Here is a 72,089-nt window from a genome sequence, read left to right on the forward strand (position 1 = left end):
AATTCGGGCAAAACTGTACATTTGGATAGATTGCCAGTTTCTGTTGTGTCGATGACAGCTCTAGAAAATGGTGTAAAAATTTTAGTACGAATAAATCTCATTGCAAGTATGTTATAGCGGTATCTACATCATAAAATCAATAGCAAGGGTGTTTAAATTATTTATTTGCAATACATAAATCCAGAGTATCCTATGGATTGATACTGTGTTCTAGTTGTGTTTGCATGGTAAAATGGCTGAAAATCATTAATGATTAGCAGGGTCTCTAAAGTATTTATTGCCGATGTAATATACAGTATGTATTCAAAGTATATTTCACAAAATGGAAAGTCAGTGATATATAGCAGATCTGCAATAGGATCTCTTAAGTATTATTCCTAGGTTATAATAAATGAATTTAGAATATCCTATTGCTGATACTACGTTACAACTACTAACATGATAAAAAGGTTGAAAAAAGTCATTAATCTATAGTAAGGTCTCTAACATATTTATATAAAATCATCCATAAATTTAAAGTATATCTCATTACCGATAGTACATGATAACTGCATTTATATGGTAAAATAGCTATAACATATCCTTGATCAACAGCCAGTCTATACTGCATAGTAGATTATATATCCATTACTATACCATATTGATTCCTAATTCTAACTACCTCCAAACCGAACCATTATGGAAGACAACGCAATCAAAAATTGGTAGAGATTCATCGCCAATTTTATCTAAATTTTTTAATTGTTCAGTTCGCTGTTGTAATTCTTCACGCATAAGCTCATCTAGAAACGTCTAAAAATTATAAGAAGATGATATCAGACTTAAAAAATAAAAGGACGGAGCTGAACCTAGAATAGTCAATTTATGCTTAAATTTTCGTATCGACCTGCTTTTGCCCTTTACTTTCAGACTGTTGGAGCTCTCTTATTGCATCAGCAGTACATTTGGAATGGCTAGGTGCCCATTTTTTCTTGCGATATTCTTTCTGTTTAATAATTATAGGCGTATACAGTATTATAAATTAGAAACTCCAAGGTATTTCTACTCCATATATTATAGAAAGAGTAGTAGGCTCGACGAAAGTAGGGCGCTGACGATCGATTCAATTCATTAATGAGATATGCTATTGCTATGTTAATCTAATACCGCTAAAATAGAAATTTATATACAGTCACAGTTGGATGCCAATCTGCCGGTATTCAAACCGTTTTACCATTTTTAATATAGACTTCCATTAATTTGTAACAAATGCATAATGCTCAATAATCCATTCTTCTAGCATAAGAATGACTATGACATAACATTTAATAGTATTAGGAAGATCAATGTCAATGGCTAATTGAAATTTTGTGAATCTGTCCATTCATGCCTTTCCTAACATTGTCAAGTGGGCCGGGATAGAACTGGAATAGAAAGTATCCTATAAATTCATTTTACCTTGAGTCGATCGCAAAGTGGAGATGGGAATAATTCTGTTGCATGCTTGATACCAAGGTGAAATTTACCGGTTGGATTTTCCCATTCGGCTGGAATCTACAGCATATTTCCACGGTATCCATAAATCATAGTGATGGTGGATCAATTTTAAGTTGTCATAGGTCCACAGTAGAGCAGAAACAAATAAGGGTAGCAGAAGTAGTCGTTTTATTTTAGTACAGTCATCAGAGAAGGAAAATGATTACAACTACGGATTGTTGTTACAACATAGTGTAATCTGTATGAATTGATTGACCCCATGGAATGGTAGTCAGTCGGATTACCTGTAATTTTCGTCCTGTTAATCCAGTTACGCAGCCATCATCGTCGATTGAAGAAACTGTTGAAGTATCGACATCACCGCTTCCAGTGCAATCAATACAATCGATAATTTTACGTCGGCCATCACTAGTCATCTACAGTATGAGGGAAAAATGGAATCCATAGACGATTAACCAAGAGATTGAGCAGTTATTATGATGAATAAGTTTTACATCGAGTAGCATGAAGCAAGAAAAGAGTAAGAAATGAAGAAATGCCCTAAAGCTCATCCTGTACTCTAGGCATCATGAAACCTACTATAGGGCTGAAATAGGACTACAAATCAACGATTGATCGCTCTACCATACGACCTATGCGCTAATCCTAACAACTCATTTCCTTTCTAGTAGAGCAAATCAATACCACAGTACATGCACTAGAATGATAAACTGACTACAGCAAAGGGAACATGTGCTGCAACCTCGATCAAGCTTGCAAGCGTCTCTCCAGCACGTGAGGACAACGATTGACAAGAAATGCTTTGCAAATGTTTATCTGTTTACCTGTAAACCATCCGCTCCAGGATCAACACCGGTATCAAAGATAGCAATGATCGTACCTCGACCATCATAGTCAGGATATTGGCGTAGAAATCGATCCGCTGCAGTTTCTTGCTTTGGCAATAAGTCTTGAAGAGGAAATTGGCTGCTAGGAGACGCCATTGCTTCCCTTACAGGATAAGAGCCTTCTTTAGTAGACGGGCGGTTGTCTGGACGGACACCTGCTCTATTGTCCCATCTGGGCGGTTGCAAAGATGATGTATGGGCAGCAGGGTGCTGGTAACGCACCAGGGGTGTCATTAATTTTGCTTGTAGGCATTTCCACTCGCTGTAACTTATTATGGAGTATACTTCCCGCTTAGAACGGATATATGCCGTGATTTTGTGGTAATTACAACAAGGGATTGGGATACACGGAATGTTATGTTTGTATCGGTCATGATCGACCATATATCCTCCTATCCAGTTCCTTATGATAGTTAACAACAAAACGAATGTCAGCTAAGTTACGCTTGTACCAAGGCAACCGGATAGTGTACACTGTACATCTACAGTGCACAAGGAGAACAACATGGACCGATTTGACAGTACCTCGTCTTCCATGATTGAGAAAGTCATGGGGGTGATTTATTATAGAACAGCTTGTATAGATTCAGCAAAACCTTTTCTATGATGGAGAAACTTACCGAGGTGTTTTATTTGCTTCTCTTTTACCTCTTGGCCAATCTTCTTTAGCCATGGAGCAAAATTGATGTCACTCCAACAACATTGGCTCAGGCAACATATTCTAGCGAAACAAAACGAATGTCACTTATGCGATATTATGACTTTTAATTCAAGTATAGACATTTTTTATTCTATATATTCATACTGTGCACTGCACAGTATAGCGCAGTCACGAATCACTGCAGAGTAGCTAAAGCTTCTTACCTCAATAATGTGTTGTCCTGCACAGTGTACAGTCGAGACCTGAATGTCTGCTGTGCAGAAAGATAGATACAAATCAGAGCTCGCAATGGATTGAGCTTGCAAGCCCCAAATTTACTCTATTTATTATTTTTTTATTTGGTCCAACCACTCCAACGACAGTCTTCTCTGCACCATAGACTACTAATTCATAATTAATATTTTTTTAATTATAATTTGTTAATGATAATTAGTAGTCTATGTCTGCACAGACTCTGGAATAATAATGGTTGTCACCTTTACCTTGATGGCTAAGATAGCATGGGTGACACTCTTTTTACGGAAGCATTTTATTATCCTATAGTATGGTATGGTTGTCTTGTTGTACTAAACAAAACTAATGTCACCTGTGTCAGGTTCTTCCTGCAGTATAGGTGATATATTACTGTTTCTTTTATTGACAGTATTTTCGTTTGCACGAATTTTAAAAATTCTACTAGTCCTTGACAATAGTAGAGAAGAGAGAAATGAGATGATGACAGATTTGTAATCGATTGAGAGCGTGGAATGAATATGGAAAACAGAGCTTGCAAAATTTATTTATTTATTGGCTGTATAGCAGCTACGGTCTGTACGTCTGCACCGTCCATGCTTCCTCATCAACCATGGCAATCTAGAGCAATAGTGCAAAATTTTTTAAGGGTTTTGTATGCGATCCGAGGTATGGTCTTGTACAATGTAGTCAGATCTGCATCGGAAATAGTAGTGGGATGACGTCATCAGTGGTAGTCCGTGACTATCTATAGATTCTAGAGGGTACTGTATCATACATAGCTAAGGGATGGATAATTAATTATCAGTGTATCGGCGGAACTTTCACACCGGTCCAATTCCAGTTCCGGTTCGGACCGGTACAGCCTGGAGGTTACAGACTTACAGACACTGGCACGCCCGCTGATATTTCCAGCACGTGACCTGACGGTAGTACGGACTGCCCCTCGGACGACCATCGCCCATCCTCTTCGTCCATGGCTATCATGGAGGCCATCGCAGAGTGGTTTCGTGAAGCTTTCGTCTCTGGTGTTGATTTTACCATAGAAGGCAATGGAGGGCCTGATTGTGTTAATTTAATGAGTATGCAACGTCGAATTATCGAGACGATAGCTTTTGTTGTTGTTTGCTCGTGGCTATGGCAGTATGGATATCGACGTTTCGATCTCTACCGTACACCACTACCTAAATCTCGTTTTGGAACTTCCGATCCATTTGGCAAGAGGTTGCTATTAGTTACTCTCTGTGTAGTCTTTGGCATGGAATTAGGCTTTAAATTTGCTACTCGACAAGTTATTTTCATCGTGAATCCATGCCATGTTTTTACGACTATGCAGGTAAGATTGATGATGATAATCTTGTCCATCTTCCGCATCAAAATGGATACATTGGATCAAGTCGTACTTTGTACTGAGGGCAACGTCGCCATCGTTGCTACCTTGACCGATTTTGCGATAGTTTGCTTTCCATTTTTATGGATATCGGCTGAAATAATCGCTATCGATATCATAGCATGGATAGCTCTAAACAGTGATTAAATAGTGCATCAAGATTGTTTTGCAATTTATCTGCACTATCATTGCGTTGATTGTGTGGTAGGTTAGCTAGGCTGCTGAGTTGAAACTTACTTGAGCTGCAAAAGCATTTCATCGAGTGATTTTCAATCGTTATTTTCCATCGAATTTTTAGCTTATCCATCCGATAGTAAAGTTAGAAATACTGTGGCGATTAGCGATGCAATTACATGAAAGTCATGGGTAGATGATGGATGAAATAAGGTCATGATGATTTGGAATATTCTTACCTGTTATACTCTACTCTCGTCTAGATCATGCAGATACTGAGCTAATAGAATTTTGTGTACCTAGCTAGCTATTGCGATCATGTAGAAGTTACGGAGTATTATAATTAGCTAAGAACTGCAAATAGCCATGAAATAATTTTTTTCAATCACTACAAGGACTATACGAGTGTAGCATGAATAGTTGCTGAGCATTTTCTAATCTTGCATGCTAAGGATGGATGAATTTGTTAAGTGCAATCACCTTCACCTACACTGCTTGCACCCTTGGCCATTTGTAATTGCATAGATTAGCAGTCAATGACCAGCCAGAGAGATAAACCTTTCTAGTCATCATTATGTCAACATGTTAGTGTTAGTTTAGGGGATGAAATACCTTTTGCAGCTCCATTTTTATCCTTACCTGATATTTGAGGTAGATTCATTATAAGGTACAATCCACTAAGTTATTGATTATAATAAGGTGAATACTGCAGATATTATGTTGGTAAATAGACTACAGTGTTTACTGACTACGAATTAAGCAGATGATCATGATCAAATAACTGTATTTTCAGTCATGCAAACTGAAATGCATAATTGTATCCATTACTGTAGTAGAATACAATCCTATGCTGCAAAATCCTCCATAGGCAGATGATAGCAATAAACTCTAGGTTATCTATCTGATTAGCATGAAATGACATACGATTATAGCTTGAAGAATTGTTGTTATCCTCCATGGATCGGAAGAAGTGCAGTAATCAGATTCATTATTTATTTATGCAGACGAATATAAGGACAAATTCCATAGCTATAAATGATTATGTTGTAAACATCAGTCTGAAAATCTAGAATGCTATACGAGTGCATAAACCATCAGTGAATAATACACATTTAATACCGTACGATTATTATTCATTAAGTATATCGTCAATATTTCAAATCAGAAAATATCACTTGTGATTCGTTGTTGGGATGATATCAAGTTAATGAAAGTGTCTGATATTTATTTTATGACTCCATAGATCATTTTTATGATAGCCAAGCCAAGCCGAAGGGTTACATTTTGGTTCAGGTACATTGGAATTGAAATTCTAGCTCAATTATTTATTAATTAGTAACTGTCAATAAAACAGTCAAGAAAAGATAGGTGGATTAGCTTAGCGTAGAATACGAACCTATCTGATCATAAAATTGAACTTCAATCTACTTGGCTAGGCTTCATATCCATATGCTTTATGGAGCTTTTCTAGCGGTTGCTTTTCCAGTAGTAAACACTCGCTTTGTAAGTATATCCCAGTGATTGTTAACTGTAAAAATAGCTGACCAATTATACTAAAATAGAGTGCCATTTTGGCCTATTAATAAATTAATTAGGACTTGCTTTCGCCCATGGCTAGTTTTGATCTTGTCATTTTCGTATAAGAATTGTACGCTGTAATCTCCTTAAATCAGATCGCGATGAAATTCAAGTTTTAAAGTTCTAAAATCAACTGAAAATGAATCTAATCATTCTGTTTTCTGATTATATTTCTGAAACACTTTTAGCTTCATATGGAAGTGATAACGTATTGGATACAGCATATCTTAATCTTATTCATTGTTCCGGCCTATTTGATTTCACTAGGAGGTAAATAAAGCGAAATTAAGCAAATTTGCTTTCCATTCTTATCTTTATAGAGTTAGAATAGAAGAGGTTCTCCGTATTTCGAGTAAATCATTCCTTGATCATGGTCCTTTGAGTCTTAATTTTACATAAGTGCTAAATGATGCCTCTGAAATGCTTCCTTTTAACATTACTCACACTATAAAATTTCCAATAGTGCTCCTTTATTATGCAATCAGATTGTCGTATCAGTATCTACAGTAGACTTCTAATGCTGACTAAAGGGGATTAATATTCCTTACTTGCGAATCATAATGGCAAATTGTTATTATCTGGCATTGCTTAACAGGTGTATCAACTGTTTATCGTGAAAGATATCAGTTATACAGCAGTATCTTGACTATTCTTGCTATATTATATAACGCTTCGTTTAGACGCTTCTGTACAGTTACAATGACGTAAGTTCATGATGCTATTGGATTGCTATACTAGTATCTGTAGTGAACTCTTGCCATTTCTACTTTGAAAAAGATTTACATTCAGTATGTACTCTTATAGAACGTCAAATTAATATAGTTTTATCGACTTTTGATTATCAGGTGTATATAGCGTAGAGAAGTGGAATGATTGGAACTATGTAGCAATGGCCGCTGGTATATTCTTACCGTATAATATGATATTTTTGCAATTCTTGGGAGTGGTAAGCGTATAAGTAAATCTATTGAAAATAGACCAGGTAGTAGAGTATTCATTTATTGACTTTTAAAAAATGGGCATGCAATTTTTTTATGGGTGACACTGCATTAAAATAGGAATAAAATCGCAATTAGTTGGTGCCGTACTAGTGTGCATAATAGATATACTATAAATTAATTAAAATATTTTGGCTTTCTCAATATAGTACCTTGAAATCAATCTGTGTTCCATGGTCTGTAATGCTGTTTCCGATCCTTTTGCTGGACCCAATTATAAAATTTACGGCTTGCTTTACATGCCTTTGCTATCTATGTTTTTCGGCAAGCTAATGACTCTCTTATACTCTGTCTTTGTACCAATTGAGAGGGAAAAGAGCAATTAAAATATAAGTAAGGTCACTGCAATTGTCAGCTCATTAGTTGTTCAATAGCTTTGCATCGAACAAATTTAATCCTAGCAAAAAAGATAATCTGATGTCGTCGGCAACTATTCCGTAACATCAGTTTAAATAAAGTGAGAAGATATTTTCTTGTTTTCATGCTTTAATGTCTTGTGGGTGTAATAATTTACACGCGATGAAATCGCAGCACTGATCCATTTAGCAAATTTTCTTCGGAATTTAGTGCTACTAATTTAACAATGACCTTACTAAATGAAATAGGTAGTTAAGAGATTTTGTGATTATGTCAAAACTGTTAGAATGTGCAAATGAAGTTTAGTGATTGTTCGGAATGTTGAATTTTGCATTGAATAATGAACAAGAAGCTGATTTTGTCAATTTAATAGTCTTGTAAGATTAAAATTAGCAATTATTTGATTTCTGAATTCGTAGATTGGAATAATGTTGGTATTGGAGATTAAATAGCATAAGGCAACAGGCGATTCTTGCCGTAGTTTCTAAAGTTTATCACTAATATCTTCTACTTTGTTGGTGTATCATTCAACAATAGGTATATTTGGTGATAAAGAGTTGTTTACTATTTTATAATTACGCTACACTTGTTTTAATTAAATACCTGCGTCATAGAATTATACATGAAATTTTTGTATATCGATTCAGTTATCATTCCATAGGATAGTGATTTATTTGATAACGCGTGTATTTTCGTTGATGATGTCAATACTTCATTTTCAATAATTCCAATTTCGCTATCTAGCTTGCATCATGCGACATGAATTCGTATATGTTAGGGTAGGTGTGGTAGATTGAATTAAAGATACTGTAACATTCACTATATCAGAAAGGCAGGTATTTAGGCTTCATTTTATTTATAAATGCACAGTTCATATTTGTGCTATTTTTATATTAAAGTAAATGTTTAGATGGAAGATTTGATGGAATCTTATAAGCGGTTGAATGCCTTTAAATAATAAATAGAGATAGATATAACTCTTACAATGAGTGATCGTGTTTACATCGATGTCATTTACATAATTATGACTTACATGTAAGATTGGATCGAATCTAGTCATGGGATACATAAGAAGTGAGAGTAAAGAGCAATTACAAATAAATCAGCTCGCTAATTGGTATAGGATATTGCATGATACCTTTATAAAATTACAGATAGATACAAAATATGGATAGAGCAGAGTTAAGCAATAGTATTATTGACGCAAGAATTATTTATTTGAACATCGAATGATCGATATGGTCATATATTTATTTAGTAGAAATTTAAGATCAGGTAGGAATAAAGTAATATTGAAATGAATATTCCTTTCGATGCTAGGTGCATAACGATAATTCTTTCTAAGGTATTCTACTTTTGGCATTTTTGCTATCTGGATGCTTTAGTCCGCTTACTACTTTCGAATCTTAGTGTATATGAGTAAAGCCATGCTATTTTATTCGAGCGTAAAAAGATTGATATGGACATAATGTATATGGTCATATGTTTGATTATAGTAGTGATTTAAGATCAGCCAGCACTAAATTATACATGATTAAAATTGGTATTCCGTTTGATGCTAGAGCCATAACGATAACTTTTTAGTGTATGCTAGCTTTGGTATTTCTGCGATCTTGAATATGTTACTTTAGCTGTTTACTGCTTTTGAATCATAATGTATATGCAAGTAAAGCCACGCTATTTTATTCAAAGGTAGATTGAGCAGGGACTTTTAAAAAATTCGATTGATCTAAGTGGCCATATTTTTACTACAGTAGCGATTGTTGTTGAAATGGATGTTTCATTTGATGCTAGATTCATAACGATAATTCCTTTTAATGCGTGCTACCCTATGTATTTCTAATATTTTGAATATGATAATTTATCTTACTTACTGCTTTCAAATTTTAGTGGAAACGAGTAAAGCCATGCTCAATTATTTAAGCGTAGAAAGATATATATATATATATGTATGGCCATAATTTTGATTATAGTAGCGATTTAACATCAGTAGTAATAAATTTATACTGTATTGAAATTGATCTATTCGATGCTAGAGCCATAACGATAAATATTTTAATGTATGCTAGCTTTGGTACTTCTACTATCTTGAAATATGATATTTTGTCTGTTTACTGCTTTTAAATTCTTAATACATGCGGATAAAGCCATACTATTTTATTCAAGCGTAGAATGATTAATATGGTCATTTATTTTATTACACTAGCGATTTGAGATCAGACAGGAATAAAATAATAACAAGGCGAAACCGACATTCCATTCAATACTAGCCACAGCGATAATTTCTTTTAATGTATGCTATCTTATAGATTTCTGCTATCTTGAGTATGATATTTTAGTTGACTTACAATTTTAAATGTTCATTTATACGAGCAAGGCTACGCTATTTTATTTAAATATAAAATAATCAACACAGCCATTTATTTTCTTACAGTTGTAATTGAAAATCAGGCAGAAATAAAGTAATAACATATAGAAATGGATATTACATTCGATGCTAGAGCCATAACGATAATTCTTTTTAATATATGCTACCTTAGTATTTCTACTATCTTGAATATGATACCTAAATCTGCTTACTGCTTTTAAATCTTGGTGTGTACAGGTATAGCTATGCTATTTTAGGATTATTCAAGCGTGGAATGATCAGCATAATAGCATTTGTATTATAGTGGAGATTAGAGACTGGATAAGAGTAAAGTATTATTGAAGTTGATATTGCATTCGATGCTAAAGCCGCGATAGGAACGCTTTTCAACGCATTTCAGTATGATATTATTTACTTGCTTCCTATTGGAGCATGTTGTGAATCAAAGCATGTTAAATTTTCAAGGAAATAGCTTTTATTCACTTTGACTGGATTTCAAATTGATGACATTGATACTACGAGTACCAGCTCGATATTTATCCGAAGAAATAAAACTTTCATTTAACGTAATTAAATCCATTAATAACTAAAGAAGACAAAAAACGAATTGAATAATATAAGAGACACTATTTCAATAGAATAAAATTAGTCATCTTCCATTTTATCCTTTCAAAGTTTAAATAAAGCATTTGCAATCTTTTCTCTTACTTCTATTCAACAAGACAGGGAGAAACGTTTACTTTTGTTAACCAACCTATGACTTGATTTCCTACTCCATTAGATATAATCGTTGTTTTCCGCCATAATTGGGTATTCTATGGTTAGCTCGACGTTTTATTGCTTTTCAACATGTTTATCTTGTAGAATAGAAATGATATTCGTGATCCATATTGATTTAAATGATAAACAAAAGCAAGTTATAGGAATATACAATCGTTTGAATTGGATAGAATTGAATTTTTCTAATTCTATAATCGTCTGTCACTATTGAAAGACAGCATTTTAAGGCTATTATTGATCATCTTAGTTGTGGTATCTTTATAGGCTAGTCTACTTTATAGTTAAATTAAGTCAACAGCAGTTTTGTAAGATATTCTTTGCTGTATACATCGATTAAGATTTGAATTCAATGTCTTCACGGTAATCGACACTATATCAAGTTGTGTAAAATAAATATGGCTTTTAGTCCTAGTACAACAATTGTATTAGTTGTTTCTCTCGTTGCTATTATGGTCGTCATCTTGTTGGGCAACATTATGGTTTTACTGACATTTTATAAGCCTTTACATTCAACCAATTTGCCACCTAGTTTATTTCTAATTACTCTAGCGGCGATCGATTTAACGCTGGGCTTAACGTTACCTTTTTCTATCGTCACTTTGTTTCATTCAACCCGTTGGATTTTAGGCAGTTTTATGTGCCAATTAGTTGGCTATTTGAATTTAGTTTGCGGTATTCTATCTGTCCACACTTTGGCAGCTATTGCCTATGATAGGTAAGGAAATAACTTCTAGACTATGTTTAAATAAATTCTATTTACAGGCAATCATCCTGCAGTTAGTTTACATAAAATGTTATTGTACTGCCTTCTCTTGATTTAATAAAGGGTTTCGGTCCTTGCGGTTTTGTTGATTCATTAAACAAATCTAATCCTCTCAGGCGTGTTGACGATAAAAATATAATTTTCTATCCATTAGACAGTATAAATCGAGATATTAGTTTTCTAGAGGATTAAATATTCAGTCTTAATCTCTGTAGGCCATAAATCCAAGCATTATAATTTCCCGATTGCAGTCGCTTCGCCATTGACAGCTAGAGTTCTATTTACTTCGTGAAGGAATGAATATTGTTCAGTCAAGATTTCAATTTATGTTGTTTTCTTGATTATGTTGAGAGGTGATTACGCATCGATAGACGGGTCTATTGAGCTCATTTAGACATTATTTTAAAGTATTCAATTAATAACTACCAATATGCAATTAGCGTATACTTGATTCGCTCATCCTTCATTTTCCACAAGTTTAATTCGATCTTTTGATTAATCTTAAACTATGGAACAATTCCTTATTTTGCAATTTGATTTCTGGTTTACTTTGACGTTAAAGGCTTTTAAATTTACTTTTGCCTTTGAGTAATAGCATTTCTTGGTACATGGTAGATTGCATAATCTATTCTTTCTTCTACTTAGTCTGATATTATGAATGATTTTGAAACTTTTGAGCTGCTTATCTTTTTTCAACATAAATTCTGGTCTACTTTTACTTCCCCAAAAATGAGGTATAGAATTTATTCGCATTTAGTAGCGTTGATCGCTCGTCCACGACTTTTTCTATTCTAATTTGACATTAGGATTGATCCGAAACCGTTCAATAGCTTTTTTTCTATCATGCTTTTTGTCTTATTTGGAGTTATAGAAACCTTCAGTTATACTGTTTCTGCTGATTTATTCCATTCTTTAGCAAATAATAGGCTGGATGCTGAAAAAAGCTGATGACTTATACATATTCGACTTAAAATAAGCTATCATCAACTAAAATAATTCTAGGTATCGGCGTAAATGTGTATACTCTATAGGTTAATATCATTTGTTCCTTTGCACTCCAAATTCAATTAATGATAGTAAACACGACAACAAAAAAATGTGTTATTATACATATATATATGTTACGTAACCTATGTTATATATCAATAGAAAATAACCTACAATTAAGTGAAACAATTCTAGATGTTATGTATATATACATTATATAAATTAATATATACGTAAGTAACTAAATGCCATAGTATATATCTGTATTGATTGTCTTACAAGAATTTGTTGTTTTTGGGTACTAAATTCAATTTATGATAGTTAGGGGAGAAAGTTAATAAAAAAATCTCAAATAATTGACGTAGTTAAAAGTTATGCTATAAGAAATTGAGACAATTCTACATCATACAAATTAATACTCGTATAAGTAAATAGATACTATACGTAGTATATATGAATATCTATATCGATTGATGTACAAGAAGTTATTGCTTTTGCGCTCTAAATTCAATTTATGATAGCCGGGAAAAAGACGATGAAAATCTACTAATCATTAATATACCTTGTAACATAACTATAAGATATGCTATCGTGAATTAAAGTAGTTGTAATTATAAACATTTACATTCTATAAATTAATATACGCAAAAGTAAATATCTGTCAGGAAAATAGCTGTATTGGTAAACAAGAATTTGTTGCCGTCGGAATTATGACAGTCATTAAGTAAATAGAAGGATGAAGAGTTTTTGTTATAACTGTTTTTCGGATAGATAAGTAATTAGTAGAACAAATCGAGAAATCTAGGGCTGAGAAATGATTTAAGAGTATGATTTTGAAAATTACGGAAAGTTAATATTTTCTAATTCCAGATAACCGACTTGAGAGTTAAAATTCTCTTTGATCATAATGGTTGCAATTTCAATCTCTTAATAGCTTGTCTTTTATCATTTAGATATGTAACAATTCAGAGTTTTCGTCGCCGATCCGTTCGCAAAAGTAAGAGGACAGTGGCTATCCTCATTTTTATGTGGCTATTTGCATTATCAACTGGCGTTGGACCACTAGTCGGTTGGGGGAAATACGGCCATCTCCAAAATGAAACAACGTGCAAAGTCGATTATAATTCGAGTCCAAGTTTTACATTATTTCTTGCTGTTACCGGTTATGCTCTACCTTTAGTAATAATGGTTATTTGCTACAGTCATGTTTATCATAACGTTAGGAAAGCGACCAAATCGATTACTCCGCTAATTTATAGCCAATCATTGAGTCAAATTATTTCTCACCGTGAAGCGAAAATACTCTATGTCTGCCTATTGATGGTACTCGTATTTTTACTTTGTTGGTCGCCATTTGTAATTGTTCACGTACTTTATGCCTTAAAATGGCCCGTTTGTAACGAATTAAGAGCCATAACATCGTGGATAGCGGCTGCAAACTCTGGTTGCAATCCAATCATTTACATGCTGATTAATACTAAATTTCGGAGATCTATTTTGCTCCATCTTCCTAGATGTTATTTCTATAAGCGATCATAAGACGAAAGATATTAGATCTAACGTAATATACATTATTATTGAATATTGTATTCGCCACAACAGCTGAGCTCATAGTGGCCTTAATATATAGATACTGTAATCTGTGATAATATTATCCTGATGCAATTAATCGTCCATGCATCTAGAAATTTGTCATTCTCCAATACTTATAAACAGCAATGCAACTTGATTTTATTCCTAAATTACTGTTAATGCACGGATGTTTCTGGTATTTCAATAGATTCAGTATTATTTTAATCTACTATTTCAGTGAAACTAAACACCTTGCGATGTAAAAACTACTCACATTGTTGCTTAATCTACCATCTTAAATTGCGAACTGATTATATATAATTGATTGTTTACTGAATTACTGTATGGATAAATTTTAATAGGAATATTCTGTACTGAAGCACCGTAGAATCTTGTTGCTTAAGTACTAACTTGATCATCGTGAATAGCAGCTGCTTTATCGTAGCCGAGCTTACAATTCTATTGATGTAAAGACTATTGATATTGTAAATTACCTTAATGTCACTTCTCATGAACTTAATCATGCATCAGTTTAAAAAATTTTGCCATATTCCAATGTCATAGACAGTAATGCAAAGTATATTCAGCAGTGCGTGAACTTTGATGATGTTTCAATGCATATAGGGTATATTTATTCTACTATGTCAGTAAATCATGCAGAATATGTTGTGATGAAAATTTACGGTTATAATTTGCTGAATCTGCCTATCTAAAATATTTAATTAGTCAATTAATGCCAGATTTCTGTATACACGTAGATGAATTTAAATACCTAGGTTCCGTGTTAATATAGAAGTTTATTACTGTAATTGAGTATTACTTTAATTTGGTAATTAACATGCGAATAGCGGAAGCTAACTTTACTGTAGGTGTAATGACTCACCTACTAGGAGGAATTTTCGGAAAGCTATTCTGCTATTTTTACCTAGTTGTTATAACGATTTTAAGGCGGTAGTATCAGATCTGATATGATACTCATTATTATTTAAATGCTTATTCGCTAATACAGCTGAGCTTACGTAAGTAGCTTTGATGTCCAGATATTTTCAGCTGCTTATTGTTTATGAAGAAATTTAAATATGTATCAATTCTAGAAAATTTTCCATTTCTCTTATATCATACTTATCCGAGACAGTTATGCAATGTGCTGTTGCTAGCAGCACATAATCAAGGCTTAGATTGGAATTTTCAAAGATACTAGGATATTATTATTGTTTTGATCTTCGATCTCATTTTTAAATATCTGGAATACGTTGTGATGCTAATTGTTCCTTATATATAAATTCGTTAAAATCCGCTGACTAAAACATTTGATGGATCTATTATTTGCTAGAAGCTACATAAATTAATTTTTTCTGCGCAGTTTTCATACCAAGGTAGTATCTTATAACAAACATACGCATACATTTGATTTGATAACAATGTGCTAACAACGAATAGCAGTGCTGACTCTAAGTATACGGTAATCATTCACAGACTACAGTAGTACTAAAATTTAGGAAAGCCGTTTACTGCATTTGCCTGGAGGCTATATCTAGCGGTAAATCTAAGACCGTAGTATCATATCTACCAAAGTAGGATGATTATAATTATATAATTATCAGATTTTCTGTTCCCTAATACAGGTAGAATTAAGCAGAATGTAATCGCGTAGATTTAGTCTAGCAGTTGAAATGATAGAAAATCAATCTACAACATGATACTCTTTCTTTTGGCTGACTTGACGATATAATACTGAGTTTACACGTTCAATATAAACGGAGTTTTACAACTCCGAAACTGAATTACATTACAGTCCAGCGAAATCACTCAGTTTGCATAAAATAATTCTACAAGTATGACGTAGTTAATACCTTTTATCTTGAAACGACGTCAAAGCCATAAAATAAACAGCAGAATACAAGTAAATTGAAAAAGGCATACGATCCGAATCAAATTGTATTAATATCACACTTCAATTCTGAATTATTTTTCACAAAAAGTATCATCGACAATGTTTGCTGTTTCATTCGTACTTTATTAGCGCTGACAGGCAGCTAAACTAACAGATTGCTTTCTTGCTAAAGATCCTCTGCTAGTGGAACTTTACTGTAAAATTATTATATAATAGCATTAAAATGCACCAGCATTTAGAAACGTAAATCAATTATAGCTCGATATATAAATTACTAATGAAAAGTTGGAGCACATGGCTATAACAAGCCATCATATATATCTTAGAAAATTCTCTGTGTATTCAGGTATACTTTTGCTCATTCTCAAGGCTGATTTCATAAAAATAATCCGCAGTGCAATAGCAATAGTTATAATTTTGAGGAACAAAATTTGATACAACAAAATGAGATCTTTCACTTATTCCATTGTCACAATTATGTCCTATAGCGTAAATTTTTTCTGCGCTACATTTTAAAGTTAAAGTATTATATTATGATATTTCTTGTCAACATAAATAAAAAGCACAAACAATTGAAGTAAAAAGAAAATTGTAATTGCTATATGAGTGGTATCTAAAGGTTTGGCAATGTGGATGCCGTAAAATGCCAAATGAATTCTTCGGAGCAATATGCAAATTACGAATATTTTTGAATGTTAAAAACTTTGTACATTTTGCTATAGCAAATTGAGTAAATAACCAAGATGTTATGTAATACTAAGTTATATAATTTAGGTAATATATAAATACTATACAAAACAATAGAAGATTTTTAACTTTAGATACTAAATAATCTTTTGGGAATATACTGTACAAAAGCGACATTTCTCATCAGGAGCGCTTTATTGTGGAGTAAGACCTACTTAATAATTAGATAAGCACTGCGTGAAAAATAACATCTTATTTCCAACGAGATAAAAAGCCAAATGATCCCATGTTTGATACGTTAGAGTCAGCCGAATTGTCTAGCTTTCGATTTTCTGTAGGATTAAAAATAGGAGTAATTGTCATTACAAAAAAAATCAGTTAAGACTCAAGTAATATGAAGAAAAAGCTAATTGCAAAAGAGAAAGGTTAGAAGTTGCTGAATTCTCGCATTGAGACTACAGAACCAAAACTCTTATATTTCCAAACCTACTTTTGATCTTTTCGGTGACAACGTTCTTTTCGTCATGTGTAAGTTTTAATAGTGTCGTAAGAACAGGTATAAGCTGCTCTTTTTCATCTCCTTGAGCTAAAACAAACTAGATTGTAGACGTATACATGGTTTAGGTATTAGTAGATCAGGGTGCTAAACGAGGCTAAAAATTAGGTTGTTATAGAAATATTACCTTCAAAATGATATTCTTGAGGTATTCCAGATTTGATAATTCCTGGCTTCTAGCTTGATTTCTTTCCAACCTGTCGATTACAAAGTAAGTTTTAATAACATTAAACGAAATTTTTAATAGAAGAAAGTCATTTCGTAATTATATTAATCAATGGCCGCAAAGTAAAGCAAACGATTTCCCAGCAAATGAAAACGTTTCAATTTTTAGGAAGGCTAAATAATGATATGTATAGAAGTGCAAGACCTTCTGATTTCTTCCTTTAAGACTTTCGCTTGTTCTGTCATTACAGAACAGTGATCCTCACTATCTTTGAGTAACTAAGCAAAAAAGCATTATTTCAATGAAATCTATTATGATTGAGGTAAATAATAGATAGAACTAGATAGATTTACTTGACTTAAGTGTTCAATCTTTTGCTTTTGAACTGTGAGTTGCGCCTGGTTGGTAGCTTTCAATTGTTCAACTATATTCTCATCCGTTGGAGAATTTACAGTGGTTGCCAATGAACTACTTGAATGTTCTAAAGAAATGAATCAGTTTGTTATATTGCATTGCAATGCAAAGGATGAGAAACACAAATTGTGCGAATGCAGTAAGTTTGAAAGATAAACTATGACACGAGGTACCTCCACTGCTATCTTCCGTTAATGAAAGGATCTTCTCTAAAGACGGCGCATTATTTGTAATTGCATTCTTACGAAGGATAAAAAATTGTTAAAAATTAAATTTTGCTACCGAGAGATAATTCGATAATTATTTACTTGAATGGCAATCGGCTCAGATTCTATTCGATCATTTATCTATTAATAACAAATAAAATAGACATTATTCACAGTTTTGAAAAAGCGACATTTAAGCAAGCTACGACAAACCTCCACTTCCCCTTTATCATCTACTTTTTCATTATCTAATCGTAACTGTTGTAACTGATGTTGTATTTGTTGTTGTTGTAGTTTATACAACTTCTGATTTGCTTCATCTAACTGTATTTGTAGCTTCTCGATTTCCGCACCATGGTTTTCTTTCATTGTTTGCATTTCATCCTATGTTTGGCATTGTCCATATAAGATTAGGTTTTAGCGACTTACTTTTACTGTAAATATCATAATAACACACAATACGAATGCATACACACCTTAAAAGCAGCTGCCATAACTTCGTTACGCCTCATAAGATGGCGGACTGCCTCTGCTTGTTCTCCTGCAGCTAATGAGGCATCTGATGTCAACTGTTCTAGCTGATCCTTCCAACTATTCTCTTTTTCTTCTAGATGCTGAGATAATGTACTGTGCCTTATTTTCAATTGTTCCATTTCACTTTCTATTTCCTCCTTATCATTTATAGCTTTATTCAAATCCGACCTTTAATTAATATCAAAGTTTTGATTATACAGTGCTATCACTGTTTGCTTCACTATAGAATTTAGGTTTAGTTGCTGCTTAAAACATTAAGATTTTATTACAATAATAGTACACGACATGGAATAAAATGTTTACGCGGATATCAGCAAATTTTAAATTTTTTATACTGACTGTAATTTTTCAACTTGCTCTTTCAACTGAGAACATAATTGTTCAAATTGTAGCCTAAATCAAAATATCAATGCATACGCGTATGTTAATTTTTATTGTTAAGCTGTATACGAGTATATAAGAGAGCACAATTATCAGATTGAAATACCTTTCCCGCTTTTCATGATCTAATTGGGCCTGAATTGAGGATTTCGATTTCTGACTCTTTAAGACACTATGAACGCGAACTTTATAACTCTCATACTCGGTTCGCATTGACTCAAATGAGGCGTTACATTTATCCTTCTCGGACTGTACAGACGCTAGGTCAGTTTCCAGCGCATATATCCGTTCTTGTAATTCTTCACAAGACAAGTGGCCCTAAGGAAAGATTATCCATTAAAACCTTCTCACTGAAATAAAATTTCCTATTAAATGTTTACATTAATACCTTTTCCTTAACTTTATTCAATTCCGCGGACAAGTAGGCAATTTCCATCTAATGAAAATAAATTACTTAAGTTCAGTTATTGTTATACTACAGTACAGTAATTTATTATGCTCATTAAATTGTATTACGGTATATAAAATACCTTTTGTTCTTCAATTTGTAATTTTCCTTGTTCGATTTCAGTTCTAAGATCGCTTTCAACTGATTTCTGCTCTGTTTCCTGAAATAAAAAGACAGAAGGTACAGGTTAACTATCTTGCATAAATAGCAAACGTAGAAATTTATCATACTTTGGCTTTGGCATTTGTTAATTCCTTCTTCATCATTGACCAGCCACCTTTTAATTTATTAAATTTTTCTTCAATAGTAGATTTGGTTTGCTGGACACTATCTGTTATAAGTACCCGTTAGGTAATGTCAGTGAAAAGATGATGAAATAAATTCTCAAACAATCAAGAGATACCTAGATTTATTTTAGTGTTTGCTACTTCGTCTTCTTTTTCTCTCAGTTTTTGATTAAGTTTAGATATTTGCTCATCTCTCTCTAAAACTTTCGTTTGTGATGTTTCGAGACTTCGCTTATAATCTTCCATTTCAAGATCAATTACTTTACACTGTTCCGCTTCCTAAAGGGAAGGTATCCAATTTTATGAATTGGAGATTACTACTACACTCACAAATTCTACAATACAAACCTTTGCGTATTCCTCAATTTGTAACGTTAACAATCGTTTTTCCTCTTTTAAATTGGAGGTATCATTTTCGAAATCTTGCACTTGGCTATAAAGCTAATTGTGGTTACATGAATAACAAAATAAGTAAACAAAATACTGTAGCAGATGCACAATTCGATTTGGCAAAGAAGGTAGCTTATAGCTATGAAAATACATCAGCAATGAATTAATTACACCTTCTTCAAGGAAAATATCTTATATATGGTAAATTGCTTAAAACCGTTATTGTTATAACTCTTGATTATGACAATAGACTAAGATACTAAATCTAAATAGTATAAATACGAAAACAAGTCATGCTAGATAAGAGACATCATTTGTTCACCTGTTTAATTTTGTCCTGTAACTCAACTTTCTCCGAGCTTAATGCCTTTCCTCTATTTTCTAGCTCTGAGCGAATGCTTTCTAATTTGCCGATACGTTCTATTAGAGACTGATTTGAAAAGAATATGTAAGATAATTTTTCCTTATATTTAATATACTTAGGAAAAAAGTACTAGTTTCATTACGGCCAAATCTTACATCTCTTTCTTTTACAGTATCATTAAGCCTGATTACTAAATCATCTCGAGTTACTTTCAGATTTTGAAAATCACTGACAAGACTCTAGAAGTCAAAACAATATCTGATGTTAAGTAGTAGGGATTTACACAGTAAAATAGATTTTAACGATAATTAATAATGAGCACGAAAGGAATTTGATTTTATTTCCTTCCTGTGATTTACGTGTACGTCATGAGTGGGCTTATTTACCGTTTTATTCGAAAGCAGATCTTGTAAATCCTTTTCATATTGCAGGCACCTGAAATTAAGTGTTTTAAGTACTTTAATAGTCTAAATCTAATAGTCAAAATCCGCTTACCTGTCATTTAATTGTATTATTTTTTCGTCTTTGTCAGACAGTGTTTCTTGCAGTTGCTATAGAGAAATAAGAACAAAGCTTACTTGTACATGGATAATTTAACGTAAATATGAGAAAGCTGGCGTATTAAAAGTTTATAAGTCTTAAACCTCATATTGCTTTTTAAATTCCACTTTTGTTTCTTCGAGTTCCACACCTAATTGTTCTGATTCCTATGGAATATTGAAATAAAATCTTTAAATGATGGATCTTGGCAAAGCATCGACATGTACTATTCTATAGAATCAGAGTGGTAAAGCTTACCTTGCCTGCCATCTGTAATTGTTGGAACAGTTCGTCTCGCTCAGATGCCACCTTTTCAAATTCCGATTCTATTTTCTTCAACTAAAAGAAAAGTATTTCAAAAAGGTAGCAAATCGTTGAAACTTATAACTAAATATATTACGATTACAGCCATACGCGAATTTAAAGCTTTCAATCGGGCTTACGGACTATAAAATGACTACCTCAAGCACAGACTCTTCTAGGTTTAACTCTGATACTTCAAAATTTGATTTTACTTCTTGATACTTTTGTTCTATAATCTGATGTTCCTTTTTCAATTGTTCTACGATGCATAGGCAATATGATACTACTTAGTATCAATACGACTATACTAGTAAATGCTCATGCTAAAGGTAAGTTAACTGGCTAAGTACTGTTACTTGATAATAATTCTTGTTCTTTAGCATGATTTTCGATCTCGTCAATGGTAGCCTATCAAAAAAAGCATTTTTGAATTTAAAATATTTATAACTTTATAGAAAAGCATAGTATATACGTATTTACTGTACATACAATACGCTCGCTTTCAAAGCTTATTTGTTCATTTAATTTTTGATTATCTGTTTCAAGAGCATCAACTTTTTCTTTGAGTTCCTAAATATTTTATGATTACACAATTGTATACATATTAGTGGCATAAATATCAGCTTATTTAATAATACAAAGCTTCAATTGGATGACTAACATTAACAAGATCATTCATATCTTTATGCTCTTTCGATTTTGATTCTGAGTCATTTGTAAGTTGTTCAGTAAGGTCCTAAAAAGTAACCATCGATACAAATTCCTTTACTTCAATTCATTTTCTGCCATCTAATTTTAAATTTAACACAATAGAAAGGCAAACTTACAGCAACTTTTGCCTCTGCATCAGTTTTTTCTTGAATTGTATGTGAAAGCTCATCTCTTGTACAATGTAATTGTTTGTTGAGTACCTGAAAAAATGCAAATTTTTTCAATTTCTGATGGCGCTTTCATAGCGGATTTAAAAATTTCGAAATCCTATGCGCGTGTCTAAGATCTCACTTCTATGGTATTCTCTGCATCTTTGAGTGAATTATGTTCATTTGCTGATATTTGACGAAGTTCTTCAAGATCCTTCGATACACTCTCGAGGCGGGAATGATATTCCTTCAAAATTTTTGTATACAGGAGAACTTTAATTCTGTGGCTACCGGTATACTCTAAATCCAGTATGCATACCTCTTTAAGATTCGATTCATTTTCCGAGCTCGATTTACGAATATCGTCAAGTTCATCATTTAAGCGAACAACTTCGGCTTTTAGACTCTTATAAATTCGATTTGAAGACGATATTATTGACAAAGTCTAGCAGATACGAAAGATGCCTTATACAAATTAGACCTACTTCACAGATAACATCTTTCTGTTCGGCTTGCTCTACTTCTAATTTCAGTTTTGATCGTAACTGATTTACCTCTGTCTTAAGTTCCTACACAAAATAGTTGAAGGGACGTTAACGATCTGGAAATAACACTGCTTTACCGTTATACAGTACCTCTACACTTTCCATTAAGTCTTGTGCAGTGTTATCACTTGCGTTAAGTTCTGAAGCTAACCGTTCACACTCCTGAATAGAAATTTAACTTAAGGCGCAAAATATATTCAAATCTAATAGCTCTAGCTTACTAAGTTACATTCCCATATTTTTACTGTGAAAAGGCATTTTGGCACAAACTTACCAAACCAGCAGACCTAAGTTCTTCGAGTAGATTATTTCTGTCCTGGGTAATTCTTCCTACATCGTTCTCTAAGGCGTCACGCTAGCAACATTTAAAATGCCGGTATGGATAAGTAAATTTTACATATTACACACTAAGAATGTACCATTTTAAGACATTATAAATTATCTATACCTGGGTTTTAATTTCATTCGCTTCAGTGGTAATATCTTTAAGATTTTGGTTTAATTTAATTAGATTTTTCTGCAATTCAGTGATGGAGTTCGCGGACTTTTCTATTAAGGTATAATTCATTAATTAATTAACTTAGTGGATGCGTTACAATAATATGAAATACTCACCTTCAATTTCTTTTCCTGCAGAGGCTTCATGCTTAAGTCGTGTCACTTCGTCCTAATTTATTGTAAATAAGTTCATTTTGCAATACTTAATTACAATATTAATCAAAATTATCTGCTTAAGCCATACTATGATCAGGAATGTATCATTTCAGATTAGTTAGCGAAATTATTACGGATTACTAAAGGAAAATATAGAAAGCATACTATAAGCTTTTGTTCAGCGGCTTGTGACTCCTCTAAGTTCGATAATATGCTATCCTTATAAATCATGAGATCATCTAATTGCGCTTTCATCATCTATTCAAGAAATATCATCGATTGAAAGAATGATTAGTGATTACTACATCCAATAATGTTTCAGCATAGTGGTAGAACGTTATTCTGACCTCATAATCCTCCGTCATAGCTTGAAATTTCTCTTTTATGTCTTTATCAGTATCTTCTTTTTCATTCTACATCATGATTTAAGCATATTATTACAATATCGCTATATGCAATTTATCGTTGATGCTACAATTTCTATAGACGTTACAAACCGTGCGCTCAATAACTGCTGCTGTGTTCGCAAGATCTGTAGTTAAATTGGCGATTTGCTCATCTAGTTTCTATAATTGTAACGAAATTGATTATAAAATTATCATTACTAGCGTTCTCTAAGTTCATAAGGTGTTTGCAATTGTGGTAATTATTCAGAAGTGTATTAGCAACCTTGATTTTGTCATCGCGATCACAAAGGTCTTGCTGTTGTGAATCCATTTTTTGACGTAATCCATTTATTTCTTCTTTGGTAGATAATAGCTTTTGTTTTAATTTCTGTTACATTAAATTAAGTTGTAAAAAATCAGTTTTACTGTTGCGTATATTGAACGAGTCTATTGATCAATATCCTTACATTAATAATTGCATTCTTAGTAGATGTTTCTTTAGAGAGTTCTTCAAATTTTGTGCTCAATTCTTCTTTTTCAACTTTATACTGATTAACTGATTCATTTAATTCCTAAGCAGAATGCCACAATATCTAGTTATCTAATTGTTGATTAATAAGAATTGCATGTAATTCTATTCCATAGGAAGTCCTTACCTCTACTAATTTAGATAGATCGCTAGAAACATTATCTTTGGCGTTTAATGCCACTATTAATTCTTCTTTGACATTTTCTAATGACTCTGTTAGTAATGCTTTCTCTTGCGTAGAGTTATTTAAAAGCTTGCGTAATTCCTAGTATTGTTATTTTGTATCAACATTATCTACTCGAAGTAGTCTATTTGCTATGACGAACAATCGAAAGTTGCTAAAATATGAATTTCTAAACCTCAGTAACGGTGTCCATATTTTGTATGTCTTGACGTTCTTGACATAGTAATTGATCTTTTTCTTTTATCGACTCTAGCAGATCCTGTTTCGATGCCTGATGGATAAAAAAGGAATAGTTTAGAAAAGATATGTAATCTTAAAAATGTCGCAATAAAGCGAATAAATACTGCAGAAGTTACTTCGAATTTCTGAATTAAATTTCCATTGTTGGATTTTTCTTCTTGCAATTGAGTCTCTAGCTCGTTTATTTTTACTTGCAACTGTTCTATTTGTGACTGATAATAAAGATGTAGACTTTAATTAAGAAAGTTAATTTCCCTTATACAGTAAGCGTAAACATTTACTGGATCATTTCAAGAATATATGAAATGATAGTGGGAATGCAACGATGATGAAAATTGAGAAGATTTGCGTAATGGCCGAGTAATAGTCTTCTGCTATTAATGTAGGTTTACCTACGTAACCCAAAATTTGAGTTGACAAAATTGAGTAATTCCTTAATATGACCTACTTAACTACTACAATTAGCTGAGATCATTACATTACCTTGACTTTGTCATCCTGATCACAAAGGTTTTGCTGTTGTGAATCCATTTTTTGACGTAATCCATTTATTTCTTCTTTGGTAGATAATAGCTTTTGTTTTAATTTCTGTTACATTAAATTAAGTTGTAAAAAATCAGTTTTACTGTTGCGTATATTGAACGAGTCTATTGATCAATATCCTTACATTAATAATTGCATTCTTAGTAGATGTTTCTTTAGAGAGTTCTTCAAATTTTGTGCTCAATTCTTCTTTTTCAACTTTATACTGATTAACTGATTCATTTAATTCCTAAGCAGAATGCCACAATATCTAGTTATCTAATTGTTGATTAATAAGAATTGCATGTAATTCTATTCCATAGGAAGTCCTTACCTCTACTAATTTAGATAGATCGCTAGAAACATTATCTTTGGCGTTTAATGCCACTGTTAGTTCTTCTTTGACATTTTCTAATGACTCTGTTAGTAATGCTTTCTCTTGCGTAGAGTTATTTAAAAGCTTGCGTAGTTCCTAGTATTGTTATTTGTATCAACATTATCTACTCGAAGTAGTCTATTTGCTATGACGAACAATCGAAAGTTGCTAAAATATGAATTTCTAAACCTCAGTAACGGTATCCATATTTTGTATGTCTTGACGTTCTTGACATAGTAATTGATCTTTTTCTTTTATCGACTCTAGCAGATCCTGTTTCGATGCCTGATGGATAAAAAAGGAATAGTTTAGAAAAGATATGTAATCTTAAAAATGTCGCAATAAAGCGAATAAATACTGCAGAAGTTACTTCGAATTTCTGAATTAAATTTTCATTGTTGGATTTTTCTTCTTGCAATTGAGTCTCTAGCTCGTTTATTTTTACTTGAAACTGTTCTGTTTGTGACTGATAATAAAGATGTAGACTTTAATTAAGAAAGTTAATTTCCCTTATACAGTAAGCGTAAACATTTACTGGATCATTTCAAGAATATATGAAATGATAGTGAAAATGCAACTACAATAGAAATTGAGAAGATTTGCTTACTTTACTGTCTTCAATCATTCGATTATACTTTTTATGTAAATTCTTTAAGTGGTTTTCACTTTGCTGTAGTCTATGGTTGCAACTCTGCAAGTATTTATTAAATTTTATTCAGTGATGAAGATATGGTAATATTTAATTGTAATGGAAAATTTTAATTTTCAGTAATTATTCATTGATGTGATAGGCAATTGATAAACAATTTAAAATTTTTTGTTAATGTAATATGCCGATTGGAACATTGTTTATAGTTTGGTCGAATGCTTAGAGTAACTAGATAAATTGCTATGTTAGCTTACATTAAGTTCTTCCCTTAGATTTTTATTTTCTGCCACCGCCTGATCTTGTTGTTTGATGAGGTCTTCATAATTATCAGAATGGCTCTGCTGTTGTTTAGTTAAGGCTTCATTTTTTTCACTTAATATATTAATTTCCTTCGTGATCACATCATTACTATCTTGAAGCTTTTTATTAGCGGTTTCCAATTCGTTCACTTGAATCGTTAGCGCTATGAAAACCGTATAGTGGGATTTAAAGCTATCGTTAATTATTATTACAATAAAATGCGATCTCTTCTATAATCATTGTGCCAATAAAACTTGATCGTGTAACAGTAAAGACGACTAAATATAATTATAGACCTTTTAAATAAGACTATCTATATGTAGTTTATATCGGTAAAATACTAGTCTCTGATATCTCCACAAGCGCAATAAAACATGACTACGTGATAGAATATGATAACACCTAAATAGCACACCATTCGTCGATATCGACTTTGATACTTATAGTAGAGCAACACTACTTTCTATTAGTTAAAATAGGATAGTCAGTAAACGAGATATTGTACTAGCTAAAATGGGAACGAACAAGCGTTAGCGCAAGCGTCTAACATGCTCGTTCCTAGTATATTTTACCATAATTGATTACTAAGGTACATTATGTTACCATAATTCAATACTGTAAGTTTAGTTGATGTAAATTTTGTTATAGCAATTATTAAATAATAATGTTCGATTTATTTACCGTCAGCAGTAAATTTCAGCTTCTTCTTGCTAGTGACTTGCTTTTTAATATATTGTATTAATTCTTCTCGCGATAGGGTATCCAGCTATATATGTTTGTATTTCAGAAATGTAAGTATCAGGACTGCGATATACTCCTTAATATTAATGGTGTTCTAGTGCAATACTATGTACAAGTATCAATTATATTGTTTGTATCGTGAACAAAACATAATAATTCATAACTAAAAGAGATTAATTTATCCTAACTAGAACTTATAAATACGCCGATTGAAATCGATTGGATAAAGCAATTTGTATTATATACTATCTTCGCATGGTTCAGAAACTAGTTTCACTTTTTTAATTTACATTACGTAAGATACACGTAACTGCTTGCAAAAATTGTTAGAGATATGGAAAAAGTAGTTCGATAACATCATCTATAAATATCAAGTACAAATAATAATGTCTTTAAATTAATACATCTATTACGTTGATATGTTATTGCGGCCTGTAACAAAAGATGTTGGCTTGATTTAATTCAATACACGGGTATCTTGCGGTATAAATTCTTTATAACTACAATACTGTTAGGGCTGTTTTTGCAAATACAGTATTTTAAAAATGGTTATACATTTACATTACGGTTACTATTAGCGTCGGTCCTATACATTTTATGACGTTTTATCGTCATTCAGTTTTTTTAATAAATCTTGATTGAAAAAGTGATAAGATTTGAAATTTGAGGTAGTCTACTATTATATTTAACAGTAATCAAGTAGAACAGTTGCTAATAAGGACCGCTATTTTACCGTGCTTCTGGCAGGAGTTGTTCCTCCACTTGAGCTATTGTTGCGGCTACTACCAGTCCTTTTATTGTCAACTTCATTTTCGTTGTTGCTCTAAAACAGTTAGATAGGTAAATTTTAAATCGATAAAATTTTAATTACCTATTTCTCGGATAATATTAGTTGTACTGTAGAGTAGATTATATTCCTATATGGTAATGTAATGTCTTCATTTACCGATAGCGATATCTACTTTATTCAGAGTCTAAATTTTGGTTTCCCCTTTCCGGGCAAATTGATATAATATGATACGAGAGAATTGTTTAAGTTGTATATGGAATAGGTACTAGCAAGGAGTGCCATGGGCTACAAAGGTGTAAAGAAAATCCTTAACAATGTTACTGGAATCATGTCATATATCATGATGAATGTAATACAGCGACGTGCACTACATAAAAATATAGATGAAAGAATGGATATTGTGTTTGTGCCCGATTTCAATTAGTCTTATTTGCCGATCAATTAATTTGAAGATTTACAGTACATTGTAATTCATTTACAGTCAACAACCATTCTCTTAACAGTTCAACTGATACATTAATTAAGGCATAATAGGCAAATTTTGGGTTGAGAATTCCGTTACAGTCTATAATAACTGAATACGTTTCCCATTTCGTAAACTGTACAAGCAATAAATTCCTAGCCATTCTGCTATTATTATCTTGACATAATGATATATATATTTACTATCTATCATTAAACTGTACAGTTTTCAAACTTTCAATCTAATTGAGGTTAATACTGCAATGTATAGTAAAAATACCGTATCTGTGCAATACGTCCTACCCAATCCATAAAGTTTGGTTTCACTTTTCAACAGCATTACTGTAATGCAATCAACTCGATATGTTATCGACAACGTAAAACTCTTGTTGATATTATCAGTAATCGATTTCTAACTTTACAACAGAAGTACAGTAAGAGGCGAAGGTAGATCTTATCATAAAATGTATTTCCTCATCATTAATTCATTTCTTAAATAATAATCATCTAGCTCTCAAAAAGTCACTAGTGGTACTGCCGACAATGTCAATAATACCATTGCATGCTTTCAAATTGTTTTTTTAAAGATCCATTTCCGACGAAGACGAGATCATCAAAAATGCAAGTCAATAATCGTTCAACAATGTTTCTTCCTTGACTAATGTAATTTGTAACTGAATAAGATTTATTACAAAATGTTTTATGTTCATAAAAAATTTAATTTCGTCTTCAAGCTGATCTTAAAGGGTGAAATAAATATGAAAAGTAAGAGTTATCAGATATGGCCAAAGTCGAACGATTGGCCATACCTACCATTCGCATGTTAAAAATAATAAGAAAATGTGGCTATTTATGATCTGTCCAATAAATCTTTCAGCTTATATAAACTTATAGCAAGAGTAATTGTGGAAGTAGTCCTACATTCCGTCAATGTTGTATGGAGATTGTTACTGGCTAACTTGACTAAAAGGATCCTTTTAGTGGTAACCGTTTTACAACACAAGTAGTAGTACCGTACGGATATCTGTTATGTTATGAACCTATTGAGTACATTCCTTGTTCGCTTGTTTCCGATGTGAATTCAACGATAGTAAGTCAGAGTCGACGTGGTATAGGTTATGTAGATTGTGAAAACTACCTTGCATGGTATCTAATTTTATCACACAAATAAGGATGTGTACGTCTTGGATGACAACATTAGTCGGTATCTTCTTCTGAATGTGTCTCTCTTTTATGACAACATTAGTCGGTATCTTCTTCTTAATGTGTACCTCTTTAGTGACAACATTAGTCGGCATCTTCTTCTTAATGTGTACCTCTTTTATAACAACATTAGTCGATGTCTTCTTCATGTGTACCTCATCCATGACAATACTAATCGATATCTTCTTGTTCGTTTGTTTCGAATGTAGGTTGAATTACAGCAAGGAACCATGTTCCATACCGTCCTTTCGATTTTAATATCATGTACTGTACAGGGCTGATTTTAAACTGGTTTATTGCAGATGTTATCAAGGGCCAACTTGAACTACATGGATGTTACCGTAAGTCTTTTGTAACTGAGCTTGTTTTGGACGTGAATTGCAGCAAGAATTCATGTTATACATAATAATCAAGATTTTGATGTTGTGTATAGTACTGATTTTAGACTCATTAGGCTAACTTGAGCTACATGCACGCTGAACGAATGGTGTCCCATTTCATAACCAGTAAAATGATATGTCTATCAACTATGACTTCATCAATCGATATCCTCTTAGCTTGTTTTAAACATGATTGGAATTGTAGCAAGAGTCTATACTACATTCAATACTCAACCTGTTAATGGCATAGACATGATTGATTTAGACATAGGGAATGATATGGCCTATTAACTATGACTCCATGAATCGATATCTTCTTTAGCTTGTTTTGGACGTGATTTGAGTTGCTGCAAGAGTCTAGTTGTCTATTCAAATGTAGAATGTTGATGGCATTTCCCGGAGTGATTTTAGACTCGTTTATAGAGGATATTTGTCATGGGTTAACTTAAACCACATGAGTGCTATCATTATTTCATTCTAAAATTTATGCTATGTCCATGTTGGATATCCATTCAGATAGAGTCGATGTTGTCTACGACACTGGCGACTTTTGTCAACTACGTCTTACCATGTTGACGATATTGGTCATTGGGCAAGATGTCACTCTGTCTATTTTCTCGTGATACTGTATATCGAATCTACTTCATAAGGAATCCTAGCCTATTTTACGTTTATTTGGAGTGATGTTGATTTTTTTCTCCATTCTGTTACGACATCGATTGATTAATTCAAGTCAAATACCGTGAGGGATGGACTATCGGGTATTTCCAGTATTTACTCGTCTATGAAATGGTATACAATGTGGGCAAGTATGGATTCTACTAGGGCTAAGTGAACTTTTCAATCATTCATCCTGGTGCATGATGACATTGATGATTACGTTTCATTTTCTTCTTATTTATGGCCATAACGATCATTTTATACAAGTTTGAACGGTATCCTTGTCGATTTTACTCCTCTTTGACTAGTGGAGTGCCTTGTTTCTATTCAGTGAAAGTGCAATTTTTTTTGTTTTTCATTGGGCTCAATGAATTGATCCACTGAAAGGATCGAGAATGTTGGTCAAGTGTAACTTCATAGACTGTCTACTTAGTACTATTTCATTGCATTACTTTGCTAGGGACTCATGGCTCTATTAGTACAAGGTTTTGAAGGTGTTTTCATGCTGGGAGAACAGAATAGACAGGAGAGAAATGGAAGTGAGTATTGAATGAAATCAAGTCTGTAAACATGGTGCGTCCGACTTAGTAAGGGGTTTTTACTCATTCATCGACCTGACTACCATCCTTTCTCATGCACTAAACTAACAAAATAAGTAGACTTTATTCCACATGCAACAACAGTCAAGATCGCTCTTGATCCTGCAGGTCAATAAGATGAAAATAGCCATGGATTAACATTGCAATAGCTACCTTTTCTTGTCCAGAAGGTGGTTCTTTGCCAGCATCCGCCATGATGGCTGGTGTCCAGTGCTGTACCTGTCATGCAATTCGACTGACACTCCAGTACTGAGTGACTCGCGTTCGCTTCACTTCGCTAGGCACAACAATCATCCTGCTGGTACCGTACCGTACTGTACAATGCACTCTGTCATTTGTGTACTGTACACTGTACTGTACTGTACTGTACAGTGTACAGTACAGTATGACGTCTACACGTTAATATACTGTACAGTACAGTACTGTACACTGTATGTACAGTCCAGTAATAATGCACTGGAGTGACCACCGCGGTGGGTGTGAGCCCTGCAAATTCCAACGCGTCAACGTGGTAGAATGATGTCACAGTCGACAGTCGGCCGCAGATGCTTGACAATGAAGAGACATGACAAGTCCTAGCTACCGTACCGTCCGTAAATATGCAGTGTCTGACTGTCTGCTGCCGTCTTGATCAAAAACGATGTCATCCCTATCAACATATCCAATGTGATAGTAAACAGGATGGTCGGGCCAGGGAAGCAAGCCAGTGTATGACATTCTTTTTACGCACTATCACTCATTCTATCAGGGAATTGGCTAGCAACATGGAGCATCACTAGCAAAAATAATGTCGTAATACGGCCTACAAATTAAACTAGCAAAATCGCTATGGGTGACATCATTTTTGTACTGGTAGGAGGCACAAGAGTACCAGTACTGTAACCGTCCCAGACTGCATGTCACATGATCGTACCCGTCACCACAGCTAGGTTGACGTCCAGTTGAGTTGAGCCTCCTCTGATATCCTTGGTAACTGGACGCCATTTTTGCTCCTTGTTCAATGTCTTGCAACTATTGCTGGAAAAAAAAACACTCTTGGTTAGCGCTATAGACGACCGTTCAAGACTTCATAAAGCTGTAGAAAACAGATAGTTCAATCAATTTAGTGAAGAACATCAAGTTAAGCTTGTAGTGGAGTTGGTGGTGCAGTTATGGCCATTTATGATTTTTACATTTTCCATCGAGAAGGTACTTGCATCTATTACTGCCAATGGCACGGCAAGAAACCGCCATCGCCGTCGGTGACAGAGGTAAATGCAGTATGGATAATGTAATATTGATGCTTTAGCCTCTAGTTGAACTCTTCAGCCATAGCGAGTTGGTGATAAGACACGTCAGATCAGCGACATACTAAATACGAAGAGCAAATGCATTGGCCAACTTTTGACACCGTTAGACGTATTACTATAAAAGTGTCGCTTAGCATGTTCTACTAGGAGTACAGTAATAAGATGATTGGAAAACGACTAACGCTAGAACAACTGGTAGTGAGTGGAAGGGAATGATAGAAAGCAATCTACTGTACTGTGTTGGGCAAGATTTTCAACATTTACCCTGCCTTTCCCAGCCAGATAAAGTCTTTTACTGCTATTGCCTGGCCGGTAGAAAATACTTTAAAATAAAATAAATAAAATGAACCGAGATACTGTAAGTGGTACATCGACCATACTGCAAAGACTCCTATAGTATGCCTACTCATATACAACATTGTATAGAAATTGTATATTGTAGCTACTTTGAAATCGAGAATGATCACATCAGATTGGTCTAGTTCCACAGATTGCAATGGAGTAGAAATCATTTCTCTAGTTTTTCTGGGGGGTTTCTAAGGGTACTGTGGCTACATTTAGGAAGACGCATCTGCAGCCTTAGAAGAACGGCAAATCTAAAATATTGGGATCTACATGGAGAAGACATACTTGTACACTTGAACTAGCCAAGATTGCGTTTTACATAGTAAATTATAGTGTAGCTACTAGTTCCACAGATTACCAATGGAGTACAGTAGAGATTATTTCTCTAGTTCCTCTAAAAGGTCTGTAGAGTACAGTAGCTACATTCAGGAATGACGTATTTGCAGTCACAGGAGAAGAACAAAATCCAAATGTTAGAATCGACATTGAGAAGACATACTGTACAACTGCTACATTTGACGAGGCAAGATCACATTTTAGATAGTGAATTATGTTGTAGCTACAGTTATAAGATAACAATAAAGTGGATCAACAATCAAGTTCGATGGCTAATCGACCACATCGGATTCGTCTACTTTCACAGATTGCGAATGGAGTACAGTAGCCACATTTAGGAAAACGCATCTGTAGTCACAGGAGACAGGAATTTCAAATGTAGGGATCGACGCAGAGAAGATGTACTGTATCACTCTGACACTTGAACTAAGCAAGATCGTATTTTAGATGGTCAATTGTATTGTAGTTGTCTGTCTCCTTAAAATCGAGCGACTACATCATCTACATTATCACAGATTGAAAATAGAGCACTGTAGCTATAATGCAAACCTACAGTCACAAGACACGAATTGATAATATCGTCAAAATCAATAAAACAATCAATCACCAGTGTCACGACAATACGGCAATATAGAATAGATAAACTTTAATGTCAAATTGGCTAAGCTATGGCCTTGAAAGATAATTATTATAAAACTACTGTGCATACTGTCTCTGCTTTCTCATCTGCATTGCTCAATCGAATGCATTTCAGGAGCATCCTGAAACAATTGAAATAAAATTCACATTATTAAATTTTACATCTTTCTTCAACAGCATAATTGCAAGCTGATGTATGGTTTACTCTACTCACTGAAATCATTCGTACTTCGAATCTCACCCACGGATGGGTAAGTTAGTGCTACTTATTCCTCGATCGATAAAAGATACTCGTGTAGATATATATATACAGTACTGTAGTACTAGAATTTGTTATATCTACCTGAAATATAACGGTACTATTGTAATAGTCACTGCAAATTAAAAAAAAATTCAGCTACTTTGTAACATAACAAAATTAAGGAAAACCAATTTCCATGTTAACACATTAAACTTTGATGTGTATGTAATTGAAATATTTTTTATTAGTATAGCAACTAGACGAAAAAATAGAATCACCTTAATTTGTGTGCATTTTAATTCTTACATCATTTAGCAAGGATCAATTTTCCAGTTACCGGACTAGTAAGTATAAGTTAAATTATTATGAAACTCCAAGTGGAATAAAGTTTGTCATGACTACCGATTTGGGTGTTGGTAATATTAAAGATATTATGAAAAGTATATACAGAAAGGTAAATCAATTATACAATTGAATAAACACATTAACTTCAGAATAAATATAGAATAGGATAAACTACCATTCCTAAGTGATAGATCTGGATACGTAATGCCATTTGGCTATGTCCTATATATTATACATAATAGCTGAATTTTGTTTCTCTCTTATTTTAGATTTATGTGGAATATCTAGTCAAGAATCCATTTATTGATGTATCAAAGCCGGTTTCTAGTGAATTATTTGTTTCTAAACTAGATGCTTATGTAAAAGAATTACCCTTTTTTGAACCCAAACAATGAAATTGGCCTCTACAGTAGTGGTTTGAGAGTAGCATCAATTTAATGATATTGCAATATATCTTTGAGAGAGAAAAGAGGATAGACTCCAATAATACTATGTACTGTATCACACTATGTATCTGCTCTAGGACGCTATCCATTTTTGATGTATTAAAGTTGGAATTACTACTTTGAAGCCTTGTAGACGCATACAGTATTTGAGCACTAAAGTGATTTATTCCAAGCTTGTTACAATAATTGTCGTAGTAGAAAGATTGGTAATTTGAATGTGCACATTGCTGTGTTTTTAATGGATAGAATGGGACTGATCAAGTGGGTATACATTGTATTAGCATGTTCAATGGTGTTGTATAGTTATCTGATGAATGCATCAACAACACAAATGCTTGTGTGTGCGTTCAGTAAGCTGTTTACTGTGAAAAACCTTCATTTTAAATTTTGTACAGTATAGTAAAATGAATATACTAAGTTAAGATACGAAAATTGTTTGTTATGATGTTTTACGTAGAATATAAGGTGTAATTTTAATTGTTTATTGATATTCACCAAACGACTAGTTTGAACAATTATTATACATTGTAAAATAACATTTGGCTAATTTCAAAGCAAGTTTACACAAATTTTCCAGCGCTGTAATGAACAAAAGTAGAAATACTTTTAAGTGTAATCATACTGCGCTGGGTAGCTTAAAATAAGTATGAATTAATTATATGATGTTCTGTTGATACTTTTTTACAATAAAGTATACTATCAGATAAGGTAAATAAAATCTTGACATAGTCTATGTACAGTTGAATTTGTCATTACGATAAAACGTGGTTTCAATCCGGCTTGCTAATCCGATGGCACAGTTGCCTTGATTGCAAAAGACAGAGTGCTAGAAATCATAAATTAAAATTAGCTACTGCTGTAGGGAAAACTAGGATTGCTCGTTTTGCTGTTCCAATATACGATTGGTAGATATTAGTATTCGAGCGGTCAGCATTGGGCAGTTACAAAAGTAAATTTCTTCCAATAAATGAGGCGGTAATCGAGAAACATCCAATTGGCTGTTATCAAAACAAGGTGTATACAGATATTCCTCGGTTGTTTTATTGTATCTTACGGTGAATTCCAGTCCTAAATTGATAAATGAAGTAATAGAATAATTTTAAAATTATTTTATAAATTATCTTTTACGATCTGATGGCTGTATTATGCATAGTTATCATATGGGTACAACTTCAATGCTAACATACTGCTTTGACAGGATTTATTTTACTTTGATGGATTTTATTGTCAAACCTTTTAAATCTTGTGATCGAATTTTGAATACTTCTTTGTCCTTATTAACACTACTAAGGGGTAAGGGCTCAATATCTAATCGATTAAACTTTTGATATGCTTTGATAGTCATCGCTTGTTCTTCGATAACGTGCTAAATAAAAATTGTTGATTTTTAATTTATATCTCATCAAAGTATGGTACCCTTGCTATTTCTAGACAACAAGGATAAGCGTACAAAGATAGGATATTGATTGATTTTATTCTTTCATTCTCACCCTCATCGCTTCAGTGTCAGGGCTTTCAATTCTACTGTTGCGCAAGTTGTTTAACCTTTCTCTAGCTTTATTTAATTGGTGCTGCAATTTCTTATTTTCATCCACTACAGTTTGCATTTTGCTATGGTGACACTTGAAGTTCATTTCAGTTATGATATGCAACCGATGCAGGTGATCATTTAAGAAATTGTATCTTGTTAGCTAGTCCATTTAGTATCCAGTATTTAACATACACGTATTAACGTCGCTTATTTCTATTCATGGTAGATGGATTATTACACTGGGTACCGATAACTTACCTCTAACGCGTCTGTTTGTGAATGATTCTGTTGATCATTATTATGCGCGTTGTCTCGGCTATCTTTTACACCTTGTAATTGCTTTTGCAGGTCTTGCTTTTCATCGATGATACTTTGTAATTTTTTTCGATATAATTCGATTTTTTCATCAGATACTGTAATAAGCAAAGATTGACTTTCAATTTAATTTGATTCTTTATTATACATTGTGGTATTGGATCACTAGATTAGATGCGTGTCTACATCTGCGATAGAATACATCTTAATGGAAGTAATTGATGTACAGGATTAGGAAATCCTTTTTTGTTCAGTTCAGTTCAGTTTGAATATACCTATATACTTATGTACTACTATCCTTTCTGCTACTGCAGTTGATCATTTTTATTTACGATAATAAACACAATATATCAAGTGTGCTGTATCATATGGCATGAAAGTTTCAACTCAGATCAACATCACCATGATATGACAATTTTCATATCAACATCGTGTGTAAGACAGGAAAAATAAATACTCAATACTGCACTTACCTCGACAACGTTCTTGACAATCTAACTCTAATTGATGATAGCGTCGTTCGGGTTCAGTCTCTCTGGTTTCTAAAAGTTTTTCGAATAATGCGCGGAAAGTATTTTCATCGGAAGGAATGGATTGATTTTCCTATTAGGTAGAGCATAACATTGCAATGGCTTATCACTTTGTAAGTACTGATTTATTTTATGCAAGGTGAAAACAGTGACGCACGTTTGACACAGTTTCAATGAGCAATATTGGATTCAAAGGTTCAAAAATGGTTGTATTCCATTTGTACACGTATTGATCGTACATTGCATAGACAAATGTGGGATCAAGTGCATTACGACGGAAAAGAGTTACTAGTTCGGGGTATTTTCTCATCTAGTATAAGGCCTTGTATTAGAATCCTGTTAGTAGGGTTTTGATTGGATACACTTAGGACATAGATGTATTGGTAGTCGTATGACAAGATTACTAATAACATAAGGGCATAGGTTATTCAATATACAGTACTGTAATGGCAGTGGTACGATGAAATGACTAATGATGTAACAAGAACGACATTGATTGATGTACTGTTTTTTATTTCAGGGATAGATGGATTGATGGAAAGCTACGTTCAAAATCAAGATATCATCTTGGTGGTTACAAGTAGGCTTTTCACTTTTATTGCAGAGTGATTTCAAATGAACTCTGTATTGTGATGATGTAGCGAACAATTTGGACAAGTCTGTCTACTGGTCAAGCGATGCATTGATTCAATAAACAACAATATTGTAAGCATTCATTGGCGTCCTACGTTGTTGATGGAGGCGATTGGATGATTGATGAATAAGCGAAAGACTATACTGTACGATGAAAAGAAGAGATGATGTTGATCGTTATTGTAGGCTGTGATGTGTGTTACAGAGTGATTTAAAATTGGAATGATGTATCAGGAATAGCCTAGGACAAGACTTTCTACTATGATGAATGGATGCATCCACTGTGTATTTTTCTACACGATCGTGAGGGAGTTTTGGACTGGGACAGGAAACTGCAGTACTATCAAGGCAACGAAACGTAGGACGAATACTCCAAGTTATTTGAAGCGTATTTCCCACTGACCTTGGTCGACTTTGAAGTTTTCCTTGATTGATGTCTATTTCTTCTTGCCATTGGTGAATTTTCATGACTGGAGTCGAGAGGACGCTTGATCCTAGTATACCTCCTCGAGCTGCTGGTGGCCATTTTAACAATTTGAATAATTTTGAATTTGACCGCTACCGTTAAAAAAGTTCCACAATAAATAGAAATGCTGCTGTACAGTGTACAGTCCACTAGGGGACTGAGCTTACGATACATTGTACTGTGCCTGCAGACCGTGCTACTGTAGTACAGTATTTTTGGAGGATAAATACTGTACTGCAACCACTGTACACTGTACGAGACTGCAACAGAGGGTCGAGACAGACAGGCGCATAGTACAGTCGACAATGTACTGTACATTGTACTGTACACTGTATACAGTACAATGATTGTAGGCGTGCTTGTACTGTACTGTACACTGTACAGTACAGTACAGTACAGTACAGTACACTACACTGTACATTGTACTGTACAGTATAATCACCTTAGCCGCAAAACACAGTGCTGCAAAATGGCGATTTGAAGGGAAACAACAGTCGTACCTTCTTCTGCAATGATTTCAAATCTGCAGGATACTGACTGAATTCTAGTTTGAAAATTGCATCGATTGCTCCTTCATCTATCTTTTTATATCAAATGACAGGCAAATTTGACAGCTTGACTACAATTTAGAGCGCCTTACACCACTCCAATAACAACCGCCTCACACTCGTACACTACCGTACAGTCTACAGTCTACAGTATTTTGTGGCCAATGTGGACTGTACTAGCGTATCCAGCAACAGGATACGACTGGTCTGTCATAGACTCACGGTCGCCATCGCCATACCAATGCCTTGTACCTGGCCTGTTCCTTCAGCCAGTTGGCTGAAAAGTCAGTCCATCCATCCAGGAGAAAGTAGGCACTACTTCGTCAACAGTATCCATTCAAAATGGCCAAGTAGGCAAAGTCGACACAATTCATTGCTTTTACTCATCATCATCATCTGCCACAGTATCGCCATTCATTGATCATCTTCATCACAAGTAGGAGGACCAACGATGCAAGTGTCTAATCTTTATAGCAACGACGCTGACACAACCAGTTCGGATGCTGATTCAGATCCTGAATTACTACCTGGCTGGGAGAAAAGTAAAACATCGACTGGAAGAACCTTTTACGTTGAGTGAGTTCTACAACATCGTTATCCATCATTCTACAGCCAGCATAATACAGTACTCCAATACAGACTGCATCATCATTCTTCATAACTTCTTTCAGTGTTCATTCCCTTGGCCATTTTCATTCTATTCAGGTTGCATCGTCTCACCGGCTATTATCAATCTCATCAGTCTATCATGTAGTTAGGCTGGAGTCCTTTGCTAAATACGCATATCATGATACAATTGACTTTTGCTTTTGTAACAACAAACTTTTCCATGCATAATATGTATTGTATTGATCTACAGTTCGACAGCTAACTCAATACTCTAGTAGCGACTGGATGATTGTTATTATTCCTTTTGGCTTGGGCTAATCGCTGATGCGTTTAGGCTAGAAATCAATTACTGTACTTATACGAGATTGACTTCTGCCTTCTTGTACTAGTCATGGCATAACAATCATTTACATCGAATGAATTCCGCTACACCTGCACTGTATTTGCTTTTATCCAAGGTTCTACAGCGAACACAATACTCTAGTAAGAACTGCATGATGGTTGTTGTGATAGTCATAGACTTACCCATTTTCATTCTGGTTAGGCTAGGTTGGGCTAGTCTCTGCTACGATGATGACGGCATATTTGTACCATGGAATGAGGCATTGATCCGGCTTAAGTCCTTTGCTAATCGGCTTCTGCCCTCGTATACAAATAATGTCGTCGTTGATATGAATACGATGTGATAATACTATTAGCCTGATTGTCATAACTCTTAAATCAACAAATGTGATAACCCTTAAAGCTTCTCCATGTAGCCAGGATTCTGATTCATTTCAATTTAGTGTGCAATTACTTTCATGGTATTAAAGTCATCATGTAATCAAAGAATGTTGTCAATATGCAAAACAAGTACACATCAAATCCACGCATTAACCCCATGTTCACAGTCAAACTCACTTTGGCTTCTCCTGGTAGCCATAATTCTGTCTTAGTTGCCTTCCCCTTGTTCTCAACCAATCTGTATTACATTACTTGTATGCTTGTACTACGTAAAAGTAATTTTGCAGTAATAGGATGTTGTCAAGGCTATTAATGATACTCATATAAATGGACTTTATCTTCATTTCTTTATCGTTATAATGTACACGTTTACTATTCTGTACAATGCTAACTGAAATACTGTACATGATTGTCTTATTGATAGCCATAATACTCAAACGACACAGTGGGAACATCCGCAACGTAGCCACAAGAAACCGCATCAAAAGATCGGTAATGCACCATATACTAATGCTAGTGTAATTATGCTTTAATGTTGACAATCTTCACACATCAAGAAATCATAATAGAGCACTCTAGTTGCACTGTATGTTGTATTCATTCAATCATCCGTTGCTTAAGTTAATCATGAATGATCATCTTAGTCCATGCCTTATGCAATTCTCTTGTTGCACCGTATGTTGTGTTCATAAAATCGTCCATGGTATCAACTTACTGCTATTCTGTAGGTTACTCGTTCTTTGTGTTAATAAAGGTTAGCCATGCCAATTAGCAATTCAATAATTCCAATTCTAATCTCAGATTTACCATTTGGCTGGATTCAAATCAAGAACGAAAATGGTACAATTCTCTATGTCAAGTAAGTTGTTCATTAAAGTGTTACTCCAAAGTCATGATAGAAATGAACTACTGTAATCATAATCAATACGATTCCAAAGAGTTGATGCATTTTAATACTGTTAGAGTATGCAATAAAATTATTTAAATTAGGTAGCCATCAAGATATTCTTGTAATAATTTCGGTAATCGCATTTCAACAATCTTATTTAGTCAAAGAAATCAAAAGAAAACCTATGTAGATCCAAGATTAGCTTTTCGAATGAAGAAAAATCGCCGAGTATTTGATGCTGTTTCAACATCAATGGACGTCCTACAGGGTAGAAACTTATCCGGTGGAATTGCACTAATAACTGGAGCTACTAGCGGAATTGGTTAGTTTGTGGTCTTACTAGGTCTAAAATTAGTAATTTTATTCGATTTGCTGCTTTTGAGTAGTTATGAGCCCTTTGTATATACGCGTAAAGTGTATATAACCTTAAAATCTCAATTTAAAGCTAGTACATCTGATCTAGTATAAATTTAGGAAAAATTTTAATTCATTACGATAGATAAGGGAATCATGGCTTATATTATTGTTATTTAGCATATAAAATTATGAATAATTCGTATTTATTTCCATGTATGACAATGAATACCGTCAATGGTTATACACACACAATCAATTAGTATGTTATTACTTCATAAAGACGTAGACTACTGGGCAAATAGATAACTTCAAAATTGATTAGTAAATTCAACATATCGGATACATGCTAAGTGCAGCCTAAGCTTATTTTTATCATGTAAAACTTGACTACACTCATAGATTTATTAGAATATTGCTGCTCGATCGATACTGGTATTACATTCTAGCTCTGATATCATTGCTAGTAAATGATTGATTATTGTCTTATAGCCAAATTGCTGATCAATGTTTAGGATTTGAGACCGCTCGAGCTCTCGCACTGCATGGGGCTTTAGTCATAATGGGCTGTCATGATATCGTAAAAGGATCTATCGCAGCAAAGAAGATTACAAAAGAAGAGGTTCATCTACTCTTTAAATTACGAACAATTAAGATATGAGACCTATTCGTACAAGTTAAAAAAATGAGGCAGTTACTCATAATTTCTATTTGCAAATACTTCCCTTCTACTACTGTACATAATTATAGCAAGACTTAACTTTTTATATTTTCTGCCCTAATTATTCTGTGTTTTCATAGCCTCTGGCGAAGATTGACGTTATAGAAGTAGATCTATCGTCTTTAAAGAGTATAGCATGCTTAGCTGATGAAGTTTTAAAAAAATACAGGTCGGCAACTTTATGGGATTACTACGTGAAAAATTACCTTGACTAAGGTCTGATCAATCTTGTATTACTTGTATCATTCAGGCAATTACATGTAATCATTTGTAATGCTGGTGTATTGGGATTACCGTGGAGACTAACTACGGACGAATTGGAATACACTTTTACTGTGAATTATATTGGTCATTTTTATCTCGTAAAATTGTTAACTGAGCTTCTTATTTCCTCCTCGCCGGCAAGAGTTGTTGTTATTTCTTCTGAGTCTCACAGGTCTGCTGAATTATGCTTGTCAAACATTCACATATTATCGCATTAAGAATTGACGTCTTTTGCATTGCAATTTCATTTTAGATTTCCCACTACTGATGGAAGTTCGTTTAATGTGGAAAATATTCTACCTTCAAAACAGCAATTTATCCCAATGGAGGCTTATAATCAATCCAAATTATGTGGAATATTATTTAGTAACGAATTCAATCGTAAATATTCATGCTACGGTGTGACATCGAATGCGGTTCACCCAGGCAATTTATTGCCAACTTCGCTATGTCGAAATTCATGGTTTTATACAATTTTATTTTTATTGGCTAGGCCTTTTGCTAAGTCTACTGTAAGTAGCATTGCTAATGAATGATATAGATGTATTCGATATTTCGCAGTACGCTAAAGTTATAAGAACCTCAACAAATTTAATATATTAAGATCAACAAGCTTGCTACTACTCGTATCCGTATTCCACAATTAGTATAATTTTATAATATGAAATTTGATGGATAGTTTATTTCTCTCGTTTTAATTGTTATAATCATTTTAGGTGCAAGGTGCTGCTACGACTACTTTTTGTGCAGCAGCTAGAGAGTTGAATGGTGTTGGCGGTTCTTATTTTAATAATTGCCAACGCTGTGATCCATCGCCTGAATCTCAAAATGAAGAGTTAGCAAGAGCTCTATGGAAATATACTGAAAGTTTATTAAGCTGTAGAACGATTCGGTTACTTCCTCAATAAATTAATAAATTCTGTATTTATAAATTATTATGAACCATTTCCTCGATCATGAGTAGTCAAATGAAATTCTTATATGCCACCCAAATCCTAAACTACCACCGTATGTACATATTTTATTGGATAAATAATTATTTGCTGTGTTATTGATACAGTATATCCTGATAGTTATTATTGTTATAATTAGAGATAATAAATATCCACTATAATCATGACAAATTACTTAATGAATACTATGTAAACGTGTATCATTTTATTTGCTGTTAATGCATCAATTTTATACCTCTTAACTGACTGAAAATAAAGCTGTTTCTACCTAAGGTGCTATCTGAATCGGATCAATACAAATATATCATTAATTAACGGAGATGATAATAACAATAAAAGCATAATCTAAGGCGGTAATAATTAATCAACACAATAGATGACAAGTACGAGTAATAGTAACAAAAAGTTTAGAAATTGTAAACTAAGCTATAAATCGTAATAGGCTTATACCTTATTTCTTGCAAGTAGGAAAGCGTGCAATCGATCTTGTAGTTCATCAGGATATTTTTCAAAGTTGGTGAGCGCCAGTATTTACTCGTATAAACGAAAATAGGTACTCTTTCTTTTGTACTAGTACTTAGAATACTAGAATTAGTGTCAATCTAGTACTCCATGAGTAACTCACTTTAAGATGCATCTGGCACATTGCTCGATATAAAATTTAGCTTGTTTTGTTTTAACGCGACACAATCAATGCTTGGCTTCACTACGTTCAAATTTAAATAAACTCGTGTCGAAAAATTAATCAATGTGACAAGATAGCCATTAAAAAGATCACTTGCTATTACATGATGTATATATTTATTTATTGTAATCCACACAATTTTTACTTATCCAGAGATAATATGCATTTCTTTACAAGACCATTCCTGAAGTTATAAATCATTATTTATATAATTAATTACCTTATTTACAACATCGAGATAGACAGCGCAAAGTGAGTTCTATTGCTTTAAATGTTATGACATTACTATGCATAAAACAACTTGAAGGCTCTTCCGCTTAAATTAAAAAATAATAATGACAGTACAGTCATGAATGAATGCTTAAAAAGCGTTTTAGCTGAATGTATATCATGCAGTCGTTTAGTAAGAATTTCTATAATTACAATGATACTAGTACATAATTTAAACCTGTTTTTATCATTTCGTAAAACCATCATTGCAATTATACACATAAAATGCAGAGGCTCAGCACTTGTCATGGTTAAATTTATGGACAAGGAAAACGTGAGCGAAACTTGAACATTTGGTAGTTTCTATTAGGGTTATTAACTGTAAATGTCCGATGCTCTTCGAATAGTATTAAGTACGGCGTCCACTCATTGCAATTGCTGAAAAATTATAACTTCTTTCAACTAATGTAGTTGTTTCACAATTTAATAACAAGTCGAAGTACTAATTGAATGATAATTAACGTTAAAATAATTCATTTTTCGTGACATTTAAAATATCAAAAATCATTGTACAGTAGTTTGGTTTCACGCACATTGAAATATGCAAAATGCAATTATTATAATGAAATACGACGAAAAGCCAACTTTAACTCAGTAAACTGGATCTCCCCATATGATTACTCTTCTTAGTTTGTCACAACTGACTATGTGGGTACCTTGTGGATGCCATGTACATGCGATAACCGGATTTCTACATAGAATAGAACATAAACAGAATTTGATACATTAAATAAAGAGTACACACTGTTAATGTATTTTCATATGAGATTTTTATAGGCTGAAATATACGTACGTATGTTCTTTAAGGGTCTTTTCTACACGTGTACTATTTGTATTCCAAACAAAAACGGTACCATCAAACGATCCACAAGTCACATATTGACCATCCGGGCTAAAAGAAAGAAAAATTTAACAAAGTAAGCAAGAAATCTCGAAAAGACGTTAAACTTATTAGATGGAAGTAGTAATTATATTCTATTATCGTCAAAAGCTGTCATAGTTATGAAAATATGTATAGAAGATATACCTGAAACAGGCGCGACAATAATCTAGCGCTAAACGGAATCCATCAGAACTATAAATAGGATAAAATAGTCTAAGATTGGTAAAACAGTTAAAACTGTTATTTGAAATTTTCGTGCCTTACCAGAACGTTCCTGTAACTTGATTCATCCTTAGATCGATTAGTTTTAACATATCATCTCTTGAGCTACTAAGTAAATAGGTACCATCTAAAAGTAGAATAAGACGTTAACAAAATAAAAAAACAACGTAGTCCAGATAAATTTCAGGGTAGTCACCTGGAGAGAGCGATAATGACGTAACTTTTCCATGTAGAGTAATTTCATTACAGCTTGACTCGGATCTGTAATTCAGTACAGGTATCATAGTATAATTAAGATATCGATAAAGAACATATTGTTGTAACTATTTGTCGAATATCACGATCGTCAATTTCTCATAATTTACCTGATATCCCAGAAGCGGATACGTTTGTCATAATGTCCGCTTATAATATTCGCTCTGTAGATTATGAGTTAAAGAAACGATTTAAAATTGATGAACGTATTTGGTACTATTATTAATGATACATGAACTGTTTTACTAAATTAATTATAAATACTATAATAACTTTATTTCTACCATTACTGACCCGACGCCATCAATAGTAACCAAATCATTGCAGCTCGAACCAGCAAATATTGTTCGAATACCTTAATTAAAATTTATGGCTTCCATTAAATAACGCGTACAGGTCAAAACGTTCATCGTAGCTATTAGTTATTTATTTTGTTAACGCAACTCTAAGTAGGCAACATTAAAGTTTTCCTGAAGGGATAATGCTTATTCAGTTGACAGAAAAGTTATACTAACATGCTCTATTCTTTAAATCCCATACTTTCAGTGTCCTGTCATTACTACCTGTAACCTAATTAATTTTAAAGTTAATTAATAACATTATTCAGGTTTATATAAGATAGAACCTTAACATACCACTCTTCCCGTTTCACCGAGAAATTTTGCTGCTAGCACTTTATTTGAGTGTCCAGTAAGAGTATGCTATGGAGTATATAAACAAATTTATTTCATGATGGTATGCGCGTAACAGAAATAAAGCAAGGTATGGCCATAAAGGTGATCGACTTACCCTCAGCCTTTGGTCACTAACACTCCAAACACGGCCGGCGAAATCATTCGAAGCAGTTAAAATGTATCTTTCCTAAAAAATAAATAGCTATGATTAGCTTTTAATATACGAAAATAACTATTAATCATAAATTAATGTACTTGCGAATCGAACTCAATCGCCATCGTTCCACCATTGCTGCCGCGTAGTACATCTCGCTGTGATGCTTTTGCTGCAAATGTAGGTTTATTAAAAAATGTAAAGCTTATAGTAAACGGTGAAGAGTAATCACTATTAATAAATTATATTGGCTAAGCAAATCAAGCGTACCTCCTTGTAATTCCCAAATCTTTACTACTCTATCACCTCCACCAGTTGTAAATACTGAACCTGAAGGGCTAAATTTTACGGCAAACACTTCACCCTCGTGGGCATCCTATGAATATTACATCCAATTGAAGGTGGTTCCCATTTCATTAATACAAATTTTGACTTTTATGGGGAAGAACTATTAATATTTATGTATAAATTGGTACGAAGTAGTAGACTTACAAATTTACACAACATCTTAGAAGGTAAAACTGCTCTCACTATTGGTAAGGGTAAAGCTTTTGCCTGATTACCCGCCATTCTAAGCGATAAAATCAAGGTTACACAATTTAATACCTCAGTGAAGTTAAAACGAAATAAAAGCTTGAAATGAATTTACTATAACATCAAGACTACAAATGCATCCTTTAATAAATTACTTTGGAGTCGGAGTTTCACGCGCCGCTTCCAAGAGGTCATTCTGAACTTGCTGTTGGCGTATTCTAAAATTTATTTTAATAAAAAGTTAAAGATATATACGCCCAATATTTGCAAATAACATTTACGCTATTTCAAAGTAAAATCAATGTTTGATAATAAGATTACCTTGTACTTTTATCATTGGCATCATTGAGCATATCTGCTGCTCTTGCCTTTTCTCTCATCCATCTTTCAATCTATTTTTATAAAAGGTTCGTTGCAATGACGAAATTACTAAATTAAAAATTTCCTTTACAGAATACATTATTAAACGTACCAAATCGCGATTTTCATTTTGTACTTGTCGTAGTTTGTCCTCAACAGAAGTACATGCAAGTTGTAAAGCTTGCTGTTCATCTTTCAAAACCTATTATACAATTAAAAGTTCTACGTTACACTTAAAATGATTTACAAGCCAAGGAATCCTTATTGAATTAATTTTTCGTGATTATCCGTATTTGCCTGATTGTTGGTAATTAATTCGGAAACTCTTTGCTCTAGCTTTCTTTTTTCAGCTTGTAGTCCATCTTGAACATTTTGCGATTCAGTCACCCTAAGCAAGATGTATTGCAATTCAGATTTGAAGAAAATGTAATAAACTAATCAATTATGTAATAGCAAAAATTTAAACACAAAAAGCTAACTTTTTATCTCGTTTTGCGATTTCGTCGTCTTTTGTTTGTACTAGTCGATTGAGTTCAATAATTTTTTGAGCATTCTAGTAATAATGAATACGTAGAAGTGAAAAAACGCGAAAAAACTACCTGTAGACAGTATTCAATCAGAACATTTTATGTTGAAATCCAATCAGTAGGTGATACGTGTACAATATTTACCTCTCCTTTTCTTCGATGCATTTCTGTTAATTCCTCTTGCAATTTAAAAACCTTTTGCTCCAGCATACTGATTTTCTCGTTTGCCATTGGATTAGCAGATCCACTACTGAAAGTAATTTTTAAACATCAACAAAGGACAAAAGAAAACACTGTGTGTTATAAATGGTAGAGGAATTACTACTGATGCTAGGGTAAATATACAATATACAGCATATCAATTAAACTAGACCACGTTTGATACTGTTATCCTGTATTTACAATTATTTTTAGGTGGTTACATTATTGACTGATGTTTGTAACAGCACAATTAATAGACTCATTTAGAAAAGATTTTTATAGACTTTTCCTTCTACACGATACTATCTATAGGTCATTCTTCAAGATTGCCAAGCTATTCCCGGGAATGACCGATTTTCGGAATTAACGTACATATATAATATAAAGGAGACTAGTCATCAAGAATTAAAGCCATTACGCTTTAGTTTCTCTTACCTATTTGATCTGCCAAGGGCATTTTCCTTTTCCATTAAACAAAATTAAGAAAGCAAATAGCATCAGTGATTCAGTTATAGTAGCAATATTTGCACAGGTTATATATCATACAAATGTTGTCGGTATAGTGAGGCTATCGTATTTTGTTGTAACTGTATTTCTACATTAGGTCGATTTCGCAAGTATAAAGTAAAATTATTCAGAAATTTCATACCGTACTGTATTTACTCAGTAAGTAAGCAGTTTAGTACTCTTTCTCGGTGTAAATTATTTTTAAAAATCAAGAATAAATGTACGCTAACCGATATAACTGATATCAAAGCTTAGTTAAAACAACTAGCACGTCTGTTGTATCCATGGCAAACGTGCACTACTTTACGTATACGTATAAATGGGTCAAGATACTAGTTACAAAGAAAATTTAAGATGACAACCACAGATTGGTGATTGTTCTATTTATCGTATGGCTAAGGCATGGATTGATTCCAATCTATCCATTGGAAGAATATAGCGATTATATTCTTTTGACGAAGTAGTATGCTTGGAGTTAATACCATTACCTGTTCCAATTGTGCCTTTATAATTTCTAACTTGACATTCTGGGCTTTTAATGATGCAGAACTTTCAAATAATCGATTATCTATAATTAAAAACAAATCATTTCAATATTACCGGCAAAAAAAACAGCTAGCGATTCGATGTCCAAAAAACATGGATGCTGCCAAGTCGTTTTTTAGGGTAAAACTAAACGGAGTAGGGCTACTCAAGATAATAACCTTTTGCAGTAATATCCTTGAAAAGATGGTATCAAGACATAAAATGTCTGCAACTAAAGGCAATTTTACTTTTATGTGATAATTTAAAATTCTTATCTACGGTAAATTCACCACTTTTTCGCACTCAAGGAGACGTAAAATTAAATCAGACATTATTGTGGGATAGTATCCATTTAAAGGTGGCAATCCATGATACTATCGAGGAATTCTAGCGTGCAGTCAAAAATCCATAACAAGATAATCTGCAACTATTCAAGCTGTTTATTGAGAATATTATATGATGTTGTCATTTTCGTTGGGCATGCTACAAATATACTGGCTTTCTCCATTCCGGCGTTCATACGTGTCAGTAGGACATTAGGAAAATTATGATCCTATCGGGGATACTACTGCGGTACGATCTCAGCTGTCAAAGCTCTCAAGCACATAAGCAATGCAGCATGATAGTAAACACTGGTCATTATCTCCTTATGCATTGGTTGCAACTATTCAAGCTCATTTCAACTCTAGTCCGTTGTACACATCAAGCCGATATGTTTTGTCGAAATAGACTAGATACTGCCTGGATGAATTTAAGGTTCTCTCTTGGCAGTATTGATCGAAGATAGCCAAGTCTTTAGACAGTACCTCATCTTTCCATCGGCTGTTGATGTGCCACCATGAAATCAGTCTAATCAAAGCACTCGAATTCCCAGTTTCAATAACTGCACAACTTGATTTATACCCTAATTTCTCAATTTTATCATAAATGAAAGCATTCTATAGAGAATTCAAACATGGAGGACAAGCACAACGTTTAGCATGATCATGATCTATTGATAATTATAACATCCTGTACTATCGCTGGTTGTTATGATGTTGGCTTTCGCTCATGCTAGTCCAGTATTAGTGGTAAGTACTCATAAAGACTAGTCGATCATTCGTCCGATGATTGATGTCGGATAATTCAATCTCAAGTTACTGTGGTTGTATCCTGCAAGTCTAATATCGCATTTCCATCCGTATTTGAGTATGAAACATAGAGGTACTGCTATCCCTACAGTGATTTTCATAGTGGATCCAACAACAGTTGGAAGTACGTCAGCGATCCATGTTGTATCCATGGAAATAAAAAAGTACAGTAGCAATTACAACTCGATTTATACAATTTCTACGATTCCATCATGAAGTAGCGCCAATCCTGATTAGACCACATTCAGAGACGTGGTTTTTACCTTTTAATCCATTAGAGACTGGTTGCACAGAATCGTAATATGTCAAAATCAGCGATATTGGTGTTCTACAGTAAGTAAGAGGCTACCGGCCAACTTTTCATGATCATGTGAAGAAGCTTGTTTTCAATGGAGGCGCTGCTGTATGCTCAATTGCTCATCAAACGAATAAAAAGATCCTTTTCAAATGCTCAAGATTGATCACCGCCATTTCTACACGTTGTTCATAGTCAAGATTATTGTATTTCTGTTGGGAATGGCTGCCTACAAGTCTTGATCATTTCAAAATGAAATTAAAAGCAGTCGATATCCATTCCTCTACGGCAGTCATTATTGGTACAAGACTTGCAAGTGACAGCCTTTCGATCACGGCTGAACAGAGTCGTTTGAAGGTGTAATTAGCTTGACAAAGTTAGACTGGATTCAGTGAGAAAACTGAAGGGATTCAATTGCATGATGGAAAGGGTCGTTGTAGGGTAAAATGGAGCAACGATTAGGGCTCTCTATTTGGTGTAATAGAGAAGAGTAAAGCCTTGTTTTTGAGTAAAAAAAATGACCATACGCACGTCGACTGGTCTACAGTACTGAGTAGTGCAGTATCGCTATGGTTGAATGAATGCTTTGATGGTCATAAGTGGCGGTTGAACAAAATCTGCTACGTTAAGCTAAGATTCGATCAGAAGAAAGAGTACAATGAGGATCAAGGACAGTCCTTGATCTATTTTGAAAGGAAAAGGACACAAAATAGCCCTGGGAAAGTGTGATTTGATCGCTAAACATAGTTCAACACCTTGGCAGAAATGATGGATTGAAGACGATCATCCAAGTGGATTGCCTATGCATATGTGTCGTCATGATTGTCTCCAATAACGTGAATTGCTTTCAATTGAAGATGATTTACAATAAATTAAGACGATAGAATACAAGTTCAAGCCTTACGTGCAACTATCACATCGGAGAAATAACCACGTTCAATTTTATTGCGTTGTTGTAAGCGTTCTAGAATTTGATCTTGCCAATTCTCACTCGCTGAATTCGCCATCTTGATGGAGTGGATTGAGCAAATGACGCAAGCGCACCTCCTTCCTTTGTACAGGTCACCCTTTGGGTGGCGTCTTGCTGTTTTTACCTTCACCCTCCAACCCCGAGTGAAGCCAAAGTGAATGAGACGTGATGACTGTATGAAGCGCTTCGTTCGTTTTCTATTTAATGGAAAGCTGCCTTGTCAGTCATCCATCCGCTCTTCCTGTCAGCTCAGTCTCATTGAACTACAGTTGACTACTGTATGGGTATTCGATTTATTTTCTCCTCAATCGAAAGCGGCCTTCGATCTGTCCAGTCTTCTGTCCTTCATGAAATTCGACGTTGATCCGATCCGGTTCTGCTCCGGGCCTCGGTCCGCAGAGGTACAGTGCAAAGTACTGACTGGTCTGACGAGAGCTACTGTACACTGTACACTGTACTCTCCAAGTCTCTAGTCTGGACGGAGAAGAAGTTTTGCTGATGTCGGTGCAAGCAAATGTCGAAAAATTGAGAAAATTTGCGAGTTTGTGCAATTGATTTTCCATTTTCAATTCAATTTTATACCACAACGAAAGAGAACGAGTTGATTGACAAGATTCCGTCGTCGAACTATCAGTGCAGTACTCAGTGTACGCACTGTACAGTACTGTACTGTATTGACCCATCCTATTTCGTAGCATTTGTGCCTATAAAGGGAGTTGAATTTTGGGCAATTTTGGTACAAGCAATTGTAGAAAAGTGGCGAGCTGGTGCAATCAATTTTGCATTTTCAATGCAATTTTATACCAAACGAAACGGAATGAGTTGATTGACAAGATTCCGTCGTCAAACTATCGATACAGTACTCAGTGTACGCACCGTACTGTATTGACCAATTCTATGTTGTAGCATTTGTGCCTATAAAGGGAGAAGAATTTATTTTTGGCGATTTTGATACATGCAAATGTAGGAAAGTGGCGAGCTTGTGCAATCGATTTTCCATTTTCAATGCAATTATATACCAAACGAAAGAGAACGAGTTGATTGACAAGATTCCGTCGTCAAATTATCAGTACAGTACTCAGTGTACGCACTGTACTGTATTGATCAATTCTATTTTGTAGCATTTATGCCTATAAAGGGAGTTGAATTTTGGGCAATTTTGGTACAAGCAATTGTAGAAAAATGGCGAGCTTGTGCAATCGATTTTCCACTCAATTTTATACCAAACGAAAGAGAATGAGTTGATTGACAAGACTCCATCGTCAAACTATCGGTGCAGTACTCAGTGTACGCACCGTACTGTATTGACCAATTCTATGTTGTAGCATTTGTGCCTATAATAAAGGGAGAACAATTTATTTTTGGCGATTTTGATACATGCAAATGTAGGAAAGTTGCGAGCTGGTGCAATCGATTTTCCATTTCAATTTTATACCAAACGAAAGAGAATGAGTTGATTGACAAGACTCCTTCGTCAAACTATCAGTACAGTACTCAGTGTATGCACTGTACTGTATTGACCAATTCTATGTTGTAGCATTTGTGCCTATAAAGGGAGTTGAATTTTTGACAATTTTGGTACAAGCAATTGCAGAAAAGTGGCGAGCTTGTGCAATCGATTTTCCATTTTCAATGCAATTTTATACCAAATGAAAGAGAATGAGTTGATTGACAAGACTCCTTCGTCAAACTATCAGTGCAGTACTCAGTCTACGTACTGGACTGTATTGACCAATTCTATTTTGTAGCATGAGTAGCTAGGAATAACTTTATGACGAGACTAAACTGCTGTACTGGAAAGCTCCAAGCTGATTTTTTACTGACAGTACAGTATACTGAAGCAGCGTTCATTGCCATGGACATTGCACACTGTACACGAATAGTACTACGCTACTGTATACTGGGAATTGGGACAAAGTCGCTGTCATGGCGAGCCAGAGCATTGCAATGGAAGATCTTTGGAATCTGTCAGTCATGCTCTTGTTAGAAACTTGAGCTATGCAATGCCAACCCATGATTAACCCGCAGTCTAAAGCTGATAACTCTGGTACCAGCTATGCTGTACTCAAGAATAGAATTGTTCCTATCCATTGCACAGTATCTTAATCATTTGCCAGCTATTTTGCATCCAAGTCATTCTCCGCTCAGTAATGCAAAGAATCGTAGGTTCTCCTCCATTTCTATCATCGGTACTCTTCACAGTGAAGGCTTGCTTCCATGCTAAACCATTCAGCATCAAATGTCCTAAGTCATAGAAGAAAAGTATCGGTTGTCTTGCATGATTGGGATTCAGTGCCCCTTCCTTGCTAGCCACAGTCATTTGCATACAACTCGCTCTGCATTCCCACTGTTCATGAACAAGTAGCACTGCGCCTCCATGCTCAATTGCTCGTGTAGGAAATTAGATCGCTTTGCGGCGTCATAATCGATCATGGATCGGTAACCTTCACTGTTCGCCACCGTCATTTTGCCTACTCTGCACTTGGCTAAATGCCTTGAAGAAAATAAATCAATATCAATATAGGGTAATAATATTGTCATATTGATTAACTGTATACTAGTGTACACTGTACAGTATAGAGAGCACGAGACGGATATACGTACTACAGGACCTGAACCATTTCGAGAGCGAGTTCGGTAGTCCAAGCCCATCGTCAACATGCCTAAGAAAGGCCAAGCTAAAGGTAAACCTCCATCAAATGGAGAAAATGAAAGCAATCATTGCATCTACCATTTTTTATAGTCTATAAAATAGACCAGCAAGATTGTCGTTTGACGAATGTAGTCATGGAATAGGGCTATCGTAATCAAATTGATAGGAGCTATTTTTATTCTAGATTTACCTTTGCCTACATGACCAATTTTGGCCCTTGTTTGCAAGGATTGAATTAGGTCATGCAACGATCGTAGTTTTGTTATTTTACGATCAGCCAACCACTGGAATAGCATGATACTACGCTACACTACTGTCGAAGTAATCATATTAAACGTAGATGGTATCAATCGAGTTGTTCAAACTCTTCATATCATAACATTGACTGCATGACAGACGTCATTGCCAATGCTACACAAGGTGTTTGGTTAATGAACGCAACCAGTTTAGTCGGTTGGCAACGCTGTGATGAATGGCTTGAATTGAATTTGATATTGCATTTTGTGTATAGTCTATCTTATAAATAATAAATATGCTATTTCTACCCTGCATATATTTCATCAAGGCAAAGGGAGCTCATCCACTAGTGCAGCAGAATCAGCTACATCTTCCGATAAGAAAAAGGGCAAGAGTAAAGGTGGCACTGCTGTAAAGGTAAGCCTACGACAAGAAACCTTGACAACGCTGCTACGCCATGGCATCATGATGCAGTAGCATTTGAGTGCATTCGATAAAATGGTCCGTAGTGTTTTATCGATGGCAGATACAGCGTGATTATTAGAATGGCTCTACTGACGGTGCTGTAAAATAGAAGATATCTGCAATTACGTATAGACTGAAGCTGGGCTGCTACCCATTGAAGGATGGTTCATTGCATTCACATCTCTAAAATTAATTGACTATTACAAATACAGTAGTTCATTCCACTAGTACACCTTCAGTATTCTCTTATTATACGTACTAGGTTCGACATATACTATGTGAAAAACACTCTAAAGTTATGGAAGCTATGGCCAAATTAAAGGAAGGAATTGCTTTCAATCAAGTAGCTACGCAATACAGTGAAGATAAAGCTAGACAAGGGGTAAGCAAGCAACACAAAATACAGCATAAGATAGTCTTGGACCTAGAACGGGCGATAATTACTGTAGTGTTACATAAATCTCGTTCAGTAAAAATAGATGGCAAATTTTTAGTAAATAGTTGTAAGTAATCAAGATATTGATAGTCTTACTTGTTATACTAGGGTGATCTAGGATGGATGACTCGGGGATCAATGGTAATAAGTTTGCTATACTTACACTTAAATTAGGCATTGCTGTCATGATAACAGTTGTTGTACTTATCTAATCCGTTGTTGCAATGCAGAAATGTACTTTAGCCGATTGTCATCTTTTTCTTTGGCATTGTGAATCATTGAATCGAATGAATAACCTAATTAAAATTGCACTGTGGCTACAAAACCATTTTAACTTGCAGCCTAATTACTTTTCTTTTGCATGATTGAGGAAATAACGCAACATGTAGAATTATAATGTCTAATAGATATGGTAGCTTTCTGTATATCTTTCTAAGCAATCTTCTGCATGTAACTGCTTAGGTTGGACCATTTCAAGAAGCTGCCTTTAACTTGGAACCTAGCACGGTAGCCAGTCCATCATATACAGACCCACCAGTTAAAACTAAATTTGGTTACCATATCATTATGATTGAAGGGAAAAAGTAGAATAACTACATGAGTGCTAAATTTAGGCACGTCTTTTTTAAGCGTTGTATATATATCGTAAGATATTATTTGTAAGCAGTCACGATGTGTTCATTTCTATAACGCAATATCTTGTAAAATCATGGTAGCGTCAATTTCAATACCACACAAATTTAGAGATGTTTGGTTTATTATTGCCGCCATGGCATGGATGCTGGCACAGTGAGATAATGTTGATATGCGAGAAGACGGATATGGTGGCTATTCTACTTTACCTTCCGAAATTGAGGAATAATTGACGTTGACATAGACGATGCTAAAATGTGTGGTACAACCGAGAACACAAAAATAGTATTTATTTTGATATCAACGCCTCAAAATAGGCTTCCCAATAGAGTAGAAGATGAAAACTATCCCTTATTGGAAATATTTCTATTTAGGATTTTATTGAACTAGATTAAAAAGAATAAATGATTACAACGTTCAGGATCAACTCTAATAAATTGATATTATGCCATTTTACTCTAAAGTTTATATACGTGTATTTCTTCGTCGCATCAAAGCTTCTATTTCTGTCTTTCCATATGGAAAGATTGAATGTATTTTTCAATTGTTGGCAAGACTACAACGTTAGATTAAAATATCTAGCTAATTTCTACTAAGACCACTTTACAGTTTTGAGAGAGGAATAAATAACGAGTGGGATAATATCATCTCTGTAACTTCTCGATGAAATGTTTCAGCCAGTGTTTGAATATCTGCCAGATCCAATTTAATGTACTAAAATACGAAAGTTAGGAGTTAATACCTCAAGCCATTTCGTATCTAACCTGAGTCATGGATTTTCTATAGAGTGTATTACTATAAAGTTTTAGAAAAATTATGTCTGCTATAATTTCCCTATCAAGATCGCGCTAAAGGTTACATGCTCATCGTTAAAATGCCATATTAGTATCACAACGCCCTATTGCAAACTATCATGCTATTGACTATATTTATTGTTCGATGATATACCCTTTACGCGTGCTAAAATTAGAAATTTTATTAATAAAAAAGGCTAATTTTTATCGATACAAGATACAGCTGAATAATGAATCATTAAGAGAGTGAGCATAACAATGTAGTAAACTGTTATTTAAACTGAACGTGAGAATTTTAATATTGTGGTTATATCCTGCCAAATAAATATCTCCAAGTAGCAGCATTAACAAAAATTGAGTAAAAGTATATTCAAATATCTCCTTTAAAGTTTGGTAGTTAAGATACAGAATCAATCAATTCTATTACTTATCAACATAAAATAGGTTCAATTAACAATAATTATAATTATCAGAAAATGCCCTGTTGGGTTGATATCTGACCTCTTTTGTAGATCCCTTGAGGAAAGTTGTTTTATTACAGTAGTTGATTTTGATCACTTTTTAAAGCTTTTCGTTACATGAATTAGTTAAAAGCATTATACTTTTGTCTTTAAGTGCAGTAAAATCATATTAAGTTATTAGTAGCAAATTGTGCCTAGTAAACACAACAAGAACGTAGCTTCCATTTTATACTTTTAGCAGATTTTGAGAAGCAGCCAGTAGAAACATAGATAAATAGGAACATTCAAACTGAAATATAAGTTAATATTTTTGTCTTTTCAAGTGCAGTAAAATCATTCTTTCAAGTTATTATTAACAGATTATGCCTGGTTAGCACAACAAAGAAGTAGCTTCTATTTCATCATTTTTAGTAGATTCAAGAAGCAGCTAGCAGAAACATAAATAAATAGAAATATTCAAATTGAAATATAAGTTGAAAAAGGTACTATTTGACAATGGAAAGGAAATAGCAAGAAAAAACGTTTTAAACATAGGATAGTAATGAATAGCTCGCAGTCGTTTCAGGAAAACAAATAAGATGATTCATTGCTATCGTCATATTAGCTGTAAAATGATTAAAATGATTCATTGCTGTATTATTAGACTAAACATGGTACCAATTGGAGAATCTAATTAAAATGAGATTGAATAGTGATAGTCACAATTCTATTATACCTAAAGTGATCCGTACTTGTAATTTATTTAATATAGCAATGAAATGCAAGACTAACAGTAAGTAAAATCATTTCAGAATGATAACATCTGTGATCGCCATTCTATCAAGGTTATTCTGCATAGTTGTAGTAAGCTAATACACCCATCAAATAACTCCCTTGGATAAGAGTACATTACTCAAAGCAATTACCTAGATAGTCCCCACGTCGGGCCAATTGGTATAATCCTATTGAGGTAAGCTTATGACTTCAACAAGAATTCTACAGCCATAATTATGATTTCGTGGAAGCCATTTGGGTAATGGATATCTGTTGAACTGATAAACACGTACAGGTACGAAGTACTTGCACTCGCGCTCTTTTACATAGGAAGACTTGAATTATAGAAATGAAGTAGAAGACTAAATAAAATCATTTTATAATGGTAAGATCCATAGCCTCCATTCTACCATGATAATTCTGCATAGTTGTATGCTTTGAATTAGAGTACATTTATTCGAAGTGGTTACACAGAAAGCTCAAATGCCAGGCCAATTGGAATACCCATGCTGAGGTAAGATTGTGACTTTGGGAATTCTTCTACCGTAATCATGATTCCGGTATGGTTATTTTGGTAATGGATACTTGCTGTGCTGATAAACATGTACTTGCACTGGCGCTCTTTTTTATAGGAAGACTTGATCTTGGCGATTGCACAGGGGTAGAACCCACACGATGTCGACGACGTGGTAAATCTTTTGTAGGTCGATTACAAGACAAGTATCGATGGATAAATAACTTTAGTTTCCGTCGTAAGATACCATTAGTAAGTGTATATAATATAGGATTAACTGCCGTATTTAAGAACGTAAGTAAATAAACCATTCTCTGAGTAGAAGGTGGTAAGAATTGGTTTTGTGTTGGAGCAGACGATTCCGCGATGGCGAGTACCAATAATGGTACCCAACATAACATATTAGTGCCAACAATTAAAGATGTCGTTCTAATAGATTTTTTCAGATTTCGATCTTGAAAGTAACCAGCTACATTTTTACTGTAAGCAACAATAAAAATAACAATGTAACAAGTGATAGTTACGCTAACACCAACGATTAAATAACTACTAACAACATAACCATAGACATAATTGGTTGTGTTGACTCCTTTGACATCTAAATTACACAAGACACTAAATCGATACCCATTTAAACCCACAATTTTGCCTAGTAATGGCATAGTAGCATAGCAAAAAGGAACAAGCCATGCTAGAACAATTTGAAAGATGGCTTTGTTGACGGTCATTCTCGAACGATAAAAGAACGGATTAGTGACTGCGATACAGCGATCAATGCTAATAAGAGCAGTGGTAAAAAGTGAAGTACCCATAATCCAAATCAGGAGAAAGCCTTGAAAATTACATAGTCCTTGTGATAATTGATTATATACGTAGCACATATTGGTTACAATAATGCTTGGCAAGACTAACAGCGCACTAATTAAATCCGTCACGGCTAAATTGGCAATAAATAGTGTATCTACATCTTGTTTTAATGATGTCCGACAGACGATGGTTAAGCAGAAAGTGTTACCTAAACCAGACACGATCATAATGATCACAGCTCCTGGAATAAAGTAATATGTAAAAGCATTAGATGGTTGCCATTGATCCAATGTAGTAGCTTCCGTACTGACATTGGTAGTAGTGAGATCAATCATGATGGAGTTGGAATAAAATGATTCCAGATGAATACCACCCTAGGTAAAGACTACTGAGTCTTACGGTATTTTGACAATACTTGGCAAGGACCAAAAAAATAGTTATGATCGCGCTGCATAACCAGCGCATAAGGAGCAGTAAAGTAATATTTTCTCCGTTATTGTTCTATTCAGTTTACTCTTTTAGTAGTGTTGCCGACTAGAAAGCAAAAAGAAGAAATTAAACTACTGCTATCATTAGAAATCTCAATGTTATCTGTACTAAACTAACCAACAACATAAATATATAAATATATATATTATATGATAGATATAACTGCTACATTCATAGGTAACAACGTGAAAAATTCAAATTCTTCTCCAACTAGAAATCTCGATAGCATCTGCACTAATTCAAGCAATACGATGTAAAAAAAGTGCAAATAGCGCTAAAAATTTAAGAGTTATTACCACAACGAAATTAAAGATAAAAAATAGGAAAAGTGCATACTTAGTTATGGCTCCTACTTTGCAAATACTGTAAATGACAAGAAGAAATTTCGATATGATCTGTACTCATCTCAGCAATTACATTAAAAAAAAAATGGATCGGATAACGATGGCTGTATTACAAAAGTTTCGCACCAAGAAAGCCGGAATTATTGTTGAATCTCGACAAAGTAATTTAAGACTAGAAGAAGATTTCACACTATTGCGTTGAAGTGCAAATCGAACACTGTTTATATGGCAAAATTTTCAAAATTTAACGTTAGAAAAGTATTACCAATACAACATAGAGATCGCTTTTATTTGTATTATCGCCAAGGTATGATTATTACCATGATATCATTGGACTTGGAGACCTGTGATGGGGATACTACTAATTTTGTTTTACAGCGGTAGTTATAGTCTTACGATGAAAAAGCAATTTATAGATGGAGTTACTGTCTTATACTGAGAGTTTGTTTGACTTTATTTACAGATTGATATTATTCAATTTCCAAATAAGCACCTGTACCATGTCAACAAGAAAATTTTTTTACTCGTAATTGCTACTCAAAGAATATATTGCTACAATACAAAGCATAGTTGCTTTAAAAGAGTTTAAGTAGCGTATGAGTTAAGGTACGCTAAATGCAAGTAAAGGAATAGATCGTATCGAATATCGATGTCAGCAAAGCTTGCAATTTACTAATTTTGATGTTATGGGATGTTAATATTAATTAATCCTAAATAAAAGTGGATACTACTATGGCTTATTTTAACGCAACTGGAAAATGACATTTCCAAAATCCTAAATGAAAGACTGTCTTGCTGTATGTGTATCTTATGGAATTTGAATTGCTGCTCATGTAGGACAAATCAATGAGTCTTCCATTAGATTAGAATTCCGTATAAACTTACTGAATAAATGTATTATTCTATCCCTTCTATAGTAAAGAGTAGCACCCTTGCTTTTCATTTACCCTAGTCGGAAACCTTATGCACAATTTGCTCACTGTGAACGACATTCTTTGGGCAACGAATATCGGTTTTACTTTGGATCAGCGAATTGATGGAGATAATACTGTATATCAGTATTATCGGAACAGAAATATCGAATTACTTTCGGTGTTGAATGTCAGATACCAATTTTAATCATGATTTAATATCACATAATATCCCACTCGATGTTGTCTACGTGAGCGTGAAAACATAAACAAGACTTAATATATTGCCGGCACAAATTCGTAGATATTCAATACTGGTATTGTTCATATTCTTATAAATAACAAACATTTATTACTATTGAGTGATGTATATATATTATAAATGAATGAGGATGCTAACCCAATCGATTTCGATGGAACGAAAATCGGGCTTTAGAATCGTATTAATTATGTCGGAAATGGAGAGGTACCGGTATAGAAAGGTCAACTACGGTGGAATAAATCGGTCAAGCCCTTGTATATTGTATTGTATCAATTTGCATGATAGAACAAGCTTAAAAACTAGCTATAAACACTTGAAAACTGTTGGACGTGATGGTAAATAGGCTATTTAAAATAGCCATTTCATATCATACAAAAAAAATTGTAAAGGTAAAGAGTCAACATTATAAATGGTTAATAAATTAAATAAGTCAAGTTGATTGTATCCAAAATGTATTATTTCAAATTAGACGTTCTCTTCACGATACTATAAGGAAACAAGAATCAATAATTAATTAAAGAACATTACAATGGCCAGACTAAATTTATCTTCGTAGTTCTTTTAGTGAATTGAAAGAAGATATAAAACCATCAACTATTCCCTACGGTGATCGCTACGGTACCATTTAGGTGTACGAAAATGATAGTGTTATATTTTATTAAACAGATCATTAAGAGAAGAAAAATACAGCTACATAATGCAACCTCTATCGTTTGGGGTGAAATTAAGCTGTTTATTATTTGTGTTGGTTTTGCTTACTATTTGACCTAGATGAATATCTAGTACTGCCAGTTCAAGATGGATTGCCTTCTTTTTATAGATTGAGTTGTCTATAATACACTGGTATGGTTATTTTAATTTTAGAGAAAGAGCTAAGATTCTAAATGCTATCCTGATGTTGAGTATTCGATTGGTAAAACTATCATGCCTATAAAAGAAAAGCATGTAAATGAATGCTATCGACTTTATCTTTTTAAGGAAAATCGATTGCAATATTTGAATTTTATGTTGCTCAGTGAGAAAATGCGATATTGCTATTAATTATTTTTAATAAAGTCAGTAAATTGCAATAGTCAAGCTCCTGTTGCCATGCGGATATTTTAAAAGTCTTAATTAAATCAACATCATTTTATAACATAGAATAGATTATTTCTTGGCTGTTGGCTCTAGATTTGTTGCTATGATCTACTAACTGATTTCATTAATGCAATTCTAATAAATTAGATTACAATAGAGTTTACGGCTGATCTAGACGACAAATTAATAAAGTGTAACTTCAGCCATATTATTAAGTAATACAGGATCTGATAATGACGGCAATGATTCTTTCAATAAATTATTCCTGAGCGAACAACATAGTAAATGCCTTACAAGTTTATAGGATGAAGAAATAAATTTATTAGGCAATTATTCTACTAAATCTAGAGGTACGATCTTTTTACTGTTTTGGTAGTAAAATAAAGATACTCTACCGTTACAAATTCGAAACTTAGCTGCTAAATAAAAATGAAAAAAGGAATTTTCTTAAATTGGTATGCTAGTGCTAATTAATTCGAGCAATTGTTGCACTGGTAAGGGAATAGTTAGATTTTACAATAATGATTATATTGTCTTTAAACTGGTGTATGCTAACAAATTAAAGAGCCTAAAAAGAGATTCTCAAATATTATGGAATAGTCTAAAAGTTGAAAATGGAATCAATTTTACCTGGAAGATACTTTTGATTCAGTAACTTGCGAACCCAAAGGCTAGCTTGAGAGGAATTACTGACGCGTTCTGCTAAGCTAAATAGATAAATGGTTATCGCTTCAGTTGATAGGCAGATTATGATAAACTAGGCAATGATAAACAGTAGTTGAATAAATAGAATTAAAGATTGCGATTAATTCAGAATTTAAATAATATCTTGGTATGATGGTAAGAATACTCACAACGGATCAAAGCTCATAAGTGACGAATTAAATATTAGTGATCAATTTATATCTGATTCTGGCGATAATTTATTTGGTTACATTAAGTACAGCTTGTCTAACCTATGCTAAATATAGTGTGATCGGATCATCGGGATTATAATTATCGAAAGATCATCAATGCACAAAATGGGGTTATTATCAATTTATGTTGACAATACAAGGATTAATAATCCAATTAAACATTTGTTATTCATAGCGGAGGTTAATGGATTACATCTGCTATCACGTATTATTTCAAATGGAAAGAAGCAAATAGCTATTCGCCGATACTTTGCTTGAGCTACAATAGCAACTGGTGAAATTATTTCTATGCAATACAATAGATACTTAACAGTCCATTTTAGTTGATCAATAAATATTAGCTATATGATATTAATAATTATTCTTTTTGACCAATAACTCTTAATTGAATATCTCTACATTAAACATCCTCTAAAAATTGCTTGTGCATGAATAAGCACGATAGAATTTTTAACCATTTTAATTCAACTAGGCCAACTCCATATTGAAATAATTACAGGTTAGTATTATCATTTATCAATATGGCAAGGTACCGGTATTATTACTGTTAAAATTTTGCAGATATAACAGGCATATACTCTAACAAGTAAATACATAGGGTAAAAACTTATCAGTAGTCATTTAAGGTCTTGATCTTTGTACAATTTTCTTCACTTATAGTTAAGACAAATGATCGATGATCATCTAAGTGAAGGCCTATAAAAGTATTGAGTGAGCGACCATCTATCTGTCACTTATATTGAATTTGAAAACTTGGGGTAGAAAAATTAAAAGGCAATACTTAACCATTGAAGTGAATAAATATGTTACCTGGCCGGCAAGCAGTCATTCGATGTCACTTTCTACTAGTTTAGCGGCGCATTTGTTTTAAATTTCTTATCTGCTAAAAATGCGCAAGAATAATATAGCCCAAAGATGATCAAGTTGCTTATAAATAATGCTATATTCTACTTTAACCCTCAATAATTACTAAAGACCTGTAAGCATGCCCTTAATCAGCCAATTATTCGTGTTACCATATAATAAAGTCAATTTTTCGTTTATTGTTTTATTTCTTTGATGCACGTGAAATTTTATTTAGTTGATTTGCCGTCTAAATTTATCCCGGGCGAGGCGCTTTTCAATGGCGATTACCATTGCTACATTGTTATTAATTTACGGAACAAAAATACTGACCAAACCCTGACTCAGTTATGCAATTATTACTAAACCCATGAACTGAATAGAATGTTTAGGATTAATATTACCTGAGCAAATAATTTATTAATTTTAATGACCATTTCATGAATAATTTTTTCGTTATAATTTCAGTTAAAATTCTATACACTAAATAATTTTAAGAGCTTTTATAAAGTTTGATTGTTTTAATGAGTACCTATAGGTTGAATTTAATACGATTATCCCTTTTATTAGAGATCTATAGCATTAGCACATTGCAATTCATTATAAACATGTTTAAACACCTATTTGGCGACAATCGCTTCAACACAGAATGAGACGTTTATCCGACATCATAACTACAGTAACCTACAAGTACCAATATATCAATTAGTCTTAAATTACAAAGTTAGTTTCGACTTCCTATGGTAAGATAGTAGTTCTCCTATTTTAGAACTGATCTTATTTTACTAAATTTTGGCACATGATATTGTTGATTTTTACTTTAAATTATTTAGTGCCGAGATATGAATAGTGCTGTAATTGTCGTCGGTCTCATTATCATCAGTTCTCAATGAGGTGTGACGCCAAGATGTAATTACTGCCGAGAAAATTCTCTTATATAACATTGCAACATACTACCAGTCTATCTAGTAACTAAATTATCATTCTGTATATCTTCGTAGTCTATCAATTGTGCTGTAATTTACGCCGGAACCACCGTTGTTAAAACTGTAGGTAGACCTAATTAAGAGGGTGTCGGCAAATTTAGACATACAGGCAATTACCGTGTTATCCGATAGACTTGACTGTCGTGTTTACTTCTAAATACGGTATAGTCTATTTTCAGTAAAAGTATTAGTTTTCACTAGACTGTAGCATAACTCTAAGACTGTAACATAACTCTAAATATGTATGATCTATATTTAACAATTTATTCTGTGGAAATATCTTGTACTCTAGCTAAATTCTACCGTAGCACTAGCTTAACATACAAGTAACTTATTTTCATGAATCATTCGCGCCTATAAATAATTTTCCTCCTGCTGTGCTCCTAACTTTATAAAAGCTATCTTCTTTCGTCTATCTCGTTAGTTAGTTCTGGTAGTTACATGGTAAGCTTGCATGCTTTGCCTATTCTACACTACTATAGTTATTCGACTAGTCACGTCGTTACTTACACGATAATCTTAGACGATTATTCTCTTATACTAGCTCAATAAAGATTACTCTTCCGTGAACTATTTTATTGCACTTTATTGCGACTGATGCTGAACTCTCAACCTCCCGAAACATCTGTAAGACAGTGTAATATTGTATTCTCAGTTGATGATATATTTAGTAATGTCTACCGTAGGTGTTGTATTCAACATGTGATAGATATTCTAGTTAGAAGCTTAAGTATTAAATATAGCTAGCTTAGTAGCTGTAATCCTTTTGAAGAGGAGCGCTACAGTGCTCACACTAGAGCTTCACATGAAAGGTGTAAACTAGCCTGTATTTGAGATGCTAATACTGAAGTGTGTAGTAAGTAAGGCGGAAAGGTATATAAGCGAGTAGTTTAGTAAAGTAAGATAGTTCTTTCTCGTTAGAGGTCCTCAGCTAATCGATTACGTTGTATCTTCGTAAAGGAGGTTTTGTTTAATAAATCTTAATTTTCTAAAGTTTTGAAGATTTTTGATCTATCAACCTCACAACATCACATAAGCGGCCAAAGATGTCAACCATGGTGGCTATTTTGCCAGAATAATATTAATCTAATAGTGTTCTCTTTAGCAATATATAGTGTGGGAATCTATTACCTAAACCGCTTCTATCGGTCTAATCGAAGACGACGTAGATAAACTTATAGATAAGCTGCAAATCAGAGCTTGCTACTCGTAATTACTGGTTTCTGAATGAATTTTATGTCATCTTTATATTAAAATAAGAGTGTGAGGTTGATTTCAAGAATCTATAAGATTTATTGAACAAAACCTCGTTTACAAAGATACAACGTAATCGATCAGCTGAGGACCTCTAACGAGAAAGAACTATTTTACTGTTCTAAACTACTCGCTTATACACATTTCTGCGTTAACAATCTTAGCACCTTACTTACTACACACTTCAGTATTAGCATCTCCAATACAGGATAGTTTACACCTTTCATGTGAAGCTCTAGTGTGAGCACTGTAGCACTCCTCTTCATAAGGATACAGTTACTAAGCTAGCTATATTTAATAATAAGCCTCTAACAGAATATCTATCGCACGTTGAATACAATAACTACAGTATTACTAAATATACCATCAACTTAGAATACAGTATTACACTGTCTTACAAAGAGTTAAAGATCATTCCATGATCATGAAACAAAATCATCAGTGATTGTAGATTAAAGATAAAGAAGTTGGCATTCACTTTTAATGCTTTTTTTTCCCCCTCTATTCACATAGCTATATATAGCGCTATGCTGTAATTAACAGTAGGTAAAATCTAGCAGATGAAGTTAACTTTATTACAGCAATGCTTCTCAGTACTAGTATTGAATACTAGTTGATAAACTTCGATATGGTGATCCATGACAGGGTCAATTATTGGAAGTTCAGCGATGACTAGGTACTGTAGACTCGCGATGTAGATATTATGTAAGTTTCCTTCTCGACAGATATGCATATAAAGTGGTGTTGGACTGCTCTTTATGTTAGCAACCACATAGCAAATGATTGTGTTGGTATTTAGCTGGTGCTTGTTTAAATGAAATATTGTACATTCCTCGATTGGATTTTCAATGCTTACGAACTAGAAAATCCGATTTGGATAACGTCCTCTTCAAACAGAGCTTTAGTGGATCTAATATCACTCTTTTCATTCCATTTTATAGCTCTAACATCGATTATTACACTAATTTCATACAGTTTACTCGCCCTTAGTACCAATTTAAAAACTGCAATGCATCTTAATCTTAGGAAATTTTCATAATATCTTTGGTAAAGTAATGTATTAGCTAACTCTAAGTTCTAACCTTGACAAAAGTTAATTTCTATCTCCAAATCGACACATTAGTGCGAATATCATGGATTAACTGATAATTTCATACTGGGCACAACGTACATTAGATAAAAATTAGCAAATAAGACGGTTAAGCATGCTATCATTATCTCTACGATATTATTGCCATGGTATATTAGAAATTATACGGTATAGGGCATTCTAGTTTATTGCGATACGTCGCTTTCAGTAATGTATGCAGATATATGATATTATCAAAGATCAAGATTCATTTCAATTTAATTATTTTATTTACATAACTTTCATGATGATTAATTATATACGATAACGATTACTATGATAGATTGCAACGAATTAGGTAACCATTCCCATATTCAATGGCATCGGTATGGCTAATGGGTCGAACATTACTTACTTTTACTTGGCTAATTTAAATTATTTGATTTGTAATGAAAACAGCTAAAGCAATATTGTATGCCGTACGACTACTTACGTCAAATAATGTTTATTACCCGCTCGAAGGATTCGGTTAGTACTGATATACGTGTTTGCATTCCGGATATTTTTGTTTATCTTATAGTAATATGCATATTATCTTCTATGTATTAGTATCCTTAAAAGTCAACCCGAAACCCGGTTTGAGCCCGACTTGAGGGCGGGATTCGGATTAAGAATTTGTGTGATGATACCGTGTTTGTATAGCGATTGCACTTATTTCGGGTTAGAAAATCAACAATTTAATCGGGTTTTATCGGATTCGGGTTGCGTTTTCACTCCATTGAAAGACTCTACTATGTATCATTGAGAACAGAGTTTTCGGTTCGAACAGTTGGTTTTAAAGAGATTATCATTAATTATTATGAGACAGTCTGTTCTTTTTCTTAATTTTCCAGCTACATACAATTCATGAATCCATACATTACTAAAGTTATGGTATTGCTTTAAAATTTCAGAGTACAATAATATCATTTTACGCGGATTATCATAAAAACGATGGTGTGCTTGTTGTAAATTAGCAGTCTGAGCGTAAAAATTTAAATTAGTTCTTGAAAATAGTTTATGTACAACTTTAACTTTCCCTAATAAAATGGGTTATAAGACGTAAGTCTTTCTGGTAAATTGAAAGATTTTGGTAGCAATGTCGCTGCATTGCAATTTCGTATCGTAAATTTCGGAAGAACGTTTCGCTGTCGATATGACAGGTTGTACGTTATTTGACCGCCCTTACTCAAACGGATTAGCCTGTTTACTTATATAGTATAAATATTATCAAAATCATTAGCGTATATTATTTCCTTGCACTATCGTGGCCGATAGTCGTACTTGTCGCCATTGGTACGTAAACAATTGGCGTGCCTTGCCATGAATTTACGCAATAGACCTCCTAGTAGCCACCGGCAACATCATCGCCTATTTTATTTATAATGCAGTGGGTGGTGGGGCTGTCGATTTTATTTTTTGATTTGATATTTATTTAGATTATAATTTTGTCCCGTGTGGATTATTATAGAATCTTTAATAATAAACAAATGGACGCCTCACGGGCTGCTGTAGTAGATCATAATTGATCGAGTATTTTCGGAATAATTTTCTTTAAGTTCTTTTGCATGAACGATCACATAAATTTGCATCATGTTTTGTATGTCTCAGTAAGAATTACAATTATTTATTCGTACATTTGTTGGTAAATACGGAACTCCTTAAACTATGTGTTTAATTTTTTGCCTATGCCAACACCCATAATAAAGTATTTGATGATGGGCTGTCCGTTGCATCATTATGTAAACGTGGCTAGAAATGAATAGAATCAAAGTTATAATTTAAACAGTTCAATGATGTAATAATTGGTAATGGAAGTTCAATCTATAGAGAAATTGAACTCTATCTAAGCCTACGGAATTTCCGATACTTTAGCAATACCTTGATATCAAAAATGAACTACCTACTGTACAGCTTATTACAATTTAGCAGATCTATTAACGCCATATAAAAGTGGAGGATGATTTATAGCCTGCCTTACTGCCAATAGCTCATGCTATTGGCAGTGTATTCCGACCAAAGTCACCGAACAAGTACTACTATTAGATTACAGCAGGTGGTATAGGTGCTTCATTATCCTTGCGTTAATGTTAATCGTAGGGTTTCTACTACACACTATCTTTTTAGACGGGTTTTCATTTCTATCCTGATGATATCGGTAGAAACGGTTTGGCTACACCAGGCAATAGCAAATTAAAAATTAAAACTTGAGTTAGATTAAAGCTACATCAGTAGCTATTATGAAGAGCTGTTGCATGGAATTGCCTATTTTATTTCTAACTGGAATGATCAGCAGTTAAATATCTTTGGTGTTGTATTATCCGTAGAAATGACACAGTGCAATCAAAAAGGATGTCATTTAAATGTTGCAATGATTAGGTTTACATATTGTTACAGATTTATACTATACTACAGTCTTATATTCAATCTTTTGCTCAAATGCTGATATTTGCGCTGTTTAAAATACTCAGTAGCCATATTGAGAATATAAACAAGGATGCTTCCATTTATGGTCCTCTGAGATTATATGGTCATCTTTTGATTGTAGGAATTATTTTTACTCCTGTTAAATAGATGATTACGGTACTCTATTACCTAGTTGATGAAATTGTAATGTTCAGGCAGAAATAATTTATTTACTAGATCTAATTTTATAATGTAACAGAGCGCCAAACGTGCTCCACTGCAAGTACAAAAGTCGGTACCGTAGTTTAGATATGCCTTAAAATGGTTATCAATGATCAATTTCAACAGGTGCAAACATGAACACGTTCTATGTGCCTCGTTCTACTATTGCCACTAGGTAGGAAAGAGGGCATTAATAATGATTGAATGGGTAATTTTTTTGGTGGTAAGATCAACAATCTGTTCGTGAAGTTTAGTGGAATATTGATATTTTATTCAAGAGACAGTTGTGTGAACAATTTCCGATACTTTGGTAAACAACAGGCGGAGTAGCTGATGTAGCAAAATGGAATCTAAACTCGTTAATCTGAAATTGGTATAGTGCGGTGCTTGTTGTAGCTGATTAATATTCTGAGTCTTAAAGCACCGAATGGACGGCCTTCTAATTTTTAGATTGTTTTCGTATTGAAGCTTTGCCTGGATTCGTTATAATCGTTTCAAACGACTTAACTTGAGTTGATATACATGCACTTGCCCATGACAATATTGAATTAGCTACGCATGTATACGTAAATAAGAAATGATCACCGTATGAATGAAGAGGTTAAATATTGAAAATTCCAGTACTGTTTAGTATAGTATTGGAAATTAATTTCCTTGACAGTTGGTATTGAACCCGTTAAAACGAGCTAAGAGGAGAGTGTAATATCGTGGAGAATTTCCAGATCAGATGTGTCAAAATTGGAATCTCAATGACACAAAAAATCAACTCTATTCATCGTAGGAAAGAAACAGGGCAACGGTTGTCAGTCTCTCCATTGCTTATACTGCAGGGGTCCGCTGGTTATCCTGGCTCTTTTTTATAATTAGAATTTAGAATTTTGTGTTTACTGTTAGTCATTCCTGTTGAAAGCCTTCCCATTTCCTAAATAAATATCCCGCCTTAAACCCGAACGATTTGTTCTTGTAGTATTTTATAGTTAGCAGTCAACCAATCTAAAGGCTGAGCGACAGTAGAAATTACAATACAGTATATGGCTCGAACATGTACAATGTGATTCGTTTTCTTTAATATGATTGAATAGTAAACATTATAAGTAAAGCGCTTCAAAAAGACCAATCGTCATGAATCGTTCTATCCAGATACATATTAAAACCAAGCATTTGCGATGAATTTTGTACAAATTGATGCAAAAATTTTAATATCGAATGTATCATGCCGAAAGTAGATCCCTTGCTAATAGTGTTCTGCATCGTACTGAGAAATCACTCAAATGAATGGACTTTTCCATTTTTAATAAAATTGTTTTGTCCGGGATCAAGCATCCATTTCATGCCCGTAGTAGATCCCTTGCTAATGGCGTTCTACATCGCACTGAGAAGTCACTCAAATGAATGGACTTCTCTATTCTTAATAAGATTGTTTTGTCCAGGGATCAAGCATCCATTTCATGCTGAAAGTAGATCCCTTGCTAATAGTGTTCTACATTGTACTGAGAAGTCACTCAAACGAATGGACTTCTCTATTCTTAATAAGATTGTTTTATCAAGGGATCAAGCATCCATTTCATGCTGAAAGTAGATCCTTGCTAGCAGTATTCTGCATCGTAGTGAGAAGTCGCTCTTGGGAACTAGCTTTGATCGTTGTACGATCAAATTGGAGTTTTAGCGGATTTTAG

The 72,089-nt window shown here is 33.8% G+C and overlaps 9 protein-coding genes across 9 annotated transcripts in view; 5 read left to right on the forward strand and 4 right to left on the reverse strand.

Annotated features, from left to right (window-relative positions):
* Positions 1-3,036, reverse strand: part of TRIADDRAFT_61672 (uncharacterized protein) — a gene marked incomplete at both ends in the record, with an annotated part of 10,870 nt that extends 7,834 nt beyond the window's left edge. The window contains 7 exons of the mRNA XM_002117618.1: positions 1-123; positions 662-792; positions 887-985; positions 1,438-1,533; positions 1,761-1,892; positions 2,301-2,535; positions 2,984-3,036. The exon at positions 1-123 is cut by the window's left edge and continues 38 nt beyond it. Coding sequence (XP_002117654.1) covers positions 1-123; positions 662-792; positions 887-985; positions 1,438-1,533; positions 1,761-1,892; positions 2,301-2,535; positions 2,984-3,036 — 869 coding nt within the window. The remainder of the gene's footprint in view (positions 124-661; positions 793-886; positions 986-1,437; positions 1,534-1,760; positions 1,893-2,300; positions 2,536-2,983) is intronic.
* Positions 3,037-4,240: 1,204 nt separating this feature from the next.
* Positions 4,241-7,866, forward strand: TRIADDRAFT_38465 (expressed hypothetical protein; the record flags this gene model as incomplete). The annotated part of the gene is made up of 6 exons (XM_002117596.1): positions 4,241-4,591; positions 6,063-6,112; positions 6,256-6,322; positions 6,586-6,667; positions 7,243-7,343; positions 7,545-7,866. The coding sequence occupies 6 exons, from the start codon at positions 4,241-4,243 to the stop codon at positions 7,719-7,721; spliced, it is 828 nt and encodes a 275-aa protein (XP_002117632.1). The 3' UTR covers positions 7,722-7,866.
* A 3,555-nt stretch (positions 7,867-11,421) lies between these two features.
* Positions 11,422-13,892, forward strand: TRIADDRAFT_6397 (uncharacterized protein; the record flags this gene model as incomplete). Its single annotated transcript, XM_002117597.1, has 2 exons — positions 11,422-11,615; positions 13,604-13,892. Coding segments are annotated over 2 exons (483 nt in total), but the record flags the coding sequence as incomplete, so codon positions are not given.
* Positions 13,893-32,623: 18,731 nt separating this feature from the next.
* On the forward strand, positions 32,624-35,062 carry TRIADDRAFT_32756 (uncharacterized protein; the record flags this gene model as incomplete). Its single annotated transcript, XM_002117598.1, has 4 exons — positions 32,624-32,722; positions 34,259-34,332; positions 34,638-34,776; positions 34,937-35,062. 4 exons carry the CDS (start codon positions 32,624-32,626, stop codon positions 35,060-35,062), a joined length of 438 nt encoding a protein of 145 aa, XP_002117634.1.
* Positions 35,063-35,981: 919 nt separating this feature from the next.
* On the reverse strand, positions 35,982-38,648 carry TRIADDRAFT_61676 (uncharacterized protein; the record flags this gene model as incomplete). The annotated part of the gene is made up of 5 exons (XM_002117619.1): positions 35,982-36,181; positions 36,347-36,479; positions 36,903-37,057; positions 37,433-37,562; positions 38,526-38,648. 5 exons carry the CDS (start codon positions 38,646-38,648, stop codon positions 35,982-35,984), a joined length of 741 nt encoding a protein of 246 aa, XP_002117655.1.
* A 939-nt stretch (positions 38,649-39,587) lies between these two features.
* On the forward strand, positions 39,588-43,604 carry TRIADDRAFT_32795 (uncharacterized protein; the record flags this gene model as incomplete). Its single annotated transcript, XM_002117599.1, has 9 exons — positions 39,588-39,712; positions 40,893-40,960; positions 41,270-41,327; positions 41,519-41,679; positions 42,227-42,333; positions 42,513-42,601; positions 42,683-42,868; positions 42,950-43,208; positions 43,413-43,604. 9 exons carry the CDS (start codon positions 39,588-39,590, stop codon positions 43,602-43,604), a joined length of 1,245 nt encoding a protein of 414 aa, XP_002117635.1.
* A 1,591-nt stretch (positions 43,605-45,195) lies between these two features.
* On the reverse strand, positions 45,196-47,168 carry TRIADDRAFT_32827 (uncharacterized protein; the record flags this gene model as incomplete). The annotated part of the gene is made up of 12 exons (XM_002117620.1): positions 45,196-45,295; positions 45,398-45,496; positions 45,632-45,679; positions 45,752-45,836; positions 45,906-45,970; positions 46,075-46,128; positions 46,259-46,319; positions 46,480-46,534; positions 46,600-46,665; positions 46,754-46,825; positions 46,894-46,964; positions 47,063-47,168. Coding segments are annotated over 12 exons (882 nt in total), but the record flags the coding sequence as incomplete, so codon positions are not given.
* A 7,332-nt stretch (positions 47,169-54,500) lies between these two features.
* On the forward strand, positions 54,501-56,220 carry TRIADDRAFT_51090 (uncharacterized protein; the record flags this gene model as incomplete). The annotated part of the gene is made up of 5 exons (XM_002117600.1): positions 54,501-54,525; positions 55,060-55,148; positions 55,459-55,578; positions 55,741-55,773; positions 56,095-56,220. The coding sequence occupies 5 exons, from the start codon at positions 54,501-54,503 to the stop codon at positions 56,218-56,220; spliced, it is 393 nt and encodes a 130-aa protein (XP_002117636.1).
* Positions 56,221-59,434: 3,214 nt separating this feature from the next.
* On the reverse strand, positions 59,435-59,830 carry TRIADDRAFT_7431 (uncharacterized protein; the record flags this gene model as incomplete). The annotated part of the gene is made up of 1 exon (XM_002117621.1): positions 59,435-59,830. A coding segment is annotated over one exon (396 nt), but the record flags the coding sequence as incomplete, so codon positions are not given.
* Between the last annotated feature and the right edge of the window lie 12,259 nt (positions 59,831-72,089).

Source organism: Trichoplax adhaerens, genomic scaffold, assembly GCF_000150275.1.
Source record: "Trichoplax adhaerens TRIADscaffold_26 genomic scaffold, whole genome shotgun sequence".
In the NCBI taxonomy this organism is placed as follows: Eukaryota; Metazoa; Placozoa; class Uniplacotomia; order Trichoplacea; family Trichoplacidae; genus Trichoplax; species Trichoplax adhaerens.